The sequence below is a fragment of the Ylistrum balloti genome, unplaced genomic scaffold (genome assembly GCF_031769215.1).
Source record: "Ylistrum balloti isolate Yb309-2 unplaced genomic scaffold, AGI_CSIRO_Ybal_v1 Utg371236, whole genome shotgun sequence".
NCBI classification, from domain to species: Eukaryota; Metazoa; Mollusca; class Bivalvia; order Pectinida; family Pectinidae; genus Ylistrum; species Ylistrum balloti.
The window spans coordinates 40,614-112,702 of record NW_026782669.1 but is presented as its reverse complement, the minus strand read 5'-3'; the positions used below and the strand labels follow the sequence as shown (position 1 = coordinate 112,702).

General features: G+C 34.7%; 2 protein-coding genes across 2 annotated transcripts; one reads left to right on the top strand and one right to left on the bottom strand.

Moving 5' to 3' along the window:
- The first annotated feature begins 9,566 nt into the window (after positions 1-9,566).
- Positions 9,567-10,673, top strand: LOC132561601 (FMRFamide receptor-like). Its single transcript, XM_060226300.1, has one exon. It carries the CDS (start codon positions 9,570-9,572, stop codon positions 10,671-10,673), a length of 1,104 nt encoding a protein of 367 aa, XP_060082283.1. The 5' UTR covers positions 9,567-9,569.
- A 6,541-nt stretch (positions 10,674-17,214) lies between these two features.
- LOC132561597 (aquaporin-1-like) lies at positions 17,215-50,799 on the bottom strand. Its single transcript, XM_060226296.1, has 7 exons — positions 50,722-50,799; positions 45,558-45,792; positions 27,374-27,561; positions 25,086-25,290; positions 24,025-24,105; positions 23,612-23,723; positions 17,215-17,651 (listed from the first exon to the last, which is right to left on the bottom strand). Exons 2-7 carry the CDS (start codon positions 45,774-45,776, stop codon positions 17,551-17,553), a joined length of 906 nt encoding a protein of 301 aa, XP_060082279.1. The 5' UTR covers positions 45,777-45,792; positions 50,722-50,799; the 3' UTR covers positions 17,215-17,550.
- Positions 50,800-72,089: the final 21,290 nt, after the last annotated feature.

Below are 72,089 nucleotides of genomic sequence, written 5' to 3'. Positions count from 1 at the left end.
GTGGGTATTAGTTATCAACACTCGCCACATTAAGTAGTTATCATTTTTGTCATATCTTCCACGTTTCTAGTCCTGCAATCGATTGAAACCTAGCAGACATTACGAACAATCACACTCGTTTATTCCGACAGTGTTTTGGTCAACTAATACGAATTCAGAAAGCATTCTACCATTGTTGAATTGTGCAGTTGAAAGAAAGGGATGAAATTAAAACCCATTTGTATTTCTATGCCATTGTTAGTTTATGGAGAGAACATAGTGTCACATTTGTCCGTCCAGTTCTAATCCGAATCAATGTAACATTACAACATAAATTTCTTCATATATTTAGGTGTTGATCAGTCATGAAGAAAAGGCCAGAGGTCACACTATATACCTGTGTGTGGACATGCAAGTATTGGATTTTCATAGTTTGTAGAATGTTGATAGATTATTTGGAAACCTGATTATTGCAATCAATCATTCAAAATAAAACTATATACATTCAAACAATGTTTTGCAATTCATCCCAAATTATTTTTTTCTTATTTTAAGTTGACATCTATTTGATATTTTTTCAGTCTGAATATTATCTGTTTGTCAGTGTGTGGTAGGCTGAGGTTTATGTAGTTCAGACGTCAGAGATATCCGATCGTAATCACGATTTGTTATCGTACTCTCGATTTTACAACTATTTTCAATGGAAGATCATAGAAGACAGGGATTCGGGGACCTACAACCCTCAAGGAATATTTGCTGTAGGAGGCGGCATAATTTCGGACAATTTCCTTTTTTCCTAAATGTCGGCTTTCTTCCTGCTCGTGACGCTACACCGCCTTTGATCCTGGAGTTAAATGTCATCCTCCTATAGGTTCTCTGCCGAGGCCGTTACATATCACAGTGAATCAGATTAAACTTTGTGCTTCCTACTTGTCACTTAGCATTAAACGGGATGGATAAAGAGTGGCCTTCCAGTTTGCAGTATGACATACAATTATGACGTAGTAATGAGGTCGATCGTAGTTTGTATCGTACCATTTTATTTGGTTTGTGCGATAAAATTATGTATTTACCTATACTAGCATTATTTCATCTAGGAAAAAATGATAGCTCTTGGTTGTAAACACATTTCTTTCTCCTATCCCTAAATCAAATGCCACACTGAAGTTGATGTAGTTCGAAAAAGAGGGAAGGGAATGGTTTCCGAATGGTTCGATACATAGAATTTTGGCAGCTTCCAATCTATCACTGCTCTTGGAAATTTTCAAATCTGCATATTACCCGGCTCAGAGAAATTTCCGAAACCTGCAGCGGGTTTATTTTCAGAAATATCACTGTGGTATGTTTGAAATTGGCAGAATCGACATTGTTCATTAGTTATTAATTACATACATTAATGAAAAGTGAATCTTCTAGGAGGAGGCATTTTTGATTAGCTAGCAGTAGAATCTATTTATGTAAACACTAGGCTTACAGTACTCTGGAAGTGTATTAAACGACGTTTTGTGTTTTTTTGTCTCGTGTTCTGTTCCTGGCGAAAAGAAAATGTGGAATTGAAAAATAACGTTTAATGATATTTCATTGTGATAACGCTGTAAAAGTCAACATGTGGTCCCATCACTCATGGGCAACGTCTTTATATTACCATTTTTGTTGCAAAGAAATAAAACCAAAAACATGCATTAAACAAACTGGCTTTCAGTGAAGAATCACTCCCGGTAGAAACTAAATGATTCAGCACTACTCACAAGGAACATAATAAAAACGAGACAGGGAAGGCTAATATAAAACAATTGATTGATACTGCATTCTGTCAAACAACTGTGTATAGGCATTGCATTAATCTTTGGAACATGGAACATCAGCAGTCTACAAGTATTTTTCTACATCGGTACTAATAGTTACAAATAACACGTGTAAGGAATGTTTGACAGCAATTGAAAATGAAAAAAAGCCATACCAGTACCATAATGTGTCAATAATAAAGTATTAGATAACGTTTTTCGTTATCCATTTCATAGATAAGATGTAATGTTCCTTCATCACCTCAAATTCATAGGTAGCAGATTGACTGTATGTATCACTCACTTTTTTCTGCAGGCCAAAACCTTAACTTAAACAATGTATCATTTTTCTGAACAATTACCAAATACGTTCCAAATACACATATCTCAGATTTCAGTGTCATACTGGGAGCCTTCGGTAGTATGTTTCACTGTGATAGCACTACATAGTCGACTTCCATTCCGCACTATTAATAGGAGGCTTAAACGAACGTTACTCAACCTACCGCAAACTTGTCAATTCAATACATGCATGCACGTCAAACACACAGGGAGGCCTTCCTTAGATTAATTTATGGGTTGATAAGACGTGAAGCAATATAAAACGCAACCAAACTTTCGATTTATGTCAAGTTTAGGAATAAAAAAGCAGGTGCAGATTTGTACAAACCTAACTACTCGCTATGAGGAGAGTAAGAACAATATTTCTACAATTTACAATATTTGTCATTGATTAATTATATTTTTTATCAGGAAAATTAAATCAATCCAAAAATTGTTTTCCTGACCGGATGTAAGTAAGCATAGTGGACGGAAACAAAAGCATTAAGTAAAAAGGAATAAGTAATATCGGGACCTTTGATTTACATGTCGAATGTCGTCGATGAAGAAATAGACGCTTACTCTTCCGGAACATATAGTCGTCTTATTTCCTATGTTTCTCTGGAGCTTCCCTGTAAATCTTTTATTCATATAATGGTATTTTCTTGTGGTGTTCGTTGCCTTTAGATCGCAACAACATTACATAAAATGCAAAAATTATGATTAAACGGTTGACAAAAATATGTTGTCAGTTTCACAAAAAAGTTGTCGAAGGTAGCATGAAAAAATAGTAAGGACAGTGCGAATGATACATTGACATATGAATTTAATCTTGCAGGAATAAAATATTTATAGGATCGTAAATGAGGTTTTTATTGAAACGATATTTTTCTATCACATAACGCTAGAGAGCTTTTGGGTTTAGATTCCAAATTTCGATGACAAAATCTAACAGAGGCAGTCATTTTTATTGCGCCAATTCCATTTCATGGCGTAACATTATTGTCCATATTATAACCACATAACATATTTTCAACTGACACAGTCAATCAAAATGCCTAGTGGGAAGGTAGTGATATATTCAATATATATCACATGGGCGATTCATTTGCTAACAGGTGGATTATATGACAAGATTTTCATCATTTATCCCCTAACAGATGTAAACTGTATAATTGCTAAAAAGACAGCAAGCATGAGAATAAAATACTTTTTCTATTGCACCATTTTGTTTACGTCTTCATGAAAATTGAGCATTTTTCTTATAGATTGAAACAGCCTTCACCTTCGATCTCTTAATCGATGGACGGTTGTACATCTCAATATATTAACTAGGGTAAAGACACTGGTACTTCGATCCATTTATCAATATTTGCTTTCACTTTAGGTGATTGACCGTTTGTGAAGAAGTCCGTCACACATTTTCTGATTTTCCTTTTAGATATTAACGTCATGACCTATCAGTGAATAAAATACTCGAGTTATAGAAACAATGCAACACGAAAAGTCCTAGAAAATCATTGAAATATATTGACCGTGACCTTGACTGATCTTCTGCTACTGATCCTGTCTTACTGTCATTACCTCTATCTGGCTGCGACCGATGTACACCAGTGATGATAAACGATCTCTCTGATATCACAAAAAGGGCCCGTTTGTGCTGTATTGGGAACAAGAACATCATGAATGCTGACTGATTAAAGATTACTAGAAGTATTTCAATCGATTCGAAAATACATATTGCCAAATAATTTTCGTGAAAATGTCTTTCAAATGTTATTTAGGGGGCACTTAAGTTGAAGATAAATTTTACCCAGGAAATTCACTTATATCGATTTAACATAATATAGTACATCGCAATTTGCTTTAATGAATCTCCTCGATATCAGAGGAAATAAACGTTCACGCATTGTATGGTAATCACTGTACTGTGGATATATTGGCAAGCCAAAAGGTCCAGGTTTTATTTCAGTGTGATGGCACTATAGAAGGTTTCCTCAGTAACTTCTCCAATTTAGATTGCATTTTCGTATGACAAAGAATGTTGTGAACATGTAAAAAAGAAAACAAAATTTTGTCGAAAATGAAAACGTGAATTTTATAATGAAGTCTCCTTAACGACAACATCTATTTACGGTGTAATATGAATATAACATATTTGACATCACATAAAATTTAAAACTTGACTTCAAATCGATTTTACACCCCTCGCATATTACGTATATATCGACATCGACGTTAAACAATAAAAACCGTAACTTCGAATTGTCACGCATAAACTAGTGTATCAATGGTTAGTATTTGTGCTGGAAATGTTAAATTTATTGGATGGCACAGCAAATTTAAGTATAGGTAAACGAACATATATTCAGAAAAGCAACGTATACATGAACGAGTTTTTGTAAGATGTTTTTAAAAGAGATGTACTCATAAAAACCAAGATTGGTAACTTTTACAAAATTAAACGTACAAATACATCTGAAAAGAAGAATCATAGCGAATTGTATTCAAACGACCCTTGAACGGATGTAATATATATATATAGGGGAGAACTTAAAACATCCATTCTGGCAAGGCGTTCAACATAGACCATGAAATGGGCGATATCAAAATGCTTGGTGTTAGAAAAATCCGACATAGTAAATTATCAGTATGTAACCAATTTTTATAAATTGAAATTCGATGAAACTGTAACATTTCGAAAGAGTAAGCGTCTTCTGCTTCGTCGACAACAGTTACCATGTAAATCTTGGTCAATCAAAGCAAGTTATGCTATTTCAAAATGTGAATAAGATTAAAGAAAAAAAACACCAACGAATTCCCCGGACAGAAGCTGTCTTTTTCAAAGAAAATATAATAGATTATGAAACGCACACTTGCCACTTAATACCAAGTCTCTTTTATTTACCTGATATGTATATATATGTTATTGATAAATATATTGTTATTACGTATATTTGGCCTTCTTTATCTCGGACTCGTAAAACCCGTTTAATTAGAAGCATTTCCGCGAGTCCTTGCCTAACTATACGCAAAAATTCGAACTCACTTTAATCGAATACTCGGTTATCTCGAAGTCTTCTCGTTATTTCAGTTGATCTGGATTTTCAAGAAGGGTGTCCTCAACGAAAACAACAAGAACGTACATACGTTATCCTAACTGAAATTCAGGAAAACTACCGAGATTCCTGATAAGATCTAGTAGTATAAGCTCACTCTTCCGGAACACCTGGCCAAAGTTTGCTTGTACTTTTTCATGAGTCTCCACGTATTTTCCATGTTTTTTGTTTGCTCATAGTTCATACTAGTTTTATTGAATTCGAGTTTTGATAATGATTGTGTTTATGTGTTGATATGCTTTCTTGTTTTTGTGAAGGATGATATTATCTTGGCCTTGTCAAACCTTTATCTATTCTAATCAATACTCTCAAACAATATCAAAAATCAATAATGTTTAAAATCAAGACAAATGCACCAGATAACGAACCCCTCGTCATGGAATCGACAACTATTGAAATGTCTTAATGCAAAGTTTCAGACAGTCTCTAAATGAAGGCAGTCAGGAACCACGTTTGCCTTTACATCAAGGATGTCGCAAAGACTTAAACAAATGTACACAGGTTTGTCAGTGACTTAATTTTGTGTAACTGTATTATTTCTATTCCAATCCATAAACGTTACACAAACATGGTTTTAGATTTGAAGAAAGCGTATTTGAAATGTTTCACGAGGTATGTTTATATTTTTTCAAAAACTAGATAAAAACATGAATATAATTATTTGTTTATAGAACTCTTTTCGTTGTCATTGACGCTCAGTTGCCGCCGTATACAACTTCCGGTGCAAGATTGCTGTTTATTTGTCATCCCCGCTGTTCCAAATATATGATAAATGGTATTTGTTTGGATGTTCATGAAACTTCAGTGATCATTAAATGCAAGGTGTTTTATTCGTGTCATACACGTCGGCACTGGTACATCTTTTTCATTTTTGATTCACGATATCTATAGTAGCTCTGTTATTGATGTCATACACATAGCTACAGGTGCATATCGGTAGAGTCAATTTTCTTGCATTTATGGAAAAAGAAAAAAAGATTTGCCATTGTGGAAAAACAAAAACAAAAATGACAGCCATTTGTATTTGTTAAGCATGCACAATGGCATTTGTCTGCAGATATATCAATGAAAATCTTGACACTAACATACATACATCAGTTAGTTCAAAGGTCAATAGAGAAAAGACAATGACGTTATATTGGGATCAAAATAATGAATACTACGTGAAGTTACTACACAGCAACACACTGTGCTATTCTTAGTGAAATATTCTGCTGTCAATAAGTTCTCATTATATACTCTCAAACTTGTCACATTTCGTGTGCATACTGGACACAAAAATGTTCAGGATCATAAATACATGTGATATTTTCTATGATTAATTTAAATTAAGTTTTTGGTAACGATTTGCCCGTGCAACCTACAAGAAACGTGCGGCAAGACATCATGTAACACAGGGTTAAAATCAAACTGTCAATTATGGTTTTATTGAAAGTCTGTGTGGACTTAACGTCACATCCATCAACAAAGTTTGTGTTTCTTCTTAATGTCCTGTCATTTTTGTATCCTGTTTTGAACATTTGCTAGTATGAGACGTCATGTGACATCTGCAAATGCTGGCTTTCAGGATGCTGCAAGCAGAATAATCACAACTAAGCGCAGCAGAACACTTCAATGTGTCACAGAGTGTGAGGACTAAACTTCACAACTCTGGTTTACACACACTCACCGTCCCGCTGCACGTCCTCGACTCACAAGCCGTTATCGTATAGCTCGGCAGCATTGGGCAGCTGACCATGTGAAAAGATGACTGCATCAGTGGCGACCTATTTTTGTTTACATATTAGTTCAGGTTTTGTGTGAAATTCCATGATGAAATGTTAATTTGTTTTGAGTGGGGAAGGTGATTGGGTCTGCTGATTGCTGCATCACTAAGCATGACGGTTCGGTGATGGCTCGGAAAGTGGCAGATATCAGTTTTGCTCGGACTGATTTTTACGCGATTGAAGGTGGTAGCCTCACAGGTTTACGATACCGGGATGAAATACTTCATCCAGCTGTAAGACCCTTTGCGGGTGCTATCCGTCCTGAGTTTGTACTGATGGGTCACATACAGTAAGACTTCTGAATGAGTACCTCCAAGCCGCAGCTATCAAGCGTATGGACTGACCTAGTTTTCCTCCGATCTTAACTCGATCGAGCATGCGTGGGACATTTTGCAGAAACGAATTACCGATAGTCCACGGCTTCTTGTGGACCATGTGTGTCTGCTGATGCTCTTCGTCAAGAATTTCACAATTCGGAGACTGATGCGCAGCATGCCAAGCCGATGTCGTGTCGTTACTGGGAACAATGCAGGACACACTCACTACTGATAGAGTCGTTTGTCCCACTGAAGCAATTTGAATTTTCAGCGCTTTTGGGACTTTTTAGAATGTTATGTAATCATACACGACACGCTTGAATGAAATTGATTCAAAGTGAGTCAAAATTGCTATCTTATTGTTTAACCTCACTCTTAGATTCCATATTCCAAAAGTTTTTGCATTTTGATACAAATGAATTAATCTTTTAAAAAGCAATCCCTGACTTTTTCTGCCCAGTACATATCGTATACTTTAACGTTTAATCTATCTATAGCATGTTATTCAGATAGAGAATACATTGTCAGTCTCTTTAAATATAAGCTGTATTTTGGCGAGGATGAAGAAAGACGAAAGTGGAGTTTTTCTGTTCTAAGTCTAAATGTATCTTATATATCAAGACACTGACCATGTATTCTGCTTCATCCTGCAAATAACAATGCCACTGTCGGAATATGCCTACCACATATATTTTTGCTGTATTCGGCAGTGACGGAAAACAGCTGTTAATTTCTGAATTTACATGAAAATTACGTTTAACAATATAAACAACATTTAAAATAAGTGATTTGATATATTGTACTGAACAAGTTTATTTACAAAAAATCATAAAATCGCTGTCATATCCGTTGAAGTTTAGAAGTACATTTCTGCGCCGAACAATTATTTTGGCATACGTCGTCTGGCAGAATTCAGTATAATGTCGACTTCGGGTAAACAAAGACTGAACAAAACAACTGTCGAAGTTACAGTCAATGTTCCAGGATATATAGAATAAATAGTCAGTGTCTTAAATTATATAAACTGCATTTTGGCTCGGGTCAGAAAGACAAAAATGGCTCGCAACTTTTGTCTTTCCTCACCCACGCCATAATGCAGGATGATGATGCTACGCGGGCCTAGTCAGTAAAACAGATAAGTATTACATACCTACTGATGTTGGTTTTTAGAAGAACATATCCAACTATGTCGAACATGATAATGCAACATAGTCATACAATCTACAACAGCGACTAAATATTCTTCTGTGCAGATTATCTCCATCATGTTCCAGTATCAAGGATAGCTACAAAATTTGCGTGCTAACATCACTATACTGTTTACTGTTTAAGGAAGAGGAAACCAATGCATGAATCTATTTCAGATTCTGGAAAAAAGTATCATTTTCTCGGCTACTTAACATGATATATACACAATGCACATGCATGTTACATCATAAAAAACTATTACGTTAGCACATTGAGTCCATCACTTGAACTGCTTTAGAGGGAAATGTGAAACGTTTCAGTAATGATACACTACTATGCATTGATTAAATAGTTTTTTTTCTGTATCTCGGTGTGAAATCTGACAAACGACTTATGCTTCATTTTTAAGCATTCTTGTAGTGACGGCAAGGTTTAGCATATGCAGATGTGTTTGACGGTCTTTTTAAAATGTCCATTATTGAAAATGTAACATTCATTAATTTTTGGTGGTTAATTGGCCACCTCACATTTGCTTCATGGTTTTTCTCCTTCGCTTGCCATGGTTTCTATGATTTAGGCTGTTGATGTCGCTGGAGGGTCCATGGGGAAATGGTTATGCTTGTATTATGATACCTTATGGTTTGCTTGTCTTTGAGCAGTCTTGAAAACTGCGCTTAGGGCCTTAAATGTTTGGGCATTTCACAACAAACAAACACCATGTTTGTGACTGTTTAACTATTAATTGGATAGTAAGTTAAAGTTTTTAAGTAACACATATGCATAGTTTATTATGTGTTTAACAAACCAGATGGTATCATTTTATGTGAAATATTATTGCTATCAAACAAAAAGTTATTTTATAATTAAACATTGCTTTTCATTCCAGGATTTATGACTTTCATTTCTGCTGCGGCCAGTTGGCATCGAGGATACCAAATAGAACTGGCTAACATTTGAAATAGGATGGAAGGGGCTTTGTTTACCGGAAGCACAATGGATTCTTTCATCCAACATTCTGATGCACACGTTACGTCACTTCCAGACTCTGCAAATGGCAGTTTACAAACTGAACCTACGACATCGGCGTCACTGCGCATGACAAGATTTATCGCTCAGAACATATTAGCTCCAGTATTGGTTACATCCGGTGTCATCGGAAATATATTCAACATAGTCGTTCTAAAGAGTCCAAAGATGAAAAGCTCAACAAACGTTTATCTCATGGCACTAGCAATCTGTGATTCAATGTATCTCATATTCATGTTTCTATTGTCTTTTTTTAACTGTGAAAACAAAAATCAGTTGAAATTTATCTTCTACACTGTTCCGTTTGGACGCGTGTTTTCCGATCTTTTTGGTAATACGGCCGTATGGCTGACAGTTGCGTTTACCCTGGAGAGGTATATAGGTGTATGCCATCCGATGAAAGGGAAAGCCTGGTGTACTATTGGAAAAGCAAAGTTGGCTGTTATTTTCGTATTTATCATTTCACTTGTCAATACATTTCCGGAGTTCTTTGAGCTTGAAATCGTGGAATATGGTGATATTGGAAATGAAAAGTCTACTGTATTGAAATGTCAAACTACGAGATTTGGGAGTACTTCTAGCTACCAAATCGGATATTTTTGGTGGTATGTGGCGTTTTTCAATTTCCTTCCTCTGATTTTGCTAGCAGTATTTAACAGTATATTGATATTGTCTGTTTGGAAGGCTAATAAAACTAGACGTACATTATCGAATTCAACCGTCATCGGTGAAACAACAAGGCAAGCAACAGAACAACAAAAAGTGACTACTATGCTGATTTCGGTAGTGATTATCTTTCTGCTGTGCCAGCTCCCGTGGGCAATACTTTTGCTGTACAAAGCATATATATCGGCCAATGATATCCACTCGCATGGCGACAGCTTAAGAATAGCTGGCAATGTGTGTAATTTGTTAGTGGAATTCAATTCTTCTGTTAACTTTTTACTGTATTCATATTTCAGTAGTCGATTTCGACGTACTTTTCAGAGTATTTTTTGCAAATGGAGACGGGAAAGGGACCGGCGGAGATCTCTCTCCAGTTCCTCTGATACCTTTCGGAAATCCTCATCCTCCAAAGACAGCACGACAGTCACTTCTGTGTCTTCTTATAGATCTAAAAGGATGTTATCTGACGTCTCAGTAAGAGAAAATCTTATTAGTCAGAAATTGTAATTAACACAACATTTAATACATGTATTGAAATTTTGTGTCAATATTGATGCATATGTATTCTGTGAATGTTTGTTTAACTGCTTTAAGTTAAATATTGTTTCAGTAGCTCTATGTAAAATACATTGAAACAGAGGAAGTTATTCTCAAAAGAAAATAGCTTTTTCACTAACTATCATGTTTTTTTTTATTCACAATTATGACTGCAATTCATCCGAATCAAAGGCGAAATTTAATCAGAAATAACATGGATGCCGGCAATACTTAGACTGTTGGACAGTTTATAGGAATGTATTTAGAATCAGAATTTAACACAACTTCTGAATGAAAAATATAGATATGAATATCGTATGTCCAACTTATATATATATACCCGTTAATTAGTTCCAACTTTGATGGATTTGATGAATAGCTTAAGAATATAAACAATTATTAATTAATAATCCATCCTTTTTTTCTTCTATTTTTTATTTTTATAAGGTACTTTTCTTTCCTGTGTTCTACCATCCCCGGAGATTTTAAAACAGATTTTTCATCAAGTATATAACTTTCATATTACCGCAATCGCAGAATGCTCCATTGAAGAACGTTGAATCCAATAATAAATATTGACAGATACAAGTGCGCATGCCTGTACCGATTATAGTGTTGTCACAATGAATATCTGGATGTTAGTTAGATACGTCATAGTAAACAGCAACTACGCTTTCTTAACGAATTAAGATGATAAATGCTGATCCAGTGGAAAGTAATGCTTTATAAAAAAAATACAGAAAAAATGTGTAGCGCGCTTTTTTATATATTTATGTACAAGAGAACACAAAACGAACAGGCATGATCAGATGTAGATAAAAGTGCACAGCTTGTGGACTATAGTCATGACATCACGGTAAAGAAACCGATGTAGTGTTTCTTTAAAAACGTATATTACGATCATGTTCTGAATAAATATTTTGCCCTTAAATATGTTGTTGATTGTGTATTTGTTATTGTACTACGTCTATTGTTTTTCTTTTCCTTAAGTATCATCGCATTGTATTTTGTGTTTAATGTTACATTACCTAGATAATTATATCCTACCAACACCTATGGTCATTCAAGGAATATCCCTTATGTATGCAAGTACATGTGTTCGAACTAAAGCTTACTTTATAGTGATGACCTCTGGTTAGGTTACATGTATTTAATCAAATGTTTTATATCCTACCAACACCTATGGTCATTCAAGGAATATCCCTTATGTATGCAAGTACATGTGTTCGAACTGAAGCTTACTTTATAGTGATGACCTCTGGTTAGGTTACATGTATTTAATCAAATGTTGGTCATTCATATCAAGTACATGTGTTCGACAAAGCTTACTTTATAGTGATGACCTCTGGTTAGGTTACATGTATTTAATCAAATGTTTTATATCCTACAAATAGCTATGGTCATTCAAGGAATACTCCTTTGTACGCATGAGGAGTGCGTGTGTTTGAACTGAAGCTTACTTTATGGTGCTACTACACCTAAGTGGCCGGTCGTTACTCTGTCATAATACTGGACGTTCAGCAGGGATATTAAACCACTACTTCATAGACTCTAAACAGAACAGAATCTAAAGCGTTCCCTATACGAGCGAACGCTCCACTATAGACCACAAGTAAGGCGTAGTCAAGGAAGACATTAGAAAAAAACAATTGTTGAGAAAGAAATGATTACATCCCAAATTTAGTCGATCATGCAATGACTGTCACATTAAGAGATTCGAGCATGTTATATTTACGACAAAAAGACGATAATGTTTACATGCCAACCATCTACATAAATCACCAAGATCACGTGCAAGAAAGGTAAAATCGAAACAAAACACGGTAAAACTGTTATTTTGGGAACAAAGATGAATACAATCATGTCTTGCTTTGCTTTTTAAGTTTGACGTATGCATATTCATTTTACACGACGACAAAATATTTTCTGATGGAAGCTTAAATCGTCCTATTGATATTTCTGATATATTTTGATGCATTAAACGATCGACTCTTTATAGTGTTTAAAGTCCATGGTGTTTATTGTCTCATAACCAACAACCAAGGGAAAGTTAATGCGACTCTTGACCTTTTAAAGCGACCCTATCTACTAAACATAATCATAAACCACTTAACGCGACCCTAACCTTAAACTCTAAACTCGACACTCAACTTAAACTCCAAACTCGACACTTAACTGAAATTATAGATTCGACCCTAAACTTAAACTTAATCCCGACTTTAAACTGAACACTGAACTCGACAATCAACTTCTACACATCAATCTTGGTCTGATTAATATTACTAGTTGAGAATTTTCTTTTACCAAGTTTCCGCAATATAATAACTGTCCCAGACAAACTTCTCTTCCAGATGAAGAAATTACTAAGATGTCCTATCCTCAAGCTCTCTTTTTTCTAACGTTATGTCAATTAATGACTGGTTTAACAATCGTAACCTTAGAATCTTTGATTGGAGCCATAGAAGATTATTTTCAGGAACGTCTTGTTTCACAATGTCACAATACTGTGTCATGCAAGGAATCCTCTGCTTATATTTGAGACCTGCTTATCTGAGAGATTTTATAGTATGTCCAACGAATGATTTCCTCATCCTTACGCGAAGAATAGGACAACAGTCCCTCTCAGATTTTTACGACTTTGCAAACACATTTGAAATTCTCTTCCCGTGCATGATAGATGTTTAAACCAGCTTGGACCACGATATGTTACGTAAATGTAATAACACATTTGATAGTTGTTAATGTATTAATCTCTTCCCAGTCACGATAGACGTTTAAACCTGAATGGACCTAGGTATGTTACGTAAGCATACTAACACATTTGATAGTTGTAAATATATATGCCACTTCCCAGTCATGATAGAAGTAAACCTGCTTGGACCTAGGTATGTTACGTTAACATACCAACACATTTGAAAGATGTAAATATATTAGTCTCTTTCTGGTCATTATAGAAGTTTAAACCTGCCTGGACCAAGGTATGTTACGTTAACGTACTGACACAAAGAGTAGGTTTAGTCTATAAAAGGGTGGTGGATTATATCTACTGTATTGCATACACAGCTGAGGAGAAACTAAGTTATTTTTGCTAAATTTTATGACTAAATTTTCCAATAGCTTTCACTTCAACATCGGAAAATGTGAAGAGGGACGCATTGTAACCTGTGAAAAACAGAAATATAAAGAAAAAGATTATATTACATTTCATTTAATATTAAAAGAGTTTCTTGCAACTTAACTACATATAGTTGTTACCGTGCTGTCTTGTCAAACGTAACGTCAGACTATCTGATGTAAAGTAAGATACTGGATTATTTTATGTTTGAATCGATTGTTTTCCCGTTTTGTTTCCCTTTTAAATCTTATAAAAAGAAATTTGTACCCTTGAAAGATGTTCTGTCACATTATTTAAGTATATATAAACATAAATGATATCTGTTAATCTGATCTGACCTATCTTTTCTGAAGGAAAACCGATCATAATATTACATGTTTAAACCATATACATATACACGAAATCAACTTTTATCAAAATACATCTATCTATTGACTTCTGCTGGGAGTTGTCTGCTCCTACTACCGTTTCAGTCGTCCTCCACATCGGGTACACCTGCACTAAAACACGATTATAAAATCTGTTTGCACAAGAACAAAGAAACATTAGTGAATGATGAAACACGCACAATTTCTAATTATATATTAATTATCATATTTATTCAATATTTCCAATTTTAAAATACAAGTTATCATTATATGATTAGAACATACTTTAACAGTAAGACATTTGTAACAAGCAAACTTATACTTGTATAACATATCAGATATATATGTATCATGTACATATTACTCAATTTTGTAAATATAATTATATATACATGGCTACTGAAGGTACACATTTTCCGTTTATGGTTTACATAGATAGCCCAATGTTTATAGATTTTAACACAAACAAAACATTAGTGTGATTAATCAGGAGTGAAAAATCGAGAACATTACGATTGATATTCTTCAGTAATTTAAGAAAAAAAGATAATTTAGTTTTTTTTTTCGCCTCTGCTGTGATATCTAATACACATTATAATTATCGTGATGAGTGCATTTAAGCATGAGATTCAGACCACTTTTCCTCGATCAAGTACAATTTCGAAACACAGCCTGTGGGAATAATCAAGGTCTTGTAGACATTATGTCTGTTCATTTGTTGTAGTAAGAAGTCTTGGACGGGATGCAAACCAAATCGTTAAATTATGTCATAGCAAAAATATACATCGTAAATAGTAATTTGTAAAAATAACAATGAAATAATTTATAAAAATAATTTTAATAGAATAAGTTCGATCCCTAATACCATTATAATATTAATCAAAATAAATAATTAATGACATAGAAACGAACCTTTTCCCTCAAAAGTATCAGTTAAGATTTATGTGAAATAATAGGCCAAGAACTCTGTTAGGTTTCACATATTTATAAACATGGATAGTATATCATGAAAAAGGAGAATTATGTATGTCAAAATTCCTAACTTCATGTGCTAGAAAAATACACGTGTTCGAAGTACATATGTTATCATATTAATTGGCGTTTATTTTCAAATTACAGTCAAACACTAGTATGTTCTACTTCGTTGATACTATATAAAACACAACAGAAAATACCAACATGTCAAAATATTTGTAATCCAAACTCAAATTCAAAATATTTATTAGGAGACTCCTGAATAAGTACAAAGAGAGTAAGACCAGGTGCGTCATCAACGACACCCGCTATGTAAATCTTGGCCATTCCACGTAAGTAATGTCACGTTCTAAAATGAGAACAAGGGGAACAACAAACGATAAGTAAACTAACGAACATACTAAAAAAGCATCAAACAATTTAGAGCGGATTCCGAGTAAGCCTAACACAGGTGTCAGAGACGTTTACCTTACTGAACATCTTTCAACTTAAAGTTTGCTCGTGCGAATATCGTATAAAAACACAAGAAGCGAATAGCACCTTTTAATACGAAATTAGAATTAGATATCGTGGAACCAAACATTGAATTGAAATGCATTAGATACCTGTTTCATTCTTCTAGGCCTCGCCAGTGTTGCTAAGGGTTTCAATTAAAAATCTTACAAGTTAATAAAATACGAAAGCATTATCAAAATCTGAATTTGGGACATCTATGAGACCAGATTATGATGCCGATGTCACTATGAGTATGACTCAACAAGACACTACAGTGTCATAACGGATCGGCTCTTACATGTTTATGTTAGAGGCATACCCTTATATGGAAACAAATAACAATATTTTTGTTCTCTAGTACCATAACCATCAATATGACATTTATATCATATTTGATCACTCAGAGTTCGTTAATATTACATTGGTTATACTAAAGGAAGCAAATCTGTGAACAGAATCACTATTAAAACTTCAATTCCATAAAACTAGGGCAAAATATGAACAAAGGGTTGATTTACACAGACACTCGTGAAAAAGGACCAAGGAGAATAGAAACATGTGTTCCGGAAGAAAAGAACTACGAAAAAGTATGTGTTTTGTATAGACTATCAAACCATGCTTTAGACATATCATGTAAGGGCAGCAACCGTTATATATATGGTGTAATCTGATTAATGTCTCGATAAAAATAGGTTATCGACCTACATGGTATGTTATCTCTAAGTATTTGTTCAACACGCTCGACTCATTGGGTCTTGGCAATAACACTACCAAACGTCTTTCTGTATGATCTTCTTAATAACATGCCTAGATTAGATTCTTGATATTTAATAAAATCTAATCTTAAAAGATTAAATTTGATTAGATAAGTGAACGGCAGTTAAAGTACAATATAAAAAAGTATATGATATCATCATTGATCTTTCATCAATCATTCAACGTCATAAATTCGATGAAAGACGTCAAAAACATCTACTTTTATACATCTTAGAGGTATTTCTCTTGAGTATATCTCTTGAAATTTGGATTTCAACATTAGTTTCAACAAATTATTTGTGCTTCCTGCCAGATTGAATACCTTTCGTTAATTCTCAAAACATGACAAAAAACGTTTCTTTTGTTTGTTTATCAAAGATATAAATTCCTAGAGAAATTTGAAAAATAAGATATAACATTAAAAATAAAAATACATCAACTATTATGTACCCTTGTATCGTATACCCGGCTACTTTCGCGGTGCAATGAAGTGATCGCGAGAATTGAGCACGTGAAATGATGGGACATGTGTATATAAGATGTCCGTTTACATCCATAGCTCGAAATTTTGATTCGTTGAAATATAATTAAGAGTTTTGATCCTTTTAACGAAATTCGCGAAAATTACCAGCTGTACGGCATTTCTCTTTCCAATCAAGTCTTTATAGATCTTAAGGTTCACAATATTGTCAAATATAGGATTTCAGCTTAATTTCCGTTTAAGAATGATACATAATTTACCGTAAAAGTAATATAAAAATGTAATAATATTTAGTAATATTAAGATAATAGGTATTAATATGATAAAAAATTATTTATATGAAATAAGTCAACAGTACAAATTATGTTATGATTTATCGGACCTAACTTATTCAAGAATGCTATTTTACAGTATACATGTAAGTATATTTCATTTTGTTTTGAAAGATGGCACCCCGTTCCTTATATTATGATAATCAAAATAATGTACACCGCTGTTTGGCACTCTTTAACTGATTGCCCCTTTGTTACATTCCTCCGCGATGCAATAGCATATTCAGGAAAAGTGGTCACCTTATTAATATGTATTCACCACATTGCATGCTACTAGTAGAAAAATTATAATAACAAAACTGATCCTTGTCAATATCAAATATCATCACAGGTTCATTGACAACTTCTCCACCTGGTCGGCGCTGTTTCGTTGTTTATCGGCCATGAAATAGTTTCGTGGAATGCACATCATTGCTCCGTCTTCACCTACGTAACAAATTAAAATAAAAGATTAAATATCGACTTTAAAAAAATGTACAAAAAATTCGTTTAAAACTACAACAAGATGTACCTGAAATTTTCCTAGTTGTTCTTGCTTTAAACAGCTTATGATAACTGCTTTCTATTACCACTTTTATGGCACATGATATAATCCTCTTTCAATCATGAACTCGGAACACTTCAGATATACCAAAACAACACAGTGAAGTTATGCGGTACTTTATACAAAACCAAATGAACATAGTGGGATACTGATATTACTACATAGTGATTATACAGGAACTTGTCATTGACCATCTATACTACACTGAGTATATTAACTATTCTATCAATAATTTTCCCATCTTAAATACATTGTCACTTTATGTATGTATTAATTTGTTTATTTTTCCTTTTTTTGTCGTGTTTATAAAGACTTTTTTCTGTTCGTGTCCTCGCAGTATATAAACATTATGGAAATCTATTGATTCGAGATCTCTCCGTCGATAATTAATTAACACCAATGTCAGATTTGATCAGGTGAGTAGAAGGATGATTTGGTAGCGATTTGGAGCTGTTCCTGCTCTGAATTTCCAAAAATAACATTTTTCTGCAATGAACGTTTTTATTGAAGTTCGTAAAAGTGAGATAGGTAGATATTCTAAGCAGTTTAGAGGTTTTTGCTTTCGATTTAATGTGACACAGACAGACTGTTCTGCGAAAAACAGAATCCGTTTCAACAGCAAGTATCTGCAGCAACAATAATAAGAAACATTACCTTAGTTATGATACATCAATGTTAATACTTAGTTATAATACATCAATGTTTACACTTAGTTATGATACATCAATGTTTATACTTAGTTATAATACATCAATGTTTATACTTAGTTATAAAACATCAATTTTTATACTTAGTTATAATACATCAATGTTTATACTTAGTTATAATACATCAATGTTTATACTTAGTTATAATACATCAATATTTATACTTTAGTTATAATACATCAATGTTTATACTTAGTTATAATACATCAATGTTTATACTTAGCTATAATACATCAATGTTTATAATTAGTTATGATACATCAATGTTTATACTTAATTATAATACATCACTGTTTATACTTAGTTATGACACATCAATGTTAATACTTAGTTATGATACATCAATGTTTATACCTTCGTTATGCTTAGTTATGACACATCAATGTTTATACTTACCTATGACACACCAATGTATATACTTAGTTATAATACATCAATGTTTATACTTAGTTATGATACATCAGTGTTTATACTTATGATACATCAACGTTTATACTTAGTTATAATACATCAATGTTTATACTTAGTTATGATACATCAGTGTTTATACTTATGATACATCAACGTTTATACTTAGTTATAATACATCAGTATTTATACTTAGTTATAATACATCAATGTTTATACTTAGCTATAATACATCTATGTTTATACTTAGTTATAATACATCAATGTTTATACTTAGTTATAATACATCTATGTTTATACTTAGTTATGATACATCAATGTTTATATTTAGTTATAATACATCAAGGTTTATACTTAGTTATGATACATCAATGTTTATACTTAGTTATAATACATCTATGTTTATACTTAGTTATGATACATCAATGTTTATATTTAGTTATAATACATCAAGGTTTATACTTAGTTATGATACATCAATGTTTATACTTAGTTATAATACATCAATGTTTATACTTAGTTATAATACATCAATGTTTATACTTAGTTATGATACATCAATGTTTATACTTAGTTATAATACACCAATATTTATACTTTAGTTATGATACATTAATGTTTACACTTAGTTATAATACATCAATGTTTATACTTAATTATAATACATCAATGTTTACATTTAGTTATAATACATCAATGTTTATACTTAGTTATGATACATCAATGTTTATACTGAATTATAATACATCAATGTTTATACTTAGTTATGATACATCAGTGTTTATACTTATGATACATCAACGTTTATACTTAGTTATGATACATCAATGTTTACACCTTAGTTATGATACATCAATGTTTATACCTTAGTTATGATACATCAATGTTTATACTTAGTTATGATACATCAATGTTTATACTTAGTTATGACACATCAATGTTTACATTTAGTTATAATACATCAATGTTTATACTTAGTTATGATACATCAATGTTTATGCTTAGTTATGACACATCAATGTTTACATTTAGTTATAATACATCAATGTTTATACTTAGTTATGATACATCAATGTTTATACTTAGTTATGATACATCAATGTTTATACTTAGTTATGATACATCAATGTTTATACTTAGTTATGATACATCAATGTTTATACTTAGTTATGACACATCAATGTTTACATTTAGTTATAATACATCAATGTTTATACTTAGTTATGATACATCAATGTTTATACTTAGTTATGATACATCAATGTTTATACTTAGTTATAATACATCAATGTTTATACTTAGTTATGATACATCAGTGTTTATACTTATGATACATCAACGTTTATACTTAGTTATGATACATCAATGTTTATACTTAGTTATGATACATCAATGTTTATACTTAGTTATAATACATCAATGTTTATACTTAGTTATGACACATCAATGTTTACATTTAGTTATAATACATCAATGTTTATACTTAGTTATGATACATCAACGTTTATACTTAGTTATGATACATCAATGTTTATACTTAGTTATGATACATCAATGTTTATACTTAGTTATAATACATCAATGTTTATACTTAGTTATGATACATAAATGTTTATACTTAGTTATGACACATCAATGTTTACATTTAGTTATAATACATCAATGTTTATACTTAGTTATGATACATCAATGTTTATACTTAGTTATGACATATCAATGTTTATACTTAGTTATCATACATCAATGTTTATACTTAGTTATGATACATCAATGTTTATACTTAGTTATGATACATCAATGTTTATACTTAGTTATGACACATCAATGTTTACATTTAGTTATAATACATCAATGTTTACATTTAGTTATGATACATCAATGTTTATACTTAGTTATGATACATCAATGTTTATACTTAGTTATGATACATCAATGTTTATACTTAGTTATGACACATCAATGTTTACATTAAGTTATGATACATCAATGTTTACATTTAGTTATGATACATCAATGTTTATACTTAGTTATGATACATCAATGTTTATACTTAGTTATGATACATCAATGTTTATACTTAGTTATGATACATCAATGTTTATACTTTGTTATGATACATCAATGTTTATACTTAGTTATGATACATCAATGTTTATACTTAGTTATGATACATCAATGTTTATACTTAGTTATGATACATCAATGTTTATACTTAGTTATGATACATCAATGTTTATACTTAGTTATGATACATCAATGTTTATACTTAGTTATGATACATCAATGTTTATACTTAGTTATGACACATCAATGTTTACATTTAGTTATAATACATCAATGTTTACATTTAGTTATGATACATCAATGTTTATACTTAGTTATGATACATCAATGTTTATACTTAGTTATGATACATCAATGTTTATACTTAGTTATGATACATCAATGTTTATACTTAGTTATGATACATCAATGTTTATACTTAGTTATGATACATCAATGTTTATACTTAGTTATGATACATAAATGTTTATACTTAGTTATGATACATCAATGTTTATACTTAGTTATGATACATCAATGTTTATACTTAGTTATGATACATCAATGTTTATACTTAGTTATGACACATCAATGTTTACATTTAGTTATCATACATCAATGTTTACATTTAGTTATGATACATCAATGTTTATACTTAGTTATGATACATCAATGTTTATACTTAGTTATGATACATCAATGTTTATACTTAGTTATGATACATCAATGTTTATACTTAGTTATAATACATCAATGTTTATACTTAGTTATAATACATCAATGTTTATACTTAGTTATGATACATCAATGTTTATACTTTAGTTATAATACATCAATGTTTATACTTAGTTATGATACAACAATGTTTATACTTAGTTATGATACATCAATGTTTACACTTAGTTATAATACATTAATGTTTATACTTAGTTATGATACATCAATGTATATACTTAGTTATGATACATCAATGTATATACTTAGTTATAATACATCAATGTTTATACTTAGTTATGATACATCAATGTTTATACTTAGTTATAATACATCAATGTTTATACATAGTTATAATACATCAATGTTAATACTTAGTTATGACACATCAATGTTTACATTTAGTTATAATACATCAATGTTTATACTTAGTTATGATACATCAATGTTTATACTTAGTTATGATACATCAATGTTTATACTTAGTTATGATACATCAATGTTTATACTTAGTTATGATACATCAATGTTTATACTTAGTTATGATACATCAATGTTTATACTTAGTTATGATACATCAATGTTTATACTTAGTTATGACACATCAATGTTTACATTTAGTTATAATACATCAATGTTTACATTTAGTTATAATACATCAATGTTTACATTTAGTTATGACACATCAATGTTTATACTTAGTTATAATACATCAATGTTTACATTTAGTTATGATACATCAATGTTTATACTTAGTTATGATACATCAATGTTTATACTTAGTTATGATACATCAATGTTTATACTTAGTTATGATACATCAATGTTTATACTTAGTTATGATACATCAATGTTTATACTTAGTTATGATACATCAATGTTTATACTTAGTTATGATACATCAATGTTTATACTTAGTTATGATACATCAATGTTTATCCTTAGTTATGACACATCAATGTTTACATTTAGTTATAATACATAAATGTTTACATTTAGTTATGATACATCAATGTTTATACTTAGTTATGATACATCAATGTTTATACTTAGTTATGATACATCAATGTTTATACTTAGTTATGATACATCAATGTTTATACTTAGTTATAATACATCAATGTTTATACTTAGTTATAATACATCAATGTTTATACTTAGTTATGATACATCAATGTTTATACTTTAGTTATAATACATCAATGTTTATACTTAGTTATGATACAACAATGTTTATACTTAGTTATGATACATCAATGTTTACACTGAGTTATATTACATCAATGTTTATACTTAGTTATGATACATCAATGTTTATACTTAGTTATGATACATCAATGTTAATACTTAGTTATGATACAACAATGTTTATACTTAGTTATAATACATCAATGTATATACTTAGTTATAATACATCAATGTTTATACTTAGTTATGATACATCAATGTTTATACTTAGTTATAATACATCAATGTTTATACTTAGTTATAATACATCAATGTTAATACTTAGTTATGATACATCAATGTTTATACTTAGTTATAATACATCAATGTTTATACTTAGTTATAATACATCAATGTTAATACTTAGTTATGATACATCAATGTTTATACTTAGTTATAATACATCAATGTTTATACTTAGTTATAATACAACAATGTTTATACTTAGTTATGATACATCAATGTTTATACTTAGTTATAATACATCAATGTTTATACTTAGTTATGATACATCAATGTATATACTTAGTTATGATACATCAATGTTTATACTTAGTTATGATACATCAATGTTTATACTTAGTTATGATACAACAATGTTTACATTGGATTAGTTATCGATGTCCAATGGTCAATTTGTGAATTACAGGTTCAAGAGTCTCACCGAACCAATAAATCTGCTGGATGACGTCATGAAATATATATCTGGAAGTCCCTGCGTATTGAACAATTAGTATACTTACTTAGTTTCTCGAGTGCTTTGTCCATTGGCATCATTCCCTTATAAGGATTGAAGAGGAATTTGTATATCAGGGCGGACAGGGATCCACCAATCAGAGGCCCTATCCAGTAGACCTGTTTAACACGTGACTTACTTATATAACAACCACTGGAAGCCCTGAACAACTAACAAACATTTATTCAGTATTACCATAATGTATTACTAATTTTTACTTTGTGTATTGCAGCCGATTTTACAAAAACTTCTTAACCAGAATACATCTAATAGTGATAGGCATCTTTTGTTGAAGGTTGGTAATAAGCGAGTTTTTCCGGCTAGAAATAATATCAAAATATCATTTGTGAATACATCCTTACATTTTCCACAATAAACAATATACACGTTGATCTTTTATGAAGTATCAACAAAGCTTACCCATTGGTTTGTGAAATTATTTGAAGCGACGGCGATCCCGAAGGAACGAGATGGATTCATACTTGCTCCTGTGAAGTGAATCTGAAACAGGAGGTGGATTTCAAAATTGAACAAACATGCTTGATGAGGTTTTAGAAATATAGACTTTCTGCGTTTCACAGGTATAGGCCTACTTGTTATTTCAAATACTTTTATTTCCTATGTGTATTCTGCATAATATGATAATTATCTAATAATAATTTGATATAGTAATGAAATTGTTGTTTACACTACGGTAAACGTCAAGTCTGATATCTTTTTCCCGCCAAAAAGAATTAGCTGTTCACTCTGGGTGAATAACGCCTAATGAATCTTTTATGTATTTTTCGAAGATTCGGCATTGTGAACCACAAATATTTACTTAAAACATATGCGACATATTGTTCATCTGATTCCGTTTAAGAAGAGAATACGTTGAAACGATTGTTACATTTATGTTATGACAGAACAATCTATTATATTTCAATAAAATCGTCTTTCTCGCGCTGTTCATATCTCTATCGAAATTTGAAAGGGGAAGAGAATGCGAAACAGATGGCTGACACCAACAGTTCGGATAAAAAAAAAAAAAAAACAGACAAAGGAAGAACAAAAAACAAACAAACAAAATTATAACAATACCAACACGTCAACACAATCATAATCCGAAGTAAAATTCAATAAAACAAGCGCAAATTATGAACAAAAAAATTACACGGAGTACAAGGAGAATGAGACCAGGTATTCCGAAAGAGTAAGCGTCTTCTGCTTAATTGAGGACATCCGCCTTGTAAACCTTGGTCAATCCAAGTAAGTGAGAACAAGGTATACAACAACGGAACCAACAGCCAAACTAACAAACATAAAACACGTCCAACTCCATATTGCAAAAAAAAAAAAAAATAATAATGAAATATTTCTCAATAAGATCACTATGACGACCGTAAAGCTTCCCCATAACTTTCCATCAACTTGCATCTTTTGAAATTCTGTGTTACGAATTTGGAAAGCAAAATTTACACCGACTCTCCAGGAATACTTACCCCTGTAAGATGAAGAGTTGCCACAGTAAGGCCTATCTTGACCGACACACTACCGAAGTCGGCACGATTTGAATCTGTGGTGGCGATAATTGTGTAGACAAGAGCAAATGTAAGTATTATTTCTATTCCAACACCTTGACCAGCGGTGATCTCGTTGTCCAGCTCAGTCAGGCCAAGATTATTATGCACAGAACCGGGTGATACGCTGTAAGACGATGATAACATTGTAAATATTTCTGTGCGAGTATCTTCCCTTACCACAACACGTCGAACTGTTTAGTTGGTGCGCCATTCGACTCGGTAACGTTATTCTTAAAATAGCTGGGCATAAATTCTAAACACGATTATTTCTAATGTTGAATGGCTTTATAAACACATATCTTATTTCAAAATTTCAAAAAATATTTTCGAATTTCAATTTGATGGATAGTTTCAAATCGTCAAAAAAAAAATTGTAATTGTACACAATAATACATGGTTCTCGGTGTAAAAATGCCCCATTGCTCAGTGGGAAAAAGCTAAAATTGACAAAAAACAGAAAATAAGATGAAATGAAAACCGTGTAGATAAATCCTTCTATTTAGATATACAAATTCATTATCGTTTATATTCTTCGGTAAGTGCTCTGCCTGGACGACACAGTTAAAGGGACGACAATCAATTTTATAACTTTTTACATCTCATCTTGTGACGTCGCCCGGGGGAACATTTTTAAACTATTTAACCCCGATGTTGAAATTTCAAAATATTTCGTTTCTGCACTCATTTATTTTTGTAATGAATTCTACCTGCCATATCAAGGGAAAAATCACTTGCATTATACAACTGTTTTGTCATGGAAATCATAAACGTAATTAAAAACATGTAGTTAAGGCTTTGAATATGAAAAATGTATATAAATCCATTTCAGTTAAATGTCATTTTCTAAATACCCTATCAATGGTTCCAGCCTCCGCAAACACCATTTCTATTTGACATAAAAAGCGAAATAACGAAACAAATGCAATTTGTAGCACTTCAGTGAAAGTGTCTTTGTGAAATATATCTTTGCAATTTATCTTAAATGCAAAGTCACGTTTTACCACTCCCTGTGTTTTATGGCCTTACACCAGTGCGCCCTATCAAGAACGAAAATCACGATTGTGCCTCTGTCAGTAAAACAAACATGTTAAGGAGGTCAGTTACTTAAATTTAAGAACACCTCTATATCTTAAGACTTGGGTTTAAAAACATCAGCAGAAATACATCTCGTGTCTTAACTTTTATTAAATAAATCTCGTATTTTAATTTTTGTTAAATAAATCCCGTGTCTTAATTTTTGTTAAATAAATCTTCTCTTAATTTTTGTTAAATAAATCTCGTCTCTTAATTTTTGTTAAATAAATCTCGTCTCTTAATTTTTGTTAAATAAATCTCGTCTCTTAATTTTTTAAGTAAATTGCGTGTCTTATTCTTGGTTTAATATTATTGGTAAATTGTTTTTCGGTTATCATTTTGTTAAGTTACATTTTAAATGTAATTGCCCAAGTATTCTTTGTTGTGTTCGTTTAAAGCATCTTCACAGATAAATTTGAATCCCGAGTCTAGATAAACGAGGTATATTATATACAGACATTATTAAAGGACTGCAGAGTACAACACACTTTATATTTCAGTATGTACTTTATATATTATAACAATGATTTATTGTGGACAGTGTTATGTACGTGTGTAGTTGTACACAGGTGATAGATAAGGATTTGTTGACGAATAATGTGAAAATATAATGTTTAAAGTCACGGCGCTGCTCATCTGCCGTGTTTAAGTGGGTCCATTATTTATCTTTATAAAATAAAGAGTCACTGACACACCCACTAACGATCTACTAATGTCCCCTCCCTCGCACAGCAAATTCTGGATTACGAGATGAAATAACATACTCACCTGAATACAATTTGCATAAATCAAATAGAACTAAGCAAAAAAGAATGTCGACCTATTGTAAAAAAGTGTAATTCACATCGAAAATCAAAAGTGTTTTGATATAAACAGGGGTTTAATTCAAACGGTAGAGTTCGGAAACTGAAGGAAAGAAAGGAATATGGCGACAGATATTTTTGGTTTTAACGTATAAGAAAGACCCGAAACTTTTTGAACAAACCAACATAGAATGCAGTCATACCTACGAGCATCAGGTATAATACACGAGAGACATTTGCACGGACGAATTCTGTCTTTATAGTGTTAATATACTGACAAGAATTATTGATGACGTCGGTCTTATCCCTAATATGGCTATGACTACATACCCCTTTAATACAAATGCTCCAATGATCGCACCTGCGGTCTGCGCCACAGTGTACATCAAAGCCCGAACTGGTGTGATGATGTTTCCCACAGCCATACCAACAGACACAGAAGGATTGAAATGGCCTCCAGACACGTGGCCAAACATCTGGATCATCGCCATGATGGCTAGGCCGAATGCGAATGAAATCTGGAAAAAATACCAAGACGTAAACAGAAGGTTGAATTCTAGTGAATACCACCTTCCAATACAACATCAGAACTGGATACGATAGACAAATAATGAATTAAACTGTATCATGCAACTGTTTTGTTCTTCTAGGACTCGTCATTGATTCTAACGGCCAATATTTTGAATCTAAAAAGGCAACTGAGACGAGCCAATTTGATCGAAAGAAAAGTCAAAACCTTGATTGGGAGGTACACTAGCCCCTCAGTTCAATAAATTTTGTAATTTTCACTCATCTTAAAATTCATATATTATTATTTTATTAACTTTATAATTAAAATTAAGATTTTTCTCTTATGATCTATCTGAGTATAACTTCTTAATTCAGATAATGAACGTTAACATAGCTAATTAGTTCCAGTTTAATTTAATACCGTGTATTTATCGAACATTCAGGGTTTACTAATCCGTACAGAAGAGTGAACAAGATGTTTTTTTAAATCAACACTGCACGCTTAATCATTATAACCTGTTTTTTTTTGTGTCTGAAGAAAAAAATCGATAAATTGTCGATCATCTAGTTAATGACTAACCTACTTTGATCGAGATTTACAAGACATGGCATATTTGTTCTTACCTTGTAACATACACAATACTACGTTTCTGCAAGATCCGGAAAAAATACTCAAATCGGAATGTTCTTTTTTCTATTTCCTGAACAACAAATACTCTCGACCTTTGAATTAAAATATTGTGCCCGTTAGGACGACTATAGGCCACGAAGCGACAAAGACATTTAAATTGCACTCGATTATCCTTACACGAGGGAAAATAATTTTCCAATCAGAGTATCGGCTTAACAGGCCGTAAGAAGTCATGCAGGTATGTTAGTTTTATTAAGCCCTTATTTTCCAATATTTCCTGTCCACAGCAGTTTGAATTTTACTCGCTGAATCATTTAAATCTTGCCTTTCGGATGAAAGTTTTCATCTATGTGGGAAAAACTTCATCGTGGTAAGATATTTCATTAGTAAGAACTGGACGAAAGTCAGTGTGACGATGTCATGTTAATTAATTAATGAAGAGTATTGTCAGCTTGATCAGGTAGGAATTCAATAGATCTATATGATTTCGGTATTTTATTTCCTAATAAGTTGACTGAACTTAAATGATTTTGAAATTCAATGAATGTATCAGTCAACCTAAATGGCAATTGGAGTTAGGGTGGTATGCCCTAAAACATGTTATTAATTTGGTGAAATGTAAATCTAGGCATTTATCAAAAGATTGGCCCATTGATTTTTTCTCAGTGACTGGTTTACTACCTTCGCAGATCTATAAATAAGCCTATTTATCACAGATCTGTACTATTCGTTTTTCTACAAGTCCAGTAATTAATGTAACTGTGCCGCGACTGCACTGAAGACACCTAAGCCTACAGTAATTTTCGTCCTGGTAACAATCTTATGTACTACCTAACACCCAAACAAATACTCCTTGTAAATTTCGTGCAAATTGATAAAGAGCGAAATGGACAATAATTGAGCTTGGCCGAATGACCAAGGTTTACAGCGAGTCATAAGTTTGGTGATATTTAAAGAAAAACTACAAACTGTACATATTGTAAAAAAAAAAATGGTTTCGTATATTTTGAATCATTAAAGGTCAAAATATAGGAAACATTTTAAGGGATACATTTCTTCGTGTGTGATTTCAATATTGTTGATTAAGTCAAACTTAAAGGAGATAAATCGATAAGATACGAGACAGTATTACAGGTTTAAAACGATAACATCGATTGAAAAGGACGCGAATCACATTAGATCTGCACATCATCCATTCACTTAAGGTCAACCTCCGTGTTAAGATGTAGCCCCTGCCCAAGACGGTGGCTCCGAAACTGATATCTACACACGTTTTTAAACATAAACAAATAACAATAAACCCCCTGGGCGATTTGTTGTGACTTCGCGAGCAATTGGTTAATACTGTTTATGATGATGGTTGAAAATTGTGTATCAAATGCGGGTTGGTTTTTGTGAAACCGTTTTATCATTTACAACTGTAGTAAGTACTGTACATATATATATAATTATATATAAACGATATATTTATTGTGTGCAAACAAAAAATCATGCCAAAAAACAATTGAAATTGCATTTAGTTAAGTTTTGGTGATCTGTCAGCAGTAAATGATTAAAAATGTTGACTTTGATTTACTTAATTTCAGCAAGTTTACGAAGTTCCAGGTAATAATCAATCACAACTTGAATGATATTAAAGATTTTGTTTTAATGCTGATAAAACATACATTCTTCCAGATCTAATATCTTCCGTATCTTACGGCAAAACGCCAAGATCTCTTGCAGATGCGATAACAGATTCTCATACGTGTTCTTTAGCAAAGTTTTAATTTGTCCTGATTACGGTACAACAAAAAGTGAAGACATACTCTGTAAATCTAGATATACATTTGTTACACAAGAGTACCGTTTGGAAACAATGTATACGTCCCGTTCACGTCAACGATAAATACACGATAGTATTGTAACGAATGCAAATATTGAAGTGAAATCATTCTGTTATCAAAGGAAACCAGGATTTCATTTCAATGAAATCTATCATGTTTAAACCAAATCAGATCTGGAAAAAAAGGCAAAAAACTCTCAGTAGAGCCAAACAATGAATTTAACTGCATCATTTCGTTCTTCTAGGAGTCGTCAGTGATGTCAAGGGCGTAACTTTTTAAACAAAAATATCGAAAGAGATGTCAACATCTAGATGGGAAGGCACACTGTCACCATAATTAAGTGATTTTTTATAGTTTTGAAATATCTAATAATTTCAAAAAAATGCTATTTACCAGTGTGTATTCTCAACCGTGTCTCTATTCGAATGAATTAAAACGTGGCATTCAGGTTACAGTACACCTCTGGGACTAAAAGTCCACGAGCAGTGTCTTACACCAAGTTATGACATTTCAGTGTGACAGTGATATAAATACTTTCGTCAATGGTTCCATGACTAGTGGACATCGTCATCAAATGCTACTTGCTGTTGTCAGACACGTGTTGTCAAACCAAACGATCAAATATTAAATTAAAAACCGAGTCAGTTTCTTTAACGCTGTTTGTATAATCACTAATGGTATGGCATTCACATTCTAGCTCATAATGACGATGTGTGTTCATCTCCATTCCTTTAATGATTCAAAACATGATTTTTCCTATGTCAGCACGTGCTCCGTGTTTAAACATTCCCATCGTTGAAATGACAAAGATATTCTTTAACTCCCTGGACTTACTCTAAATTTTGAAGAGACGGATTCTTAACAATGGCCTGCAGATACAGGATTTGTGTTATAAATGTAATGAAATTTGGTCTGTAGTGGTTTTAAATTGCTCGTTATTTCACCCTCTTGTAATTGCTTACATTATATCCCGACAAAATTTGATACGTTTGGAAATATGATACAACTCTCAGTTTAGGTCAACTGATAACATTCTGTATATTTCTGATGTGTTGCGCTTTGTTGAATAAAATGTATTATTATGCATGACGTATGGTATGTGAAATGCCGTTCCGTCGTTAAGCTTGGTTTTTATTTCTTTTTTTTGCATTACATCAGCAGAATTGTTCTGACTTGAGAGAATGGTGGTTTTCCCCAGCTAAAACTTTTGACGTGTCATGGTGATATCAAATTCAGTTGTACATTTTAGAATTATAATCTTTATTTTGTATAGAAACTACCGCATGGTCTCTTGTTCATAAGATGCATTGTATAGATTCCCAATAATCAAATGAAGATAATTATCGTTTAACTAACCTTAAGACATCAGACTCGCGTGTAATGTTTAAAGAGCGCGCCAAACAAAACCTTCATACTTTCTCTGTGATAAGAACCAACCAATTTTGAGTTAGAAATCCGAAATATTGAGTTAGGAGTTGGACTTACTAACTTAAATTTTCGGATTACCAACTCGAAAGTTCGAGTTGCTATCTCGAAATTTCGGTTTAATATCTCAAAATTTCGGATAAGTAACTCGAAATTTCGAGATAAAATAAAACACAACGTAGCCGGAATACGCTTCCGTAAATAAGTCATGGTGCTTTCTCGAAATTTATTCCACCCGCTGGAAAAGTTTACAATAATCATTATTTACTACAATTGTGTGACGGCTATTTCGGCGTGGTATTGTAAATTATAGTTAACAGTTAACTCAAACACCTGCACATGTATATAATTAGCTTGTCATGCCCAGAGCCAAGTCAATAACCAGGTTCTACTGGTGAAATATACAACTTATACTTAGTAAACGATAACAGATTGGTTGTTTATCAAATGTGGAGACAGCAGGTGTACGCAGAGCTTGGGAAACTTGTAAATCGTATTGATTTGAATAAACGAGGGATATTGGAGATAAAAGGAATATTAATTATGGTAAAGTCGTACGGAGCGTGCGCAATATTATCTGGTAGGCCTGTTTACAATCTATTTCATAGTTGAAAAAACAAAAACAACGAAAATAATCGAGGCGAGATATTGTAAATAACTACACATTCCAGGGGTTCCAGCATAGCACAAAACATACTGCGACTTTGACATTGTCAAAATTGTTTGACACTTATCATGTGGTTTTTTTTCACTTTTTATACACATACACGCTCGTTATCTAATCCAACATTTCATTTGTTTTGTTATCTAATCCGTAACGTGAAAAACTTAATTGAGTTCGTCGATTAGTTTCGAAAGGACGAAATTTTCGTTTAAAACAGATTCTTGTCTGTGGAAATGTTAAATATGTCGTGAAAAAAAAAGACAAAAAATAAATACAAAACACAAAAAACAACTAAACAAAACAACTAAGAAAACAGGAAGTTAGAATGACTTTATCACACTTCTCGGTAAGATAAAAAAAAATGACGCATCGGCTGTTTGATGAGTTACAATAGATCTTCTTTCATTACTCACGGAATGTCATGTTTTGCCAAGTAATACATTAATCTGTGCAATGTTTTTAGTTATATCAAAAAGTGTTTGGCCTTCACCTGGATTATAGGTGTGAACACTGGGTCAGTAATCGATCACAGAAAGTATTTCTGTCCAACTTTTACATCACAAAAACACATGTTTAACGCAACTCTCTTAACTGACGTCAAGTATATAGGCGTTGTTTGTAAGAAAACATGTCTGACAACAGCAACCACCTGCAGTGTTGTGTTTGTTTGAAATGTAATTATCTTGTCCAATTTCTAATTTTTGTGTGGTATGAAGCTTGATGTGCTTAATTAAAAGCAGTAAACAGCTATGGAAACATATTATTTATATCTTTTTCAACATTGTGATTTCGCTTTTTTTAATTTTTAAAGTAAACATACTTCAATGTTGACATGAACACAGCTTGGTTATAGACGAAAAACTGTTTCATTTTCACTTGATCTATAAGATCACGTGATGTTTATCTAAATTAGGAAAACACGGATAAGATTTTTCATGCATATTTGTAAAATGAACAAAAATAAATTAATTTAACAGAAACAAAATGTCACGCTTCATTACCCATACCATGTTTACATGTAAATTCTACCAATGTTCATGTAACAATAGATTTTTGCTGGCGTCTTATTTCAACCTTGTGAATAATTCAGACTAGAAGAGATAAGAAAGAAAGCAAAACAAAGAGATTTTTAAAAACATACACACACAAACAAACAAACCAACAACGCCCCCCTCCCTCTCCCCCATCAGCGACACTAAACCTTAAACTGTCGGTAACTTCTACAAACACGAAACACCTATAATAGATTATTAAAAGACTTGGGCCAGTTTATTGAAATATATACAAATTTGTAGTGGTGCGTTTATACTGCAAAATATTTACAACAAAACCGCACTTCATAGGTGGCAAATAGATATTTCTTAAAGTCAGTGTTGTAAGGTATATGTATTTCACATATTGCCCTGCCTATCAATCACCAATCACAGACATGGCTGTGAGAAAGCTGAAAATCTCGTCAACGCCCTGCGAGGCTAGATTTGAAAACAAAAATTACCGAAGTTCAGAAAGTGCGATGCAGTCAGTCAGAAGTGAGAAATGAATAGTTTCACAGGCCTTAATGATAAAGTATACAATTGAAATGCCGAAGATATTCTTTGAAATTAAATAACATATTCAATACAAAACGCAAAAACATGATAATCCTTAGTCCATTGGGCGTGGAATGAAATGAACATAGGCATGTCCTGGGATTAAAACCTTTACAACACACGCGAAACACACCTGACTGACGTCAGAAAAAAAAACCTGATCAGTCGTTCCACATGAATAAATCATATGAAAAATAAGAATGTCTCACTCGGAACGACAACAGATGTGGAATCTTCCTTCCTTTCTAAAAATTGAATTCCTTTTCGGTTACATTCACTGCCTGTAGTGACACAATGCTATTTGCTAACTCTGTCAGTGTTTGACTGGACACAGATACCCCTCAAATAAAAATAGCCGTTGTCATTACATGTATATATATGTATAGAATCTAGAAAGTAATATCGACGGTATGGTTCAATATTGGTACCGGATCCAAACAAACAAATGTTCGTTGGATGCGTATTACTGGAATAGATATATGATCGATGAAGTGATAGCGACAGTACAGACAGGCGAATACTCAAATTTTTGAGGCAACCTGCCCCTATATCAAGACACAAATATTACATAAAGTACATCACATACATAGAACATAAAACAAATACAAAGTTATAAATCTTAATCAAGAGTGGTGGTGTAAATTTATGTGTCTCAATAATCCCTTCGGCCAATAGACGCCGAAGGCCCTTTATAACGGACAAAACAACCATCACAAGCTGTTGTGTGTAAGATGGCGATAAAATTATCTAAAAATATTTCATATTAATATGACTTGTTTTATGAAAAAAAAATCGGATGGCATTCAAAGTGGTATAAATGCACTGTGGACATTTTCATTTGTTGACGTCATAATGATGACGTTTGATACTACCGCGCATTAACATGTGTGAACAAAACTATAAGATTAAAGGAACTTATTTCAATAAAACTTTGACGAAAACGGAATGTCAACAGAAAATCGTTATATAGCATACAAATGCATACTATGTGGTTCATGTCGTCCACTGTTGTGTTAGCTGTTTTCTTACAGCACATTTTCTTTAAGTGCGGTACATATGTCATTTTATTGTAATTCTGCAAGAATTACACCGAACCTGAAACTTTGAGGTATGAGAACAGATAGCAGCTAAGAAATTAAATATTCACAAAAGATTTAGAAGAGAGATTCTCATATTTCCTTTCTTTTGTTCTGTGAAGCTAAGTGCACGATATACAGCGATAACTTCGTTTGATATTAAAAAATCTCGAAGTCTTGTGGAGACGGTGATGTGCACTATTAAAAATCGAGGTCATTGACAGAGACTTGACATTGTCGTCACGCTAAAATGTAGTCTGTAAACGGTATCCCGACACCCCGACCGGTTACATAGTACTGACTGCAGGACACTTATTGTGTCATCACACTGAAATGGATCTATACTTGCAAAAGCGATGACCTGTCATTGTGCAATAAATTCGATGCTAAGAGATACGTAAGCACAAAGCACAATTTAAATGTCTTGAATATATAACTTTTTTTATAACAAATTTATTAAATGTCATTTATTAAAATGTCAAAAAACACGTATTTATTATATGTCCTCATGCAGAAGGGCTCTCACTCACCCCACATATACAAATTGTACACGTACACGAAGAATTGGAAAAGATATCAGACTTTATATTGAAATACAGATTCGGCGTGGATAGGGAGTAGCGAGAACTGCTCCACTCACGACCATGTTCCAAGTCGAATCTGTATATTCACAATACCATTTAACCTTCTAAAGCAGGGTTTATCACAACTTACTGGCGGGACTCTCACCTCTAATGCCTAAAGTGACCAACTGTCAAGGGAGACAATTACACGAAACAATTTATTTCACTTAATATCCATAGAAACCTAAACAATAAAAATGTCGGCCGATAGAGACAAGGTAATGTCTTTGAATTGGTATTCTTTGTTGATTGACATCCAGCTGGACAGGTGGGACTGGTCAGCGAGGAGTCAGTGAAGTATGGCCGAATGGGATGTCATGGTCCCTCTTCCAGCTTCAAAGATATGGTAAAATGACAGAAACTTTGAACAAATCAGTACAGTAATATGGCTGTTATAGGAACGCTACAGTGTCTCCCCCTCGTTACTATATGGATGTGATTATATATGTGTATGATACCACAAAGGGATGTATAACATATCTTATGTCTAGTCAATGAATACTTCGCGCTTACCCTGGGGTTTTCTTTTTCGTCTTGGTAACATGTAAAATTTATCCTTAAACATTTCAATTTCTATTCTCGTCAGACTTCACCCAGATTTCACACTTAAGCCCCCTAGTATCACACGTAAGCCCCCTATAATCACATTTAAGCCCCCAGCATCACGCTTAAGCCACCTAGCATCACACGTAAGCCCCCTAGTATCACATTTAAGCCCCCATAGTATCACACATATGCCCCCATAGTATCACACTTAAGCCTCACAGTATCACACTTAAACCCCTAGCATCACACTCAAGCCACCTAGCATTACACGTAAGCCCCCCTAGTATCACTCTTAAGTCACCTAGCATCACACGTAAGCCCCCTAGCATCACACTTAAGCCCCCCTAGTATCACAGTAAAGTCACATAGCATCACACTTAAGACACATAGCATAACATTTAAGTCACATAGTATCACAGTTAAGTCACATAGCATCAAACTTAAGCCCCCTAGTATCACACTTAAGCCCCCTAGCATCACACTTAAGCCCCTAGCATCAAACTTAAACCCCCTAGCATTACACGTAAGCCCCCTAGCATCACACTTAAGCTCGTTAGCATCATACTTACGCCCCCATAGTATCATACTTAAGCTCCCTAGTATCGCACTGAAACCCCAAAGTATCACTCTTAAGCCTCCTAGTATCACACGTAAGCCCCCTAGTAACACATTTTAGCCCCATAGTATCACACTTAAGCCCCCTAGCATCACACCTAAGCCACCTGGCAACACACATAAGCCTCACTAGTATCACATTTAAGCCCCCATAGTATCACACTTAAGCCTCACATTATACACTTAAACCCCTAGCATCACACTCAAGCCACCTAGCATCACACGTAAGCCCCCTAGTATCACACTTAAGTCATCTAGCACCACACGTAAGCCCCTAGCATCACACTTAAGCCCCCTAGTATCACAGTTAAGTCACATAGAATCAGACTTAAGCCCCCTAGTATCACACTTAATCCCCCTAGCATCACACTTAAGCCTCCTAGTATCACACTTAAGCCCCCTAGCATCACACTTAAGTCTCCTAGTATCACATCTAAACCCCCTAGCATCACACTTAAACCCCCTAGCATCATACTTAAACCCCCTAGCATTACACTTAAGCTCGTTAGCATCACACTTAAGCCCCCATAGTATCACACTTAAGCCCCCTAGTACCACACTGAAACCCAAAAGTATCACACTTAAGCCCCCTAGCATCACACTTAAGCCCCCCAGCATCACACATACGCCTCCTAGATCACTGACGAGTCCATAATAATTCTATACAGTGTGACGACGCTATAAAGATGCACACGGTCTTCGTTTAAATTCGTTCAATACCAGGTAAACAAGGCAATAAACAGTATTCTGTGTTTTTTCCTGATTGAAAAATATTTTGAAATTAATTTGTTATTGTATGTTAAGCACCTGGACATTATCTTCACTTCATCTCACGATTGCGTTCTCTTTCTTACCAATACAGGAAAAAAATATAAATACCAACACGTACATAATCCAAACTCAAATTGAAAGAAATAAGGCACAATATGAACAAAAGAAGGATTTATACGGAGACTCCTGAAAAAGTACAAGGATAATAAGACGAGAGGTTCCGGAAGAGTAAACGTTTTCTGCTTAATCCACGACATCCGTCATGTAAACCTTGGTCAATCCAAGTAAGTAATGTCATGTTCTCAAATAAGAACAAGGTTAATGGGAATGAAGTAAAGAGCAACCTGAGGAGCACCAAACACGTCCAGCTGTCACACAGTACTCAGACACAACGGATCTATTCCAGATTGTTATGAATTTCTCTTTAATTTTATTGTTATACAGCAGTTTGAGAAGGACAGTACCAATGTTTGTCTGTTGACTATATCGTATCATATGTTTACACAGGAGAATTGTACACACACTTGACACAGCGATTGTTTACAAGGCGTCTCACAATACACATAACACCCGTTTAATAATCATGATAATAAATGATCCTCAATCGACATTCACGATGTCTGAACTTTCGACATCATATCAAGAATTACAGTGGTCATGTAATATTGACCGCTATCCTGAATGACCGTTATCCTGTTCTAATAAAGCCTTACATTGACGTCCTTGAGCCAACAAGCCAGCTGTTGTCAGTCTGGACATGTACATGTGAAAACCCGTTAAAGCATTTTACACTATTGAACCTTTGAAGATTTTTCAAATACAGACGAAATGACTCGCGCAGTCAAGATATTTTCGACATTCTTGAATCCGCTTTTACAATAAGCTACCATTGCCCTCCCAAACCTTGTAATCTTGTATGAAGATCAGAGGTGCAAGGTTTGAACCCTCTTATGAAAGGTTTGTCGACATTGTCAACAGAAGAGTTACAGTGTCCTGTATACCATTCGGTGATACTTGGTTTGTATGGAACACAAGGAGTGAAACCTCAACAGGACAAAATTAACTAAACTACTGGACGTAGCATCAAAGATTGCAAAATGCAGAATGTGCTATAGAACGATCAGAATGTGCTATAGAACGGTCAGAATGTGCTATAGAACGGTCAGAATATGTTAAATAACGGTCAGAATGTGCTATAGAACGGTCAGAATATGCAATAGAACGGTCAGAATGTGTTATAGAACGGTCAGAATGTGTTATAGAACGGTCAGAATGTGTTATAGAACGGTCAGAATGTGTTAAATAACGGTCAGAATGTGTTATAGAACGGTCAGAATGTGTTATAGAACGGTCAGAATGTGTTATAGAACGGTCAGAATGTGTTATAGAACGGTCAGAATGTGTTATAGAACGGTCAGAATGTGCTATAGAACGGTCAGAATGTGCTATAAAACGGTCAGAATGTGCTATAGATAGATCAGGATGTGTTATAGAACGGTCAGAATGTGTTATAGATAGATCAGAATGTGTTATAGAACGGTCAGAATGTGTTATAGAACGGTCAGAATGTGTTATAGAACGGTCAGAATGTGTTATAGAACGGTCAGAATGTGTTATAGAACGGTCAGAATGTGTTATAGAACGGTCAGAATGTGTTATAGAACGATCAGAATGTGCTATAGAACGGTCAGAATGTGTTATAGAACGGTCAGAATGTGTGCTATAGAACGGTCAGAATGTGTTATAGAACGGTCAGAATGTGTTATAGAACGGTCAGAATGTGTTATAGAACGGTCAGAATGTGTTATAGAACGGTCAGAATGTGCTATAGAACGGTCAGAATGTGTTATAGAACGGTCAGAATGTGTTATAGAACGGTCAGAATGTGCTATAGAACGGTCAGAATGTGTTATAGAACGGTCAGAATGTGTTATAGAACGGTCAGAATGTGTTATAGAACGGTCAGAATGTGTTATAGAACGGTCAGAATGTGTTATAGAACGGTCAGAATGTGTTATAGAACGGTCAGAATGTGTTATAGAACGGTCAGAATGTGTTATAGAACGGTCAGAATGTGTTATAGAACGATCAGAATGAGCTATAGAACGGTCAGAATGTGCTATAGAACGGTCAGAATGTGCTATAGAACGGTCAGAATGTGCTATAGAACGGTCAGAATGTGCTATAGATCAGAATGTGCTATAGAACGGTCAGAATGTGTTATAGAACGGTCAGAATGTGCTATAGAACGGTCAGAATGTGTTATAGAACGGTCAGAATGTGTTATAGAACGATCAGAATGAGTTATAGAACGGTCAGAATGTGTTATAGAACGGTCAGAATGTGTTATAGATAGATCAGAATGAGCTATAGAACGGTCAGAATGTGTTATACAACGATCAGAATGTGCTATAGATAGATCAGGATGTGTTATAGAACGGTCAGAATGTGCTATAGAACGGTCAGAATGTGTTATAGAACGGTCAGAATGTGTTATAGAACGGTCAGAATGTGTTATAGAACGGTCAGAATGTGTTATAGAACGATCAGAATGTGTTATAGAACGATCAGAATGTGTTATAGAACGGTCAGAATGTGTTATAGAACGGTCAGAATGTGTTATAGAACGGTCAGAATGTGTTATAGATAGATCAGGATGTGTTATAGAACGGTCAGAATGTGTTATAGAACGGTCAGAATGTGTTATAGAACGGTCAGAATGTGTTATAGAACGGTCAGAATGTGTTATAGAACGGTCAGAATGTGTTATAGAACGGTCAGAATGTGTTATAGAACGGTCAGAATGTGCTATAGAACGGTCAGAATGTGCTATAGAACGGTCAGAATGTGTTATAGAACGGTCAGAATGTGTTATAGAACGGTCAGAATGTGTTATAGAACGGTCAGAATGTGTTATAGAACGGTCAGAATGTGTTATAGAACGGTCAGAATGTGTTATAGAACGGTCAGAATGTGTTATAGAACGGTCAGAATGTGTTATAGAACGGTCAGAATGTGCTATAGAACGGTCAGAATGTGTTATAGAACGGTCAGAATGTGTTATAGAACGGTCAGAATGTGTTATAGAACGGTCAGAATGTGTTATAGAACGGTCAGAATGTGCTATAGAACGGTCAGAATGTGTTATAGAACGGTCAGAATGTGTTATAGAACGGTCAGAATGTGTTATAGAACGATCAGAGTGTGCTATAGAACGGTCAGAATGTGTTATAGAACGGTCAGAATGTGTTATAGAACGGTCAGAATGTGCTATAGATAGATCAGAATGTGTTATAGAACGATCAGAATGTGTTATAGAACGGTCAGAATGTGTTATAGAACGATCAGAATGTGTTATAGAACGGTCAGAATGTGTTATAGAACGGTCAGAATGTGTTATAGAACGGTCAGAATGTGCTATAGAACGGTCAGAATGTGTTATAGAACGGTCAGAATGTGTTATAGAACGTGTTATCAGAATGTGTTATAGAACGGTCAGAATGTGTTATAGAACGGTCAGAATGTGCTATAGAACGGTCAGAATGTGTTATAGAACGATCAGAATGTGTTATAGATAGATCAGAATGAGCTATAGAACGGTCAGAATGTGTTATAGAACGGTCAGAATGTGCTATAGAACGGTCAGAATGTGTTATAGAACGGTCAGAATGTGTTATAGAACGGTCAGAATGTGCTATAGAACGGTCAGAATGAGCTATAGAACGGTCAGAATGTGTTATAGAACGGTCAGAATGTGTTATAGAACGGTCAGAATGTGTTATAGAACGGTCAGAATGTGTTATAGAACGGTCAGAATGTGTTATAGAACGGTCAGAATGTGTTATAGAACGGTCAGAATGAGCTATAGAACGGTCAGAATGTGTTATAGATAACGGTCAGAATGTGTTATAGAACGATCAGAATGTGTTATAGAACGGTCAGAATGTGTTATAGAACGATCAGAATGTGTTATAGAACGGTCAGAATGTGTTATAGAACGGTCAGAATGTGTTATAGAACGGTCAGAATGTGTTATAGAACGGTCAGAATGTGTTATAGAACGGTCAGAATGTGTTATAGAACGGTCAGAATGTGCTATAGAACGGTCAGAATGTGCTATAGAACGGTCAGAATGTGCTATAGAACGATCAGAATGAGCTATAGAACGATCAGAATGAGCTATAGAACGGTCAGAATGTGCTATAGAACGGTCAGAATGTGCTATAGAACGGTCAGAATGTGTTATAGAACGGTCAGAATGTGTTATAGAACGGTCAGAATGTGTTATAGAACGATCAGAATGTGTTATAGAACGGTCAGAATGTGTTATAGAACGGTCAGAATGTGCTATAGAACGGTCAGAATGTGTTATAGAACGGTCAGAATGTGTTATAGAACGGTCAGAATGTGTTATAGATAGATCAGAATGTGCTATAGAACGATCAGAATGTGCTATAGAACGATCAGAATGAGCTATAGAACGGTCAGAATGTGTTATAGAACGGTCAGAATGTGCTATAGAACGGTCAGAATGTGTTATAGAACGGTCAGAATGTGTTATAGAACGGTCAGAATGTGCTATAGAACGGTCAGAATGTGCTATAGAACGGTCAGAATGTGCTATACAACGATCAGAATGTGCTATAGAACGGTCAGAATGTGTTATACAACGATCAGAATGTGCTATAGAACGGTCAGAATGTGCTATAGAACGGTCAGAATGTGCTATAGAACGGTCAGAATGTGCTATAGAACGGTCAGAATGTGCTATAGAACGGTCAGAATGTGTTATACAACGATCAGAGTGTGCTATAGAACGGTCAGAATGTGCTATAGAACGGTCAGAATGTGTTATAGATAGATCAGGATGTGCTATAGATATACCAGAATATGCTATTGAAAGGCCAAAATATGTGATAAAAAGATCACATGACCTATATCGAATCATGATATTGGAGCCAGCTCCTTGAATATCGAATCGATATTTCGACCGGGCCCTTGAGTATGCAATCGTAATACTGTGACCAAGAACTTGAATATCGAATCGTGATATTGGTACCGGGACCTTGAATATCATATTGTGATATTGGGACCAGGCCCCTGAATATCGGATCGTGATACTGGGACCAGGACCTGGAACATCGAATCGTGATATTGAGACCAGGCCCCTGAATATCGAATCGTGATATTGGGACCAGGGCCTTGAATATCGAATTGTGATATTGGGACCAGGCCCCTGAATATCGAATCGTGATATTGGGACCAGGGCCTTGAATATCGAATTGTGATATTGGGACCAGGCCCCTGAATATCGAATCGTGATATTGGGACCAGGCCTCAGAATATCAAATCGTGATATTGGGACCAGACCCCTGAATATCAAATTGTGATATTGGGACCAGGCCCCTGAATATCGAATCGTGATATTGGGACCAGGACCTGAAATATCATATCGTGATATTGGGACCAGGACCTTGAATATCGAATCGTGATATTGGGTCCAGGACCTTGAATATCGAATTGTGATATTGGGTCCAGGACCTTGAATATCGAATCGTGATATTGGGTCCAGGACCTGGAACATCGAATCGTGATATTGGGACCAGGCCCCTTAATATCGAATCGTGATATTTGGACCAGGACCTGAAATATCGAATCATGATATTGGGACCAGGCCCCTGAATATCGAATCGTGATATTGGGACCAGGACCTGGAATATCGAATCGTGATATTGGGACCAGGGCCTTGAATATCGAATCGTGATATTTGGAACAGGCCCCAGAATATCATATCGTGATATTGGGACCAGGACCTTGAATATCAAATCGTGATATTGGGTCCAGGACCTTGAATATCGAATCGTGATATTGGGTCCAGGACCTTGAATATCGAATCGTGATATTGGGTCCAGGACCTTGAATATCGAATCGTGATATTGGGTCCAGGACCTTGAATATCGAATCGTGCTATTGGGGCCAGGACCTTGAATATCAAATCAAAATTAAAAAAAATAGAGAACGACAAAACAGGTCTTAATGATTTCCATGAAAAATATGTCGCATTTTCTTTATCACAGTTTTAATCAAACATTTTTTATGTTTTTATCTAAAACACAAGCAATTAATACAAAAGAATAGAACAAGGTTTTAAACACACAGACAATACGTGACTGTAATGAGCACACTCCTCCTGTCTGTTAATACATGATTAGAGAAGTAAACGGATGAACGACAAACATAATCCAGAACACTCCAATTATTACATCGATTTTGTTTCATCGATCATGGCAGTCATCGACTGTCTATTGCTAAGTCTAGTTAACAAGGTAACACGACAACAGTCGATGGAATACAGTCATATAAAGTCTTCATGTAAGGTTTCTCGCTTCGTTTCCATGTGGAAGGTAAATTAGGTTTACACGTGATCAATCAACCTGATCATAAAGAACAAACCTTTTAAGAAGTTGCAGGCCTTTTCCTCATTTGGTTTACAAAACTGTTGTATATTTACACAAACGCACAACAACCAATGCTGCCGATCTATAATTCAACAATATGGTAGACAATGTGTTTTCTATAGTGTCATACGGATAGATAACTGGGAATCTTCTAAACATAGACGACTCAGAATTAAATGTTTTCCTTAGAGATTGAACGTCCTTCTAACAAACTCATTAATTCAAAATCGTGCCAAGGGAGGTACGTAGGTTGTAGTGTAGTCACACTGAAAGGTCATATAATCTGGAAACGCTTGTACAATATACCAGCCATTTATATTATATTATTATGTTTAAATTCTTATTCCAAATTTAAGGACGACGGTACATCATTCGGTAAAGCATTGGACTCAACCTTAAGTGAAAATTAGATGCACGAGGTTGGAATATCCTATTAAGGTTGTTAATGAGACACAAAATGCTTTTAGATATAAGTCACTTCCTTAATCGTTTTGAGTTGAGCGTTTGCATAATTGTTGAGAGGGGCAGGGGCGTTGGGCTACGATTTCTGTCTACATGCCGTAACAAACAAACCAATATTATATGAATGATAGATATGTTCCGCCCGTCGTCAGTAAAATGTGACGGGGTTGGGTATTCTGCTTTGGGCCTTCATCGGCAGTATATTTCGGTGTGATAGCACTTTGAAGCCGGTTTCAGCTCCACACTATTACAAAGAAGCTTAACTCACTAAACACTTGCACTCACCTCGTATACATAGAAAGCCATCCTTTTAAATAATCATCGATACATTTGGCGTGACCTTGGATAATAAGAGACAATTCTCAACCTTTTACTAGAGTTGTGTTAACTATAGATGTCTTTCGAGACGACTAATGATGAAAGAGAAACTGTTTAAGCGTAATTAAGGGTTTTGAGCTATGCGATTTGGTAACCTAGCAACTAATTTACTGTCTGAGAAAGTTCCTTAAATAATTGATCGGTTGTGTACATCTTCAGAAAGACATATACGCAATAGGCCGAACTACGTACAATGAAATGGTAAATATTGAAACCTGTCATTTTAGCCGAAGGAAATAATTAATGTTTTTGGTTTAGTCTCAACAAAGATATTATTACACATTGTCAGGAAGTATTTTTGAAACATATGGATTCACTTTTTAATTTTAATTTTCCAGATATACTGCAGATTTCGTTTTTATTGGTGGGCGCTTCTATTTTTCACTGGCACACTACAGATTCGTAATTTTTGGTGAGCGGAACTATTTTTCACTGACATCCTACAGCATTTGCTATTTTTGGTGGGCGGCTCTATTTTTCCTGACCTGATATTCTGCATATTTTCGTATTTTCAGTGGGCGATTCCATTTTCATCGACATACTGTAGATTTTGTTATTTTTGGCGGGCGGTTCTATTTTTCATTGACATACTGTAGATTTCCTTACTTTTGCTGGACGGTCGTATTTTTAACTCACATACTGTAGATTTCGTTATTTTTGGTGGGCGGCTCTTTTTTTCCTGACCTGATATACTGCATATTTTCTTTCTTTTAGTGAGCGGTTCTATTTTTCACCGACAAACTGTACATTTTATTTTAGATGGGAGGCTCTATTTTTTGTTTTTAAAGAAGATACTCATGAAAGTTAGTATTGAGTAAAATTGAAAGGGAAAACGGAGAAATAATCATACCAAGATCTAAAAATCTTTGCTGCCTGTATCAGCAAAAAAAAATAATCCTCCGAAAAAAATCCTTTGCAGTATGAAAATTGTTTGACGTACCTTGACAGGGTCATGGTCCAGTGGGGTGTGTGTACGGAGAGGAATTGTGGACATGCATCCGAGGAATACAAACATCATGGTTCCCACGAATTCGGCCAACACGGCTCGCCAGAATGGCCACAATTTTAGTTCTCCGAACTGTAATGGTTTCGTTTCTGGTTGTTTTGCACTTCGGATTTCCGATAATTTGTTGGAAACATGGTGAATATAACCCTCCATGGTTCAAAGTATAATCCTGTAAACGAAAGTTAATATACAGTTTATATCATTTCAAGTCAAATCGAAAATATTCCCCCTACAGAAATCCACTAAGAGATGAATTAAGTAGCTGCAAGAAATTCACAATAAAATGTGTGCTCATCTGGAGGTAGATTTCATTCTCGTTTTACAACAACGGGTTCTCATTCCGGAACCCCTCTCCCCACTCCACCCTCTACCCCTTCCCCATCGCATCCCCCATCCTACTGTTATCCGAAGGTCTGTATCCATGAGACCCCCATAAATAAGGCTGTGTACAAGATTGTTTGGGCCTGCTTAATAGATTTACATTGTGTTTACCTCACCATTGAATTCCAGATCTGATTGGATATTAGTGGTCGTCTGCCAAAGCCACAAGCCAAACAAAGAAGTCAATCACTTTTGAAAGCAATAGGTATCTTAAGAAATCTTGATTTTTTATTTGGGTTTTATGTAGAGCAAAAATAAAAACAGCGGCCACATTTAAATTTACAGTATCGTATCCATGTGAATTAATACTCTTGAGATTCAGCATTATTCACTGAAAATACGACATCAGCTGATATTTCTAACGTGGAGCATTGTGTTCTTGGCATAAAACCTAAAACGAAGGCGTTTGATATTTCATCCTTTTTTATGTTTTGTAAAATCGTTCATTCTTTTTGTTTCCAGGGTAACGTTTTCCAACGAAATTGTATGACCGTGCTTCTAAAAGACGAGTAGGTTTTTTTCGTGACGAAATCAAGGGCCAATGAGATAATTTGTTTCTGAAAAACTGCAGAATTTAAGTCCATATGAACTTCAATTGGTTTTCAATGCATTAGAGATGCTTGAAATGAGACAAATAGTGTTTGTTCATATTTCAGCGAGACTAACCTGATATGGATTACTCTGAAATATATTCATATTAACTGACTTCCATAGCGCTAATGGGCTCTTACATAATTTGAGCAGGTTGGACGTCAAGTGTCTTATCACAAAAGTTCAGATTCGGACGATGACTTAAGCTCTTTTATCAACACAAGATGATTAGTTTGTGTTTCTGGGGTTTTGTGTCATCGCAACAGTCTGGGTCATGTAATAACGGAGTCAACGCAGAATTTAGCTACTGATGGACATTGAAATAGTGTCATCACACTGAAATGTCATAATCATGATATTGTATTATGGCTTTCACACTCTCCCTCGTGAAATTGTTATACTGACAATGACGGATATAAATGAAAAAAAAACTTCGAAACGAGCTGTTAATGAATTTTATGAGAAATTAAAACAAAAATATGTCATGTTGCAAAAAAGACTTGCAAATGTAAACATGTTGTTACAGAAAATACCATTATGTCAACATAAACTTAGTCTTAACTCATATTCAATAAAACTTCGAATCATATTAACAAAAGGGATATTTACACGGAGCCTCAAGAGAGAAAGTTAAGGACAATAAGAACAGGTTTGCCGGAAGAGTAAGCGTCTACTGCTTCATCGACGGCGCTCGGCATGTAAATCGTGGTCAACTCAAGAAAGTAATGTCACGTTCCCAAATGAGAACAATGAATACAACAACGGAACCAACATGTATACTAACAAGCATAAGAAAGTTGAATATTTTATTATGAAATCATTGTGACGTCCATATTGTAAAATCTAAATCGTTAAAAGTCGGTGAGATGTACCGAGTGTCCCTATAATCTACGTATTTCGGGGATTATGATTGTATACACACATTGGGTATGCCTTACAAAAGACAGGCTTGATTTGAAAGAGTTATGCAAAATAAGATTTCAGCTTAATGTGGACACAGAATAGAAATAAAATTTTGATTTTGTTAACATTCAATAACTTCAGGATATTTCTATCCGGATAAGGCATACATTTATTAGCATGTGGCCACGCCGCGACGTCACCACACCAATGACCCTGTGATAACATTTACGTACAGGCAGCCTTATCTGAAAGTTAGTGATTATCACTTTACGTGTAATTAACAGCCAGGGTCATTTTAGGATGTGCCAGGTTTGGATGGTGGAAGAAAGTTCCCGGGGAAAATCTACCGACCTGTGACCAGTTCCTGGTGACTGACCCACGTCATCCTCGGACCCGCGACCCAGAGGTGGAGGGCTAGTGATAAAGACGGTCAGATGTCTTAACAAGTCAACCAACTCAACATGATATTTATCTTACCAAATAGAGTCAAACGCCGTCTACGCCATAAGTTTAACATTTCTTTATCAGTGTTTGTTTTTGGAATTTCACTTAGATCTACAGAGAAGTCTACACCTAAGAATGAGAATTTAATTTTACCCCCACTGCAGATTAAGTTCTGACAAATATGTAGTGTCACTAAATCTTCTACTCCCTATCAAAACTACTTGTGATTGGCTTGTAATGATATTGACACCAGGAATATATGTAAAATCATTCAAATCACGATTGACTATCTCGCAGACCTCTCAGACCCATCCAGTATCAGTTCAGTGTCATTTGCATACCGAACATTTAGAAATGCTGTATTCTCAATATGTATCCCCCTTATATACCTTTTGTGTTCTATTCTTGCCACTAAGACTTCTGCACAAAGATGTAGTGGCGATAGGGTCCTCTTGACGGCAATGCTGAAATCTACACTGAATGATTATCTCTATGACATTATCGGACAGAGAGCTATCATCGTCCTCATACCACCAACCATTAAGGCTAGGTGCCTTAAACACCTAATATTCTAATGGCAATCTGCAACACTGGTCAGGTGCAGAGAGGAAAGTTTTGTTAATCTGCCACACTGGTCAGGTGCAGAGAGGAAAGTTTTGTTAATCTGTCACACTGTCCAGGTGCAGAGGGGAAAGTTTTGTTAATCTGTCACACTGTCCAGGTGCAGAGGGGAAAGTTTTGTTAATCTGCCACACTGTCCAGGTGCAGAGAGGAAAGTTTTGTTAATCTGTCACACTGTCCAGGTGCAGAGAAGAAAGTTTTGTTAATCTGTCACACTGGTCAGGTGCAGAGAGGAAAGTTTTGTTAATCTGTCACACTGGTCAGGTGCAGAGAGGAAAGTTTTGTTAATCTGCCACACTGTCCAGGTGCAGAGAGGAAAGTTTTGTTAATCTGTCACACTGGTCAGGTGCAGAGAGGAAAGTTTTGTTAATCTGTCACACTGTCCAGGTGCAGAGGGGAAAGTTGTGTTAATCTGCCACACTGTCCAGGTGCAGAGAGGAAAGTTGTGTTAATCTGCCACACTGTCCAGGTGCAGAGAGGAAAGTTTTGTTAATCTGTCACACTGTCCAGGTGCAGAGAGGAAAGTTTTGTTAATCTGTCACACTGGTCAGGTGCAGAGAGGAAAGTTTTGTTAATCTGCCACACTGTCCAGGTGCAGAGAGGAAAGTTTTGTTAATCTGCCACACTGTCCAGGTGCAGAGAGGAAAGTTTTGTTAATCTGTCACACTGTCAGGTGCAGAGAGGAAAGTTTTGTTAATCTGTCACACTGTCCAGGTGCAGAGAGGAAAGTTTTGTTAATCTGCCACACTGTCCAGGTGCAGAGGGGAAAGTTGTGTTAATCTGCCACACTGTCCAGGTGCAGAGAGGAAAGTTTTGTTAATCTGCCACACTGTCCATGTGCAGAGGGGAAAGTTGTGTTAATCTGCCACACTGGTCAGGTGCAGAGAGGAAAGTTTTGTTAATCTGCCATACTGTCCAGGTGCAGAGAGGAAAGTTTTGTTAAGACTTTTCAGAGCTGTTATCAGATCGACATTATATTATGGTCCTATAGTTTACACATCCGATACAGAATTAATTGGCTGGTTATTTAATACTGCTTATCACACACAGTCTGAGGCCTGTGCTTTGGGCATCTACATTATGGCAAATGAACCACCTCTTAATACTCAAGATGAAAAACAAATGTCGTTGCAGGACGCTGTTTAGCTTAAATCTTATCTTCAGTTGATTCACATCTAAATTCGAAGTATCTATTTCAAAATAAAATGACGTATATTTCAACATCATCTGACATCGGTATCATTTCTCTTTTAGAAAATGTTCAACAGCATGTCAAAACGATTAAGTCCTTATTAAAAGTTGAAGATCCAAAATGGTCTTAAAGTTTACCAGAGTGTCATCTTTGTTCAGTGAATAAAGATGATTTAAACTTTTCCATTTTTTTTTCTTGAAATTGTAGCCGAAATGTAATGACTTTCAACCTTTTTATACTGGATTTTACAAAAAAAAAAAAAAAAAACAATGATAAATTTGGCGCGGCCATGGTTACTCAAACTGCAGTCTTGGGATGCCGAATACAGCGGAATGATTCATTATACTCTATCCTATTGCTCAAATCAACAACATGTCTAGAGTGTTTTCGGTGATGTGTACATTTCCGTGTCATGGATTTAGGTTTGTTTTAGAACAGAATAACCATGGCATTTTAAAATGGAAGTCGTTACTGTTTATAAGTGACAATGAAGACAAAGTCATTTTGCCTATAATGTATTCCCTGTGTGATTGTCAGATCGGCGATTAGCAGACAATGCCGATAAACTTGATGACCATGTATGTCATGGGACCAACAAGGGAATTCACGTTTTAGAAAATAACATCTTTAACCATAGTTTATGCTAAGATGAGTTACTTTGAATTTTCGTGAAAGTCACTAACTCAATTCTACCATATTCGGATATGTGACTTCTATTGATACTGAACGTGACAGGCGGCCATATTTGGAATATAAGAGACATCTAGCTGGCTTTATATGGTAGTATAGTGTCCTATACTACAATGTGGTAAACTAACGATATATAGGTAAATACAACATAGAATTATATACAATATCGTCAATGGATACAGTGAAATATTGGATGCAATGTAACACACATCACAGGAAGAAACTAAAAAGAAAAATTGTCAATAGAAAAATAACTAATAAGACAGATAACATTACCAATGTTCAAGACACCGGTCCAGTCCTCTCACAGCACAATACTCCAAAATAAAACCCTACTTAGAGTGGCATTATATTCTGATGTATCACAAGTCCGCTGGAGCTCTCGCCGACGTTGATCAAGCTCGGGAAACACGGTTTTGTTTACATCAAACCTTATCTACGGTTTTCCCTGTGCTGTCAGTATCAATATGCCTGAATCAGGGCCGACTGCTGTTTACAATATAAAAGTATTGATGCTGATGCGGCGAGAATGAAAATGGGTATCAGACGATCCGGTAGATATATGATAGAATTCAAACAATCAATTTTATGGAAATACATATTGGATATTCCAAAATATGAATATGACCCGGATGTAAGCGCGAGGAGGGTCTCGCTGTGGGAGGCACTGGAGAACTGGGAAATTCAGGTGACTCAATACGTTATCATTTCTGTTAGGGGGTCTGAACCTCAAACAACGAGTATGATATTCGATCATTTCGTCCCAGTTTTTTTAAAATCTAATTTCTTTTGAAACTTGGCATATTTCATTCGCGATGTTATCTCTCTTTGCTTTTTACCTCAATTTTACCATTTTAACCACTAAAGGTTTCAACACCCTCGATATCAATTAACCATTTCAACTAATGCACATGATCAATCTCATACCACAGGTAGTAGAACATTTCAGAATGTTTTGATTGGCTGACTGGATCAACCTTGACCGAAAGGGCGCTTCACGCACTCATGGAAATTTAAATGCACCATCAATACTCCGTCATTGTGTTATGTAATAATCTGATATTCGTTTCGATTTATTTCACTTTTTCGTTCAAGATAACAAACCACTTTATTTCGGGTTATAATTAGATTTGAGTTTTAATATTTTTCAGTGTTTCTCTTTTTTTATTTTATTTTAAGGTTTGCAATTTAATCAGTAACATTTCACTCAATGTTATCTCATTACGCCCCCATCTGATGACGTCAACAAAACAAACATGGGTCCATAACTGATCAATTCAACTCTTGAATTCCTTTTTATTGTGGTAGAAACAGGTCACAAAAACCCATGGTCTTGTTTTGTGTTATTTCTTTCGCCCTCGTCAGTTATTTTCCAAAAATTACAATAACACTCGCTAAAACTCGTACTCTTGTAACTTTTGAAAAAAAAAAACTCGAGTGAAAGAAATGCCGTTAACCTAAACGTAGTTTAATATCTATGTCCACTATGTTATTGGACTGGATTCAGTTTTCCTGTAAGGAAGAATTTGGGTTTTGTACTCTGGTCGAGGCATAACAGAGTCTTCAATAAGTGTACTACATGGAGGAACAACACTCGTCCTTCCTTTTCCACGGAACTAATACATGCCGAAATTATTACAAATATAGAAACGGTGAAAGACCTGGTTTAAATGTTTAAATGATTAATTTTCATTGATTGTACGAAAAATGTAGCTTTCTGATTCGCCGGTTTTTTTTCTCTTTCATTTCTGGATGAAAACAACATGTAGCTCCGCCCACTGGATAATGATTGGAGGAGTCAATAGCAACACGCCACCTTGCGGCGTTTCTGTTGGAACTTCTTTTTTGTCTAAATGAAATATCCGTTTACATTCACCTGGTGTGTAGATCGCTGTCATTCATTGATATAAGAACGGGTTACAATATATCAAATTATTTTTATTTGCAAAATGATCATTTTTTTCAAACCTGCATGAAACTAAAATATTTCCTATCAAAACTTAAGTAAATTACGTCAATCCTTAATGAAGTAATGCTAGTAACCATGGAAATGGGTACGATAACGCTGTCAAAAATGACCGTTCGACGTATGATAGATTTACCTTTAAAATAACTGTTGACTACAGATCTGCTAAAGACAGTAAAATATAAAAGACAGCGTTAATAAAATTAATTATCGGCCTTGCTATGGTAATTATAGGCGATATAAATGACCTTTTCAGGCACAAAAACACACTTAATGTGAATTTGCCTACAAACCTTTGTCATATATATATATGTATATATCGACATATTGTACAGTAGCAAGTTCGTTCACTGTTAGATAAACAACAATGTTAGGTCAAGCCGAGGTTAGATATTACAATTTCAACAAACAAACAAGCTTTAGACAAGTGAAAAAAATAAACATCTTCACATAAATTATTCCGGCTGTTTATTATGTTGTACTTAAATACAGAAGTCTCATAACCACGTGTACAGCATACACCCACAAAAACGGGGAAATAAAGTTCGCTGAGATTGAGTGTTATTTCAGTTGTCTTCAATCCATAACAATGTTTGTGCACCGTGAAGCCTTTACAACTAGCATGCTTACAACAAAAACAGGTCGACAAACATTCATGACCTATCTGTCTTACATGAGAAATGTCTACGTTTTCAGACGAACAAATATCTTTAGATTTGTAAAATGATTCTGACAGTGGTAAGGAATATTGAATTATTAAATTCTAGCGTCGTGTCGTATCGAATTCTTCGACAAGTTAATCCAATGTAGTCTTATATCTGTTATAGACCCTAGTTATCCGTCAATAAGCCCATACCTGGCTATAAAAAAATTAAAAAGTACCAACATGTCAACCCATCCATGTCTTTTGCAACGCATTGAAAATGCAAACAAAATCTTCTTCAAAAGTTTACAGAACATTGAATCATTTTCTTTATGCCGTCTGGGTTCATTAAACGGATTTCAGTAAATTAGCTTCGGCATTCACATACATTTTGATTTAAACGTATTTTATTGCATATAAATATACATAAAGGATTGGGCATAAGTTTTCCAACTTATACTAAGCCCGTTCCAAGTAATTAGTATTTAACATAAATGTTGATGGCCTATTGTTATATATACATATACATACAATCATAAACAGAGAGAGAGAGAGAGAGAGAGAGAGAGAGAGAGAGAGAGAGGGAGAGAGAGAGAGAGAGTGGGGGGGGGGGGGGGGAGAGATACAAAAACAAAATATACGTATTGAAGACTACATATAATTCTTACTAAGAACAATAAGTAATGTTGTCTAACCCGACTCGGGTGACAATCACCATTATAAATACTGATCCACTGTTCTTGTCGTTCAAACTAATCTATTGTCTATTGTCAACCGCTCTGTTTTAAAATCAAATATGCGTGGTTGTAGAAAACATTAAACAAATTAATAAAATCAAATAGCCAAGGAGACGACTAAACAGCAGAGGTTCAGTTTTGATGTAGTCAGGATGGAATGACCATAACCTCCTTGTTGTTTCCTTAATCCTGGCTGACCATCAAAATATTAACAATAACCTTTGTTTTACTTTTTTCGTTTGTTTTCCCTTAAAAGTCTATTCCAAGTTGATTATTCTATATTTTTTTTTCATTTTTTGGTGTTAAGATAGTAGGTTGGTACGGTCAGTCCTATGACGCCCCGCCCCTTTTTCCACTCTATCATTTAATCTGGAGTGCTTTGGCTTTGTACCTATGTATAAACATCATGCGTCTATCTTATGAAATATCGATGTACTGACTTAGCACAAGTAATTGACGTATAGGCTGATATTAACATCAAAATTATAGTTTGTCTGTTGTAAAGTTTTAAATGTGGTTATACAATCTATCTTCGTCGCTGAAATAGCTCTACTGAGGTGATGTTTGTGTAGTTTGTCTTTTGTCTTGTATCTAATTGATGATCATTTAGAAGGGATGTTTTAGGATAATGTTTCCATGGATACCATTTTCCTGTGTTTGGACAATCCAGACAATTGGGCATCCATTATTTACCGTGTTTTGCACAGTCACTCACCTGTTGTTACGGAAAATCCAGATTTCTCGATATAAGAACGGATGGAGACGTCTAGGCTTGTTTATAAATGTAGAAAAGAATGTTTGTATTACTTTCCTGGGGTTTTGTACCGAGTTTTATTGGATTTTAGGGGAAATTCGTGCCGAAAAAGAAAAGTATTTACTGCCGTCATTTGTAATACAAGTAAATATGGTATGTCTACATTTATGTAATCTAACGTCGTTTTATTTACAATGTTATTATATGAATCCCTCTTCCCCTCTGGAACTTTTATTTACTGACCAATCCAACAAACATGCAAATTTCTGTGGACGTTTCGCTCCAAATCGCGCGTGCTCTACTAGTTTTCTCGGGAAAAAATAAGTTACGCTTGTAGGAATCAGCAGTGCTTACACTAAGAGTTCACCGCAGAGTGTAAATACATGTATATTGATTTCTCAAAATTCCGAAGCATATTTTTTACTGTGGTGATAAAAATCTATACGAAACGATTAGAAGTAAAACGTTACACATTTACATAAAATTCAAAAATATGTTTAAATTCATGTCAGACATCATTAATCCTGATATATCACTTTATAACGCTTGTTTATGATAGAGTGTCTGTTCACAAGTCTATCATTAATAAGTGTGTCTGAGCTAAAATATTGTCCGACATTAATATCACACAGTTGCCCGACGTAGGAATATATCAGACTCTGATATTTTATCGAGTGGAACGACCACTTCCTGTCCTGAATGACTTTAATGCAACCAAGTGAGGTCACATTATTATCACACGCAGATTGATATAGAAATTAATTTAAATTTTTAACAATTTTACTATTACGGCTAAAAAGAAAATAAATAAAAAGTCAAAACATTCTAACTTCTAGTAGTGATACAGACTAATTGATGCCAATTTAGACACGAAATTTATTGGAAATATTTATCTGGTCAAAGACTTACTCCTGCCAATGACTAACTCCTCTGTTTTCTCTTCTTTATCTTAGTAAATTAAACACGGATAATTCGAACACTGTTCAGTCGAATACTAAGTTTGTTTAGAATATAGGTAGTGGTCTGTTTCCTTCTGTTTTTTTTTTGTGTCCAACATTCAGGCGTCGCCATGTCTCAGGTAAAAAAATTGTGGCTTCGGTTCGAATGAACGAGTGCGATCGATCAGTCGGATCTGTGTTAACGAGACCTATTGTATTTTTTCGATTGAACATTAATGTTTGCGGTTACACAGATGCACGAGTGACAGTAAGAATTTAAACAGGATTGGGCAACCAAAATTAAAACAAAATACACTGTAGTATTTTAGCCGTAGATCTACTGTTTTGTTTACTTTTCATGCGCATGACTGCCGGAAACCAGAAGGAACAAAAACAAGCGATAATTACCGCGCCGACACAGATTAATAAAAACACTAGTTTGTCATTGACACATTTGTTTATGATTTTAAACAAATTTACTTGATATACACGTACATATTCAAAGTTTTATTTTATTCTATTTTACGGTAACGCTCTTACAGGGCCGTACGTTACGCTTCAGTGATGTTGCCGCTGCCTTCACCTTTTCGTAACCCACCTCAGCGCTATATCGATGTTACGTGTTTTGAGTTTTATCTTTAAATATTTCTGACAAGACTTGTTACTCTTAAAAAATATCAATGTGAGTATATTTGTATACCTTTAGGAATCGATTTCACTAAGTTGTGTGTATTAGAGTTTCACATAACATCTTTTTTCTTTGGGGTGACGTCATAAGATGGCGATCTGCACTGTTCACTTTTGAACGACTCTACCAAGAAATGCTGTTTTTATATACCTGTGCGTGTCATTTACGGTGGGTACCAGTCTGACATTTTGCCATTATGCTGAAGTGCCCGTTAATATGAAAATGTGTGCCCTGTGTACACTCACATAAAGAGAATTCACGTCTGTTGTAACCGACCAGTTACTGATCTTTGTTCGACCGTTCGGCCGTCTTGTTTTCGTGTCACTACATGTTTGCCACTTACAAGTTTATAGACTACGAGAAAAGTTTCTCTTTGAACATTCAAATTCATTATCTTCACTATGTCTGAGCCCAGTACCCCGGCAGGTTCTAGCAAGCGGAAATCTCCGGACACTGTGTCCCCCGGAATGTCCGATCGCCCAGCCCACAGAAGGAGAAATTCCTTCTCGGGTGGAGAGGAGGGCCCTTCTCTACAGCTTGACGTAGGTAAAGGCAAGACAATTGACCTTACTAGACTGATACAGTCAACCTTATCTAGTCCTTCATTTGTTTCCGGCATAGCACCTGCATGGGCAGAGGCGTGCATACCTCATCTCCGGGAAACATTCCAATCAATTGTTCGTGATACAATGGCGAACATGATCTTACCACTTCAACAGACGATACATGACCAGGCCGCTGAAATCATTGAACTTAAACAGTCTAATGTTTCCCTCTCCACTAAGTGTTCGACTCTTGAGAACAAGGTTGATTCCCTCACATCTCAAGTTGAGGAACTCGAACAATACAGCAGGAGGAATAGCCTTCGTTTTCACAATGTCCGGTTAACCGGAAATCAACAGTCCTTCACTGACCCAGTTATTATTGACATTTGTAAATCCAAACTAAATGTTAATCTCCGACCTGAAGATATCCAGAGGTCTCATGTCATTGGAAGACCCAACCCAGATGGAAATCACCAAATTATTTGCCGATTCAATAGTTGGAATCTGAAAAATTCTGTGTACAAAAACAAAAAAACTATTAAAGAATAACCCCTCTAAGCTCTTCATCACCGAAGATTTAACCAAATCCAGACAAGCAACAGTAAAGGATCTAGGTCGAGCTAAATGGGCTAAAACCATCGACTCTTAATGGACCAGTGATGGGAGGATCTTTATGAAACAGTCTAGAGACTCTGAAAAGATTCTCATCAAAAACATCAACCATCTCCATACCATCATCCCAACTCTCCGCAATGCCTCTGCATAAATTGTAAAGCAGTACTTTCAGTACTTTGATTTCCTTTTACGCGAGTCGCAGCATCATCAGCATGATCCCACGTATTTCCATATTTCCGTTGGTACCTCAGAAATGATCATCGATTGCACGAACTTTTTAATCTACAATCATGTTGTAATACAAACAAGGCATACTTATCCTAAGTTGAATCTAAATAGCTTGCATTACCAAGCTGGAAAATAGTAATTAATTAGTCTCCTGAACATGTAAGCCTATTGTTTGTTATCAAAAAGTATTTTTTTAAGGAAAAATTGAGCTTGTGAATGATGACAAGAATATATATATATTATTTTTAATCCAAGTATTATTTGGGTCATTGTTTGATTAATACCACAACAAGTATCGGTTTTCGTTTGATATCCATAACAAGTACATGTACTTGAATACAAATACCATGTGATGCCTTTGCTTATTATATGTTGTTATATTTCATGTATGTAAATGGGTTGGTTGATTGAACAACAGGTACAACAGGTATCATCTGTTTTGTTTGGATTTGAGATAAAAATCTGTGATTGTATCATGACCAAAACACCTTCTGGTATGGTCTGATATCTAGAACATTTTTTTTTTTATTTTTTTTTGATTTCGAAAATATTCCCTCCATATCTTGAAACAATAATTCTTCATCGACATTTATTGGTCGATATCTAAAACATACATAAATCATTGTTTGATACCTAAACAAGTACAATTTTTTATTTTTTTTTTCATGTTGTTCAATAGTGGCTATCCTTCAGCCCCGATTAATGGATTAATTATTACCTGTGAAATCAAAATGTATACATGTAAGCCCAACCTTTACACAGGATAAAATCCAGTTATACATGTATGATGGGTATTTGCCAACATCATGTCTCATAATAAAACCAGTCAGATATATTTGTAACAAAGGTACTATCATGTTCTCTCTAAACAAAAGTCTGTATATGTTATAAATTCAGGTCATATTCTGGTAACAAAAAATGACCCACCCATGAATTCTTCAACTGGTAGACTGATGCTAATTTTAACCGAATGTTATAAGCTCAACAATCCCTTTATTGCCTGTGTCTTATTTCATATCTGACAAAGAAATTTGTCCATTTATAGTCTATAACTGCTTGTCAGCCCATTATTCTATCACAAATGGTAATACTGACCTTTTCCAGTCCGTGTATATACCATAATTTATTGATTGATGCACTAGTACTGTACAAGCACACCGTCCGGTAACCCCATACTATACTGTATCTACTGATGTATAGTCCCCTCCACCCTCCCTTGCCCATACTTTACTGTATCTACTGATGTATAGTCCCCTCCCTTGCCCATACTATACTGTATCTACTGATGTATAGTCCCCTCCACCCTCTCTAGTACATACTATACTGTATCTACTGATGTATAGTCCCCTCCACCCTCTCTAGTACATACTATACTGTATCTACTGATGTATAGTCCCCTCCACCCTCTCTAGTACATACTATACTGTATCTACTGATGTATAGTCCCCTCCACCCTCTCTAGTACATACTATACTGTATCTACTGATGTATAGTCCCCTCCACCCTCTCTAGTACATACTATACTGTATCTACTGATGTATAGTCCCCTCCACCCTCTCTAGTACATACTATACTGTATCTACTGATGTATAGTCCCCTCCACCCTCCCTTGCCCATACTATACTGTATCTACTGATGTATAGTCCCCTCCACCCTCTCTAGTACATATTATACTGTATAGATTGATGTATAGCCCCCTCCACCCTCTCTGGTACATACTATACTGTATCTACTGATGTATAGTCCCCTCCCTTGCCCATACTATACTGTATCTACTGATGTATAGTCCCCTCCACCCTCCCTTGCCCATACTTTACTATATCTACTGATGTATAGTCCCCTCCCTTGCCCATACTATACTGTATCTACTGATGTATAGTCCCCTCCACCCTCTCTAGTACATACTATACTGTATCTACTGATGTATAGTCCCCTCCCTTGCCCATACTATACTGTATCTACTGATGTATAGTCCCCTCCACCCTCTCTAGTACATACTATACTGTATCTACTGATGTATAGTCCCCTCCACCCTCTCTAGTACATACTATACTGTATCTACTGATGTATAGTCCCCTCCACCCTCTCTAGTACATACTATACTGTATCTACTGATGTATAGTCCCCTCCACCCTCTCTAGTACATACTATACTGTATCTACTGATGTATAGTCCCCTCCACCCTCCCTTGCCCATACTATACTGTATCTACTGATGTATAGTCCCCTCCACCCTCTCTAGTACATACTATACTGTATCTACTGATGTATAGCCCCCTCCACCCTCTCTGGTACATACTATACTGTATCTACTGATGTATAGTATAGTCCCCTCCACCCTCCCTTGTACATACTATACTGTATCTACTGATGTATAGCCCCCTCCACCCTCTCTAGTACATACTATACTGTATCTACTGATGTATAGTCCCCTCCCTTGCCCATACTATACTGTATCTACTGATGTATAGTCCCCTCCACCCTCTCTAGTACATACTATACTGTATCTACTGATGTATAGTCCCCTCCCCCCTCTCTAGTACATACTATACTGTATCTACTGATGTATAGTCCCCTCCACCCTCTCTAGTACATACTATACTGTATCTACTGATGTATAGTCCCCTCCACCCTCTCTAGTACATACTATACTGTATCTACTGATGTATAGTCCCCTCCCTTGCCCATACTATACTGTATCTACTGATGTATAGTCCCCTCCACCCTCTCTAGTACATACTATACTGTATCTACTGATGTATAGTCCCCTCCACCCTCTCTAGTACATACTATACTGTATCTACTGATGTATAGTCCCCTCCACCCTCTCTAGTACATACTATACTGTATCTACTGATGTATAGTCCCCTCCACCCTCTCTAGTACATACTATACTGTATCTACTGATGTATAGTCCCCTCCACCCTCTCTAGTACATACTATACTGTATTGACTGATGTATAGTCCCCTCCACCCTCTCTAGTACATACTATACTGTATCCACTGATGTATAGTCCCCTCCCTTGCCCATACTATACTGTATCTAATGATGTATAGTCCCCTCCACCCTCTCTAGTACATACTATACTGTATCTACTGATGTATAGTCGTCCCCTCCACCATCTCTAGTACATACTATACTGTATCTACTGATGTATAGTCCCCTCCACCCTCTCTGGTACATACTATACTGTATCTACTGATGTATAGTCCCCTCCCTTGCCCATACTATACTGTATCTACTGATGTATAGTCCCCTCCACCCTCTCCAGTACATACTATACTGTATCTACTGATGTATAGTCCCCTCCACCCTCTCTAGTACATACTATACTGTATCTACTGATGTATAGTCCCCTCCACCCTCTCTAGTACATACTATACTGTATTGACTGATGTATAGTCCCCTCCCTTGCCCATACTATACTGTATCTAATGATGTATAGTCCCCTCCACCCTCCCGTGTCCATACTTTACCGTATCGATTGATGTATAGCCCCCTCCACCCTCCCTTGCACTTTACTGTATCGATCGATGGATAGTCCCCACTCCCTTGTACATACTATACTATATCGATTGATGTACAGCCCCCCACCCCCATCCACCCTTATTCCCATCCCTTACCCACTCACCCCAGGTCCGCCCTTACTGTAAATCTATACCATCCGTAGTGCTCCTGAACCAATTATCGGGTCAACATTGATCTACGGTAGTAACATATGTGAATATATTGATAACAAAAAAGTTCTCGCTTACCTGTATATATGTTTAGTTTCTGATCCTATTTTGTGTCATTGTACATGCTTAAAATACTTTGATTGTTTAAAATGTCTTTATAAGTTAAAATTATATTTCGAATCCAGTCAGTTATTCTAGTGTCCCCTTCTAAATGTAAATCTGTTTTCAAGTAACAGCAACCTCCTAGTTTTATCTTAACCTTATATGTTTTTTCAGTTTTTTTTTTAGTTTATTAGTCTTCTTTGCTTTCTCACCTCCTATCGTCTATCTTTATTTTGACATTCTCAGACCATTCAGTACTGATGAAGTGAATGATTCACACGTGCGTATGTTCGTTCCCGATTGCCACCCAACCATGACTATTTTTGATAATAGGTAGTGACATAGTAGCGCATAGGGTGGCGATCGGTACATTTTACACGAGTACTCACCATAATTATACATACTCTTTTATTTTACAAAAAATAAATTTAAAGCTCTTAAGTGATGAATTGAATCAACTATATGATATACTACTAGTTTCGTTCAAGTCCCTATTTTATCAATTAGTGTTCAGCATTTTACAATGTTATTTCCGTAATATTCACTATATTCTCATCCTATATTTGTTACTTCTAATATGTATGGATATTCATGAAAATCCCGGACCTGAATTATCGACAAATGAACTGTCAATTTTTCACTTAAACATTCGCAGTCTCAGAAATAAGTTGACTCACCTTGAAAATATCGCAGACGAATTCCACATCGTGTGTATTACCGAATCCCACCTAAATGACAGTATTTCGGATGATGACATAGCACTTAGTGGTTTCCAAACGAATCCTTTCCGTAAAGACCGTGAACACTCTCCAGGGGGAGGTGTCGTTGTCTATATTTCACATATACTTTCTGCTCGTCGTCGTCTCGACCTAGAATTTCCGTTCGGTGAGGCTATCTGGGTTGAAGTCTTTTTTTTTTTTGTAACTCTTCATATCTTCTTTGTACTGTTTACAGACCCAATGAATGTGTAAATCCTTTTTGGGACCAGTTTAAAAACTCCGTAGAAAAAGCACTAGATGAAAATCCTCATGTAATCATTGTTGGTGATTTAAACGTTGACTTACTAGTCGAAACTCGACATAGACTGAATGACCTTATTAGCTTGTATCAACTTTCCAATGTGATCCACGAACCTACACGTGTAAGTCATATCCGAGCCTCGCTCTTAGACATTGTATTGGTGAGCGAGATCAGTATGGTTAGCTTCTCAGATGTTATTAAACTGGACAGAGCCATTTCCGACCATGACGCTACCGTAGTTGAAATTAAGCTTAATGCATATCTAACTAAAAATTTTATAAGAATGATTTGGTGTTATAACAATGCAGATTTTCCGAAATTTAACAGATTATTTGAACAGACGGACTGGCAGGACCTATTCAATAACGCTACATCATGTGATGAGATGTGCTTGATATTTACCAAAAAATACATTGAATTTGCCCACGACTGTATCCCCACTAAATATATTACTATTAGACCTAGTGACAAACCATGGTTTACAACTGAACTCAGACGGGAAATAAGAATTAGGGACAGACTGCACAAAAAAATGAAAAGATTTTTTTCTGTAGGTAATCTAGATAAGTTTAAAAAACAGAGAAACCAGGTAAATAATCTTAAACGCAGGACTAAGGAACTTTTCTATGCTGACATAAATGGACTTCTTGACAACTATGTAAAAACTAATCAGACGAATTTTTGGAAATTAATACGTAGACTTCTTAAAACCGCAGACACGTCTAACATCATTCCGCCCCTATTAAATCCTATTTCTAACTCGGTTGAGGTAGACGACGAGCAGAAAGCCAACATTTTAAACGATTATTTTGCATCCATTTCTTCCATAGATGATACCGGTGTACCTCTCCCTCAAGTTAATCTTAGAACTCAAAATCGTTTAGATGATATACCATTTACACAGTCCGATATTGTAGATATACTTAAAACATTAAATGTAGGTAAGGCAGTAGGACACGATAAGATTAGCCATCGAATGCTTAAAAATACTGCTCACACTGTCGCATCCCCCTTATATCTTCTATTCAGAAAATCTCTTGACCTAGGTAAATATCCAAGTTCATGGAAAAAGGCGCTGGTTATGCCCATTTTTAAAAAAGGGGATAAACATTTACCCTGTAACTATAGACCCATAGCCTTGTTGAGCACTGTGGGCAAAGTTTTTGAAAAAATTATAACCAAGTTTCTTCATAATTATTTAGTTGACAATTCACTGTTGTATGAATACCAGTCTGGTTTTCAACCAGGACACTCTACTGTACACCAGCTTATTGAAATCTATCATAACGTGTGCAAAAATCTTGAAAGTCGTAAACATACATGTCTTGTTTTCTGCGATATTTCTAAAGCTTTCGACCGAGTATGGCATATTGGTTTGGTACATAAATTAAAAAGCTATGGCATTTCTGGAATTATCTTGAATTGGCTGTCAGATTATGTCAGTAATCGTCATCAACAAGTCTTTATTCATAATGTAATGTCTTCTGTTAAAACAACAAATGCTGGTGTACCCCAAGGGTCTGTCCTAGGTCCATTGTTTTTTTTTTATTATATATAAATGATATAACTGATAACCTTGCAAGTCTCTCTCGTCTGTTTGCTGACGATACTTCCCTTTCTGTATCAGCTTCCTCTGCCATTGAACTTGAAACCACGACCAACAGTGATTTAGAAAAAATCCAAACATGGGCAAATGACTGGCTTGTAAATTTTAATCCTACAAAAACAGAAGCACTCCTCATTTCAAATACTAATACCGAACTCGATATAGAACTAATTTTTAATAATGTCAGAATAGATTTTACTGAACATCATAGACATCTTGGCATATTTTTAGATGCAAATTGTAAATGGACATACCACATTGATAACATTTGTAAAAATGCTATAAAACAAATAGGTATCCTTCGGAAATTAAAGTATATTCTTAATCGCAAAACTTTAAATAGAATTTATCTCACTTTTATACTCCCTCTGCTTGAATACTGCTGCGAAGTTTGGGATGGTTGTACTATTGGCGATGCAAATAAACTTGAAAAAATTCAGCTTGAAGCAGCCCGTATTGTAACAGGTTTGCCAGTTTTTGCGAGTAGAGAGTCTCTTTATTTTGAAACTGGATGGGAATCATTGTCCCAACGACGTACCCGTCGCAAACTGCAACTGTTTTACAAAATCCACAATAATATAGCCCCTTCTTATCTAAATGACATTCTCCCGCCTCTAGTTTCCTCCATTACTCCATATAATTTAAGAAATAATGATGAATACTCCATTCCATATACTCGTCTACAAACTTTTAAAAATTCTTTCATACCCTCTACTATAAGACTATGGAACGAACTTGATCCTAACATTCGAAGTAAACCCACTTTCAACAGCTTTAGAGAATGTCTTCGTATAAAAAATGAGCCAATCAGAGTACCTGATTTTTATTTGTCTGGTGATCGAAAAACAAATATCTTGTTAACTAGACTCCGTCATAATTGTAGTGCATTAAATGCCGATCTATTTAATGCCAACCTAATTGATTCTCCAAACTGTGCATGCGGCTTTGGTTGTGAAAACTCTCATCATTTCTTTTTCATCTGCAATAGATTTACTCAACAACTATAACGAATGTTCAGAAACCTCCATACATTTTTACCACTTAGTTCAGATAAATTATTATTTGGTAACGAGGATTATTCGTACAATGAAAATGAAGAATTATTCCTTAATGCTCAACAGTTTATTTCGAGCACTCACAGGTTTAACTAGTCAAAGCCCTGGTGTCTCATCTTCATCAGTAAGTTTGGTCCCTTCTGCCAAAGCTGTTAAATTTCACCATTATGTTTTTGTTATATCTTACTTTATGTTTTAGTAGAGTGAGTCTGAGTAGAGTGTCGTCTGCTGGAATGGTTTTTGTATGTGAGCGAATTTGTATGTATGATCTCTTCGTAAATAGTTATTAAATTATGTGTTGCATACAGTCTCAGTCGGCACGGTGGAAACGGAAATTCTAAGAATGCAAGAAAACAAAAGGAGAACGCCACTTTAGCATGGGATGTGATGAACATTTGAACAGCTGAGGGAAATGAATAGCGTACAGTGTATCACTGTGCTGACTGTACTGTATGCAACTAGTCACATACATGTATATAGATCTAGTGATGTTAGTGTGTGTATGTGTGTATGCAAATCATTTCAACTATTTTATTATCATTATTATTATTCAAAGAGATGAAGCTAGCTCTCTCTCTCTCTCTCTCTCTCTCTCTCTCTCTCTCTCTCTCTCTCTCTCTCTCAATATAAATTATCATGTTATCTTCTAATTTTATCTGCCATCTTATGATGTCGTGTACATATGTATGTGTTTAATAATTAGGAGCGGGCGATTATAAATTCTTGGAACTTGTGCCCAATCCTCTTGCAATATTTTGGCAATAAAATATGTTTAAAATACCGATTTAATGAAATAAAAATATTGTTCATGCATAAAATTACAAAAATGTTTTTAATCATTTATAACTCATTCATCACTGTCACGCCATGTCATGAGACGCTTATCCGGTGAAGAACCGATGAAAATATGACCAATGCTCGATGCACAAAGTCTCCGTTTATAGAAACACGGCTATGTCGAACCATCGGATAAGTCGAACACGAACACTGCATTTAGTCCCGTCGACATTACGTACCAATGTAGTTAATGATAAACATAAACATGTTAAACAGATTGCTGAATGAGCTTACATGTAGCAAACGATCGTCCTAATGGAGCCCCAAAGACACGACCAGTGTCTCACATGTGTTTCATATGAAATGTTGAATGACCAAAAAGCCAAACAGCCTGACACGATACAAGTAAAAATAGGATTAAGCAATATGTCACTTGTTATCGGTTAAAACACATTGACCAGCGGATGCAATCCATTCAGTGTTTCGCGTTAACACAGCTCAAAAATGTCATGATCGACTAATTAACATCTAGCTCAACTTTCCCTTAAAACATACAGGGATGGAGCATTTTAGTAGCCAGTTAAGAAGACGCTTGTAAAGCATGTTGAAGACCAAGGATATCCATAGCAACAGAATCGATTCCAGTTCAATAATGAGAGTTGTGTTTCGATACCATCAGGTAAAGTGCTCTATTAAGACCACAACAAGGGGCCCAATCAACGTGTTTGATTACCACGTGTACACGTTGCCACTGGTTACTGACTGACTAGGTCTAATTCTGACTTGTAAATTTACGTTGGCAACAGCAGTTATCACAACCTATCACTTGCTTTCGCTTTGTTTTTGTTTTGTTTAGAAAAATAATCATTGTACTTCTTCGGTAACGAACAATTTCAGTGTTTAGTTATAGAGAAACTCTGTAATTTCATCATTTATTATATATATTTACATATAAAACACTATTACGACTTAACGGTGAAATATTAAGAAATTGGATGAAATGTAACGGTCAATGATACAGACACTGAAAATCCGGTATTTATCACTGGAACTCAAGGGGAGATTTGAAATTATTACTGTATATCAACGATTTTGATGACGACACGGCATAAAAACACTACGACTGTTCCAAATCTATTGTTATGAAACGTCTAATTATTGAATAATGACAAATTTCTGTTGTGTCTTTGAACGAATCTTTCGATAGTAGCAATACCTTCACTAGTATAAAACATTACAGCGCACGTGCATTAACAGTCACCACACAAACCTGAATAATTTACATTTGTATTAACAGTTACCGCACAAACCTATATAGTTTACATTTGTGCTAACAGTTACCGCACAAACCTGTATAATTTACATTGTGTTAACAGTTACCGCACAAACCTATATAGTTTACATTTGTGCTAACAGTTACCGCACAAACCTGTATAATTTACATTGTGTTAACAGTTACCGCACAAACCTATATAGTTTACATTTGTGCTAACAGTTACCGCACAAACCTGTATAATTTACATTGTGTTAACAGTTACCGCACAAACCTATATAGTTTACATTTGTGCTAACAGTTACCGCACAAACCTGTATAATTTACATTGTGTTAACAGTTACCGCACAAACCTATATAGTTTACATTGTGTTAACAGTTACCGCACAAACCTGTATAATTTACATTGTGTTAACAGTTACCGCACAAACCTGTATAATTTACATTGTGTTAACAGTTACCGCACAAACCTGTATAATTTACATTGTGTTAACAGTTACCGCACAAACCTGTATAATTTACATTGTGTTAACAGTTACCGCACAAACCTGTATAATTTACATTGTGTTAACAGTTACCGCACAAACCTGTATAATTTACATTGTGTTAACAGTTACCGCACAAACCTATATAGTTTACATTGTGTTAACAGTTACCGCAAAAACCTGTATAATTTACATTGTGTTAACAGTTACCGCACAAACCTGTATAATTTACATTGTGTTAACAGTTACCGCACAAACCTGTATAATTTACATTGTATTAAAAGTTACCGCACAAACCTGTATAATTTACATTTGTATTAACAGTTACCGCACAAACCTGTATAGTATACATTTGTATTAACAGTTACCGCACAAACCTGTATAATTTACATTGTATTAACAGTTACCGCACAAACCTGTATAATTTACATTGTGTTAAAAGTTACCACACAAACCTGTATAATTTACATTCATATTAACAGTTACCGTACAAACCTGTATAATTTACATTTGTATTAACAGTTACCGCACAAACCTGTATAGTTTACATTCATATTAACAGTTACCGCACAAACCTGTATAATTTACATTCATATTAACAGTTACCGCACAAACCTGTATAATTTACATTCATATTAACAGTTACCGCACAAACCTGTATAATTTACATTTGTATTAACAGTTACCGCACAAACCTGTATAGTTTACATTCATATTAACAGTTACCGCACAAACCTGTATAATTTACATTCATATTAACAGTTACCGCACAAACCTGTATAATTTACATTCATATTAACAGTTACCGCACAAACCTGTATAATTTACATTGTATTAACAGTTACCGCACAAACATATATAGTTTACATTTGTGCTAACAGTTACCACACAAACCTGTATAGTTTACATTTGTGCTAACAGTTAGCGCACAAACCTGTATAATTTACATTTGTGTAAACAATTGAATAGAATTTGTTGTATCAGATGATTTGATCAGTCTGTGGACTAGTTTCAAAAATGTTCCTTGATTCGTATTTACTATTATTATCTAGAAGGCCATTTATGTCCGCATAAAGCTTTCTTTCTTTACGAACAATTATCTATCATATTTCGCTGTTTCCAAACAGTATTTAAGTTGTGAGGAGTATTACTGGTTTTATATTTGTGAAGCAATCTAAATCATTTCCTAATTTCCCGTCTCAAGTCGAAGTGAAACCAATTAGTTACTAGGTCGAATTTTTAAGGCGATACTAATAATAAGAAAAGTTAAACATACAAACTTTAAGATAAATCTTCGGTCTGTGTCCACAATAGAAAACTGCTCTACTCGGCGTGCCTTTTCCAAGCCTAACAAGAACCACTGCGGTCGTTCTTTGTTAAGAATTCTCTCAACTTTCTTAAATCAATCAGATTTCATTTGCAAAATACTTTGGCTGTCGTTTATCTGATGAAAACGAATCTACTTGTATGGTCAACAACCACAATTTGTTTCCTTAACTGCCGTTAGGAACCTGTTATTATGACGCAACTGAGTTGTCGCCAGACCCCTTAATTACAGGTTTATAAAAAGTATCCCTTTTGTACATACCAACAATAAAATCGGACATGAACTGACCTAACAGCGTGGGGCGCTTCTGGTCAAAACTATGAATAGTGACTTTTACGTGTCTGATTAACAGTGACACTCTGAATGGCATTTTAATAGTAAGTTTAACTCAGTAAATGTTTTATAACCTTGATAATACGTCATGCGATTTCGTTGAGAAACAAAGAAATAAAATTAATTTCATTTTTAAAAGAAACTTAAATAAAACAAAATTCATATTTTACATTTTCAAAATTTATAGAGTTATATTTAATAGATATGAACACTGCCACACTGGTTATAATGATAACTGAAGCATCTTTGTCTCTTCTTATTTCACTGTCTCCGTTAGGGATCGAACCAGGAGCCCTGGTTTTTTACCTTTAAACTCGAATTGAAAAAAAAACTAATTTTCGGCCTAACAGTACATTGTGGATAGTGTACAGAAAAAAAAAGAATTAAAAAGATTTTTATCGTTTAAATCTCAGCACGATACAGGAAACTAGAAGCACAGGTCAGTATTTGCCGACGAAGAGCTGTTCAAAGGTATCTTTACATTAAGGTTGGTGTTATGGTATATAATGTCACAATCCTCTCCACGTATTTTTATCCTCTTCTCATTTAGTCTAAAGATAGAATTACCAGACATAATTGCACCTGACAATTAATGTCTTCCATTCATAAGAACATATGATTATATACATAGAGACCCAAAAGATGTGACGGGCTTAGTATAAGTTGGAAAACTTGTGCCCAATCCTTTATGTATATTTATATGCAATAAAATATGTTCAAATCAAAGATGTAACGCTGACCTCGACTTCGTCTCGGTTAATATCTGTTTCACAAGGTTAGATTTCCATATGCTGACCTCAATACAAGTCTATAATTGGTATTAAAAACAATTTTCTCATGACATCAATCATTTGTGACGTCAAAGCAGTATTAACAACTTCGATTGTAACGTCACAGCGTACTTTTCTAGATTTGTCTCTATTACGTACTACATATATCAGTGATAAATTGTATCCAACTTTAATTCAAAATTTCTCAGTTGATAAAATGTAATCGACAAAATGTACTTCTAGACCAACAATTCCGCATAAAAAATGATATAATTACCTAAACGCTACTTTTTTCTGTATGTTAAGATCAGGAACCCGCTTTAGTTCCAAACACCATATTAAAAAAGCGTAAAAATCGCTTCTACGCATCTCGTTTATATTATCTCGTTTGAGTAACAAGATAAGAAATGTCTTGGGTGAATGATATATAATTATTTATTACATTTAAAGACAAAAACATGGAAATTAAACTACACCATTGGCGGGTATCAAAGAAAAATGAAAATAAAAGTTGTGAAATCCTTATGTTTTCTTGAAACGCATCTTGTGTAAATGATAATCTTCAAATTTTCGAAAGAAAAAAAATACAGAAAAATGCAGTTAATAATAAAATACATCATAAAATTTGATAGAAAATCTAATAGAAAAAAGCTGAAAATTAATTAGCTCACCTTCTGTTGTCTTTAGTTCTAAGCAGAGCACGTGTCTGAGAGTAAGCGAGTGCTGGTGCTGTCCAAGCTCAAGTGATCGTAATGCCGCTGTAACTCGTTATTATCTGTCTCCTGTGAACACACTTGGGATGTTCACGTTCGTTGATTTACCTAGGACTACAGGTAAACATCTCGATATATATATACATCAGCGCTGCACTCTCAGCATGGAAATCGTATGGAAGCCGATAGGTGCAAAATGAGATTAGTTGCTTAGATACAATGTCGATGATTTCCTTTCCTTTGTGTGAGTGAGTAAACGGAATCTTTTTGTTCTATCCGAGAGCATACCAATCCGCGACGCTAGTCACAATCCGCACTGCACGTGCATAGCAGTTCAGTTCCTTTATTTCCTTAGGCGTAATGTCCATAAGAGGGAAAGTACAATTAATCACACGTACAAGATGTTAAGATTGGTGAAGATGCGACCATGTTTAACACGTGAGTTTATCGGTAAATTTATTATAATAGCATGTACCACGTACAAAATGACTATGTGTTGTTTCCATTCTCTCTAATCAGATGATTTCAATCACGATAACTCTAAAAATAGCTTAAAACACGTGTTGGTGATTATAAATCATCACATACCATTTGCAATATCATATAGCATAGGATTACGCTTACACACAGCAACATTGGTATTTTATGAGGTAGGTGATACGCGAGTTACCTCCCTTTACATAACTCCGGACTGTAATTCCAAATATACATATTTGATTTAAACACATTTTTTATTGTATCCAATAAAAACAATGGGGACCGGGCACAAGTTTTCTAACTTATATCAAGCCTTATCCCAAAAGTAATATACAACACCTAGATATTCACACAAGATGGCATAAATCTATATATTTAATAAATGTTTGTTTGTTTTTTTTTATGAAAAAGTAGGTATGGTAGAGATGGGGTGCAAAGAAATAAGGAATGTATATGGAAGGGGAAAGTGTTTACGTTTACTTTTGAAGAATTGTATGTATATACATATCTATATACTTTATGTAAATATACGTGTATGTAAAATATCAAAATGTACTTACAGTCATTATCTAGAATACAGAAGACAACGAGAGAGAGGATATGATAAATACATACCACGTAGATGGTAGAAAATGAATAAAGATCGTAAACGACAGAAAGCTGATAAAGAAAGGAAAGATAAGGAACAGAGATATAAAATAGGCACGATAAAACTTTCCAAATTTATACTATCTAAAGTATAGACATCTTATAATTGAAATGATTGGCAACACGGACGTGCAGACCGAAAATGAAACTTATCGTCAAAACTTAACGCTGCTTCATAAAAGTTACTTATGTTTACATATCTTTTGATACAAGATACAAACTCGCCTACTGAAAGACCGAAAGGCCGTAATATTGGACGTAAAAATA

Excerpts from the sequence above, each read along its gene's own strand:
- LOC132561601 (XM_060226300.1), top strand. The coding sequence starts at position 9,570 with ATGACAAGATTTATCGCTCAGAACATATTAGCTCCAGTATTGGTTACA.
- LOC132561597 (XM_060226296.1), bottom strand. The coding sequence starts at position 45,776 with ATGGAGGGTTATATTCACCATGTTTCCAACAAATTATCGGAAATCCGA. Across the intron at positions 27,562-45,557 it reads TGGACCATGACCCTGTCAAG|ATTTCATTCGCATTCGGCCT; the intron begins GTACGTCAAACA and ends TATTTTTTCCAG. Across the intron at positions 25,291-27,373 it reads GGAGCATTTGTATTAAAGGG|CGTATCACCCGGTTCTGTGC; the intron begins GTATGTAGTCAT and ends ATCGTCTTACAG.